Here is a 72,089-nt window from a genome sequence, read left to right as displayed (position 1 = left end):
TTGTAGTAGGACCTTTTCCTGGCAACCACTATCCCTGGATGCCGGGGCCTTCGTGGTTCCTAGTCCTGTCAAGGGTTTAGCTTCAGGTCGACCAGGGACTTGTAGTCCTCCTGGTATGCCGGTGATCCCTACAGGGTGTAAAGGACCCTGTAGGCGCGGACCAGGTGTCCGTTTTTTGTCTTGGGGTGAGCCTATGATGCTCCTCTGCCCCCTCAACTCCTCTCTCCTCTCCTCCTTGCCTCCGGCCACACTCGGGGCCCTCAACTCAGCAGCAGACGTGCTGCGTCTTCACTGCTCTCAGTGGCAGCACACTCTCTGACTAAACAACTGAACTGCCTGGCTCCACCCTCCATATATATATATTCCTATCAAGGCTCCCTCTGGTGGTATGAGGTGGAAGGGTGGAGGTGTTTGTCTGTAGTGAGGGCCTCTTGTGGAGAAGTCCATCCATGCACCCTTTTGGGTCCTGTGGTACCTGTAAACAGCAGGGTGCCACATTAGGGCTAGGAGTGCTGCCAATCAACAAGAAACTGGTTGGGAAAGTAATAGTTTCTTAATGGATCCCGTGCTCTGTTACCATGTGATGACCAAAAAGGTTTCAATTTAAATAAGCACAGTATGTATGCTTGTGTTAGTGGAGATGAGATCACAATATAGAGATAACAAGGTCAATAATGTCAATAGTTAAAGGTGCCTAATGTACATGAGATTAGTGTCACTCTCCAATACCACACTGTAGCGTGTGCAAAATAGTGTGTGGTGCTCACAGCACCTTAGGTATAAAAGATCTCAGTGGTGCTGCATGATGCCACACAAGTATAGAAACAGTTCCATAGAAACATGACCAGTGTCAAGCATCTACCACAAAAAAGGGCGTTTGGGGAGTCTGGGCTGGAGCGCCGCTGACACAATAAACAATGGGTAATTATTACTTTATGTAATTGACACTGGTACAATAGTAAATACAAGAATGAATCCAATCCAGTACTTTGCTCTACTCACAACAGGGCAGACAGAAGTGTGCCAGTACAGGAGCGTGATAGAGGAAACTGTGAATGACGTAGGATGCCTCATCCACATGAAGCAGTGCAGCTCTTCAGAGTACACAAAATGTAAAAAAAACATCTGGGGACTAAAGCAAGGACCTGACTAGTCCAATGCAGTCCCCACTGTGCTCCTGTTGATTGACAGATATCTACATATGCACATTTTATTTTTATTTTACTCACTTATAAAATGTCACACTTATGTACATAAATGGGAGACACCTGTCAATCAACTAAAGCAGGGCGGAACAAGTTGTAGATCAAATCGGACTAGTCATGTCTCTTTCTATTATCCACGCCCAGCTTTTTATAGTTTTTCTATGAAATGCCACAGCTTTTCAGGAATAAAATATACCTCGCTGCAATCATGCAGACAGGCTCTGGTTCATGCTGCCCATGGTTCAGGCAGCATAAACCTAATGACAGGTCCCCTTTAAAACAAACTTTCAGTTGTGAACAAAGCTAGGACTGAGTAAGCTTATTAAAAAATTATCATACCATAAATAAAATTTAAAACCCCATCAACTAATAACAGCCATGTTTATAGTAGTATGCAGAGTGAAGTGACAAGATCTATGACAGGTTAAAGAATAATTTTGTGATTAAGGTTTGATACAGGGGCGGACATACCATTGGTGCAACTTGTGCAGTCGCATAAGGGCCCAAGAGGTCAGGGAGCCACATCCACCTCCAAAATATGTGGAATTATGCATTATGATGAGCTACTGGACTGTAAAAGGCCCATATATTGCTCCTGCACAGGGGCCTCTTCTGTCTGTGTCCGCCAGTGGTTAGATGACTGTATTTTTGCACACTTATTAGAGTCGTAAGTGCCAGCCCAACCTATGGTTCAATAACCCAAACTAACAGTATCACAAATACTTTAATCTGAACGCCCCTCCAGGCCAGAAAATGTAGGTGTGACATAGCCACATAAATGTACCCATACTTTGCTCTTCTTTATCAGGCCTATATTTGCATGATATGATCGAAGGTGTGAAATTACTTCAGCTGAGTATTTTCATATTTCTGGAATTCAGTAGTATTTGTGCTAAATCTGAATTAGTTTATTTCCTAAATAAATAACTATGTATGTAACATAAGGCAGTGTCAAGGAACATTGAGCTTTTTGTCTCATTTGGAGTCATTCACTCCCTTCAAGATGATGAATAATTCCTTGAGATATTCTATTAATTTTCAAACTTCAGATGTAATGTCTGCTTTTAACTCAGTAAGCTGAAATAAAAAGCAACAAATTGTGTTTTTCATTGATAATAATTAGTATATTATGGTTTATATGCAGAAAATAAAAAGTTTTATAAAATGGACTAATGAAAGATATTTTTAAGGTCTCATTCAGACCTACGATGTTGCTGTAGTTTTCTATCACTGATTTTCATGGATTGAACATGTACCCATTGTAATCTATGGGGCTGTTCACATATTCACATTTTTTGAGGACCGTGTGTCTGTGCAAAAATCCCAGAGATATGTCAGTTTTATCCTATATCCTTTATGTTATCCTATAACATAGGAAAATACAATTCCATTTAGAGATATCTCCCCTTTAGTACTGGCAGCCCTGAGGATAGCATCTTTGTCCCTATAGTGAAGTAGCTTGTGTGAGGTAGCGCTATTGATCATGTTGAGGGACACTCACTTCACCGGGTCAATTAAAGCACACAAGCAACGTTTTCCAGTAAACTAAAGTCCAGCAGTTTATTACACGTCATAAACTGCTTATAACATAGTCCATCTCAGTGGCTTGCAGGAATGTTACACACGTAATATCCTAGAGTCTTTCAGTGACAGCTATGCCCGCTTGGCTTCAGATACAGTCCTAAGCAAGGTAACAACATCAATGTCCATATCAAGCACCATCTTTTACCTTTGCCGGGTCTAGCTGCTTCCATCAGCTCTGTTCTGCCAAAGCTGCGTTTTAAGGCTCACCCGACGTGGTCTCCAGGCCTCGTGCCTTCCAGGGCTAATGGTGTCCCAGGCACAGAGATCAGGTCTCTTGACTCCCTATGTTTCAAAAACCACCCGGATATATATCTCCTCTGTGCGCACAGGACCTGTGATGAAGTCACAGTCATGTGATCACTCACCTAAAGGGAAGGGGTGATCCTATATGAGATGTAACACATACATGGGGAGGTATGTGGTCAGTCAGAACACACCCCCTCAGACATTTTGGCAATGCAGCAAGCCACTGCATTATACTTGATTAGGACCAAGCGAGGGGAGACACCTAGTAGGCACCTTGTGTGCTCTCTCCATGGCAAAGAATGGAGATAGGGAGTCCACAAATGATGAACGTAGCCATTTTTCAAAATGTTCAGAAGTGTTGATGCTCTATGTTCTTTCTGGAATACCGACCACCCTCACATTATTCCTCCTAAGCCTGTTTTCCAGGTCATCTGCCTTGGATAGTAAGGCTGAGATTTGTTGGTCATGTCTGTAGGAATCACAGGTCAGCTGAGGTAATTTACATTATCCTCAATGTCACTGATACTGCCTTCTGCTGCTGCCATGCAATCGATTACTTTTTGTAGGCCCACGCCGCATGAAGGAGATGTCATCCTTCAGCAGACGCATTCGTACAGTGAGGGAGGAAATTGCTGAGCTGCAGGATGTTACAGCGATGAATACGTCTTTCAATGTGGGCTCAGCAACTTACTGATCTGAATCAATAGGAGGGAAGTTTGCCTTTAAATGAAGCTGCAGGGTAAGATGACTATATATAACACACATCACCCACTATAGGCAATACTAGGGGGTATACTGGAGTCCAGACACAATAAGATAAAAAATTATAGTTTTTATTAGATCATCTTAAAAATGGTTTTACACAAAATTAAGACGTTACGCCGGAAATTTTCAGCTAAACAGGATTGTACATATGGGACTCAATCCGAAGGCTCATTTCGGTGGGGAATAAGGTCAGCATCAGGAGCAGTGGGTTACCTTCTCTCTCCTCTGGCTGTAAGTAGTCATTACTATGACATCTGCTGGGGATATAGCGATTAGGTGTTTGGTATATATATTTTTCTCATGCCGCTCACTATGGAGATCAGACAGGAACATTTAGACCTCTAGTAATTACTGTGGATACTGACATTGTTTAAGGCATGTGCACTTTATGTTCCTTGTTCACTATACAGTAGCAGCACATTATTGTCACTTGACATTTTTCTGAGATAGTTATTATTCGGGTATTAAACCCATGCTGCCGGCACTGACACTTTATAGGGCATTTGCACTTTAGGTTTCCTGGTTACTGATTATTAAGCTGGATTGTTTTCATCTATATCCGTATATGCCTCTACCTTATTCCCCACCGAAATGAGCTTTCGGATTGAGTCCCATATGTACACTCCTGTTTAGCTGAAATTTTCCTGCTTAATTTTTTAATTTTGTGTAAAACCGTTTTTAAGATGATCTAATAAAAACTATAATTTTTATCTTATTGTGTCTGGACTCCAGTATACCCGCTAGTATTGCCTATAGTGGGTGATGTGTGTTATATACAGGGTGGTTCAAAAGTAGGTGGACAAAAAGTGTAATAAGGTTATGAAGGGGGAGATTTATCAAACACTAAATTGCAGCCGCCTGTCTGGAACATCCTCCAATAAACCATGAATTAGACGTGGACGATAAGCTTTCCACCCAATAGATTTCAGGATTCCCATTATAGAAGCTTGTGAAATTCCCAGTTCCAAAGAGGCTCTTCTGGTGGACTTTTTTGGACTCTGAACAAATGTTTCAGCAACAAGTTGTTTATTATCTTCTGTACAGACTGTTTTGGGTCGACCAGTTTTTGGAGCATTAAGGATTGAGCCAGTGGCATTGAATTTGTCACTAATGAGGGTAAATGGTTTGTCTGTTTGGGGCTTGAGTACCAAATGTTTCAACCCAATTTGCTCTAACGGTTTCAGCATTTTGAGATTTCCAATACTCTGTTAAAATCCATTTTCTTTGATCTGTATTTAAATTATTTGCCATTATGTGTTATCTGAATTATCTGAAAAGAAAACAGATTTGGGGGAGATCTATCTGTGAAAACTAGATCTGTGAAACTGGCTCAGTTGCCCTTAGCAACCAATCAGATTCCACCTTTCATTTTCCAAAGAGTCTGTGAGGAATGAAAAGTGGAATCTGATTGGTTGCTAATGGCAACTGAGCCAGTTTCACTTTAAACCATGTTTGATAAATCTCCCCCTTCATCAAGTTATTACACTTTCTGTCCACCTACTTTTGGACCAGCATGAATATTGATTTTGGAGCGACTATACTTTTTTTGTGACATGTGTTGGTTATAGGGTAGGATGACTGTTTGAGGTGGATGCAGCCTTGTTCTCCTTTTCCCTTATGGGTTCAGGGGATATGGTGGTATCTCCCTCCTGAGGCTTCTGTGACTCATCTCGAGCAGTGGCCTACTTGCTGGAGGTTCTGACAAAGCCAACTAGTCTCGCCATTATGCTGGCCACCGCAGCTCTTCCCGCCCTGGTACCTGCCGAGGGTGCGTGGGGGCAATCTTTAACTTATTTGCCACCGCTCACCGTTGCCTATCGATGCAATTATGGCTGGGGGGACAGCCAAAAGTATCACCGGATGATGCAGGAGGCTCTCAGACACCGAGAGAGCCAAACACCGACAGCATGGAGGCCCAGTGGAAGCGCAAGAAGGGAGGTACCCCGGAGCTCTGCTCTCTTGCGTCCACTTACATGCCATGCTTCTTCGAAAATACAATTCTAATACAAGTCTCTAGGTGCGTGAAAATCACGAGAGCAAATGGATGGCATCCATGTGCTATCTGTGATCAACATTGCAATGAATAGGAGAAGTTAAGTAATTTGTTTATTTATCCATACGTGAAGACACTGGTGTTAAAAAATAAAATACTGATTAAACACTGATGACACTCGGATCCCAAGTACTGATAACACTTTTTTGGTGTATGTGAAACAAACACCTATATAGTTGCTAGACGAATTCCTTAAGTTACCTACCTCATCTTCCCTCTATATACAGTGATCAGCAAAAAGTAATTCCTCTCCATTTGAAAAGTAAGATTTTAATCAATATCTCAATGAACATAAGAAGAATTTCCAAAATTTTGACAATACTGAGTTTCACAGGACTTTTTTTTCAACCCATAACATGAAAGTAAGTTGAACTTTCATTATAAAATCTACAGTTTTACTAAAATTAATTGATTCAAAAATGAATACACCCCACATCAAAAACAACTGCATCTAGTATATTTTATGATCTCCATGATTTTCAAGAACAACACTGAGTTTTCTATGCATAGAATGAACAAGTTGGTGACAAATGCCAACATCTATCTTTTTCAGTTGAAGAACGACCTCTTTTAGAGCCTGGATGCTTGATGGAGAGTGATGTTCAACTTTTCTCTTTAGAATTTCCCATAGGTGTTTTGGTTGGGATTAGTGATGCACGAACGTGTTCGGATAACGGGTTATCTGAGCACGCTCAAGTCCTAACCAAGTATCTTCAGCGTGCTGGGTAAACATGATTGCGTCGCCACAGCTGCAAGTCTCGCAGCTGTTAGACAGACGCAATACATGCAGGGATTGCCTGTTTGTCATAATACATGACATGCAAATGTGTAAAGAGACACCCAACCAGTGATTCTGCAGCTTAATTCAGTAACCATGGTTTGGTGCCGTGCCCGACCAGGTATTGAAAATCAAGATTATTAGGCTCTCCTTGAACCAATCCTGCTAGAAGGACAACCATTAGTGAAAGCTGCTCGCAGCATTGTAACTGCCTGTAACAGAAGAGTGCCAGTTTGACTGATTAACTTGAGTGACACACCTGTTAACCTTCACAAATTTCATACAGTAGCGTAGTTGTCTCAACTCTCAACAGAAGACATCATCCCAAGTGAAGTAACAGCTAATCAACATTCTACCCAAGCTGCCAAAGACAGTAAAAAGGTTACTTCAGACCCCTGGTGGACTGAGCTGAATGTGGGAGATGCCACTACTCCTGTAGAGAGAATCAATGGAGTTCTGAACATTGCCAAACATTATCAAGCATTCAGTAGGCACCCACTGGATTTCGGTAAGACTACTCTGATTCAGCATCGAATCCTCACAGGTGATCATCCTCCCATCAAAGAGCGACATTGTCCCATACCACCTGTGAAGTGCCCGCCTGTCAAGAAAATGCTTAAAGACATGAAAGACGCTGATGTCATACGTGAAAGTCAAAGCCCTTGGCCACACCGCTGGTCCTTGTGAAAAAAAAAAGATGACTCCATCCGTTTCTGCATGGATTACCGCAAATTGGACAACATCACACACAAGGATGCTTATCCCTTGCCACGAATTGAAGAGTCCCTGACTGCTCTCGGATCTGCCTCCTACTTCTCTCCCCTTGACTTAACCTCTGGATACTGGCAAGTTCTCATGGCGCCAGAAGACAGAGAGAAGACTGCCTTTACCACAACAAAGGAGCTTTATGAATTTAACTTTATGCCTTTTCGGGCTTTGCAATGCCTCTGCTACATTCCAACGGCTAATGGAGAGTTGTCTTGGCCATGAAAATTTCCAGAGTGTCCTCTTTTACCTTGATGATGTCATTGTCTATTCCCGGACATATGAAGACCACATTCACCATCTGTCTGAAGTCTTCAAGGTACTAAAACAGCATGGCCTCAAAATCAAGCCTTCCAAATGCCACTTGCTAAAACCACGAGTAAACTACCTTGGACATGTGGTACAACCTGACCCTGACAAATTTGATGCAGTTCAAAACTGGAGAACGCCCACTACCATCAAAGTAGTCCGAAGCTTTTTGGAATTTGCAGGCTACTATCTCCACTTTATTCCTCACTTTGCTCAAGTGTCTGAACCACTTACTGAGTTGCTACAGGGATGTTCCAAGGAAAACTACAACCGAAGGTTTCCAGTAGACTGGACAAATTGTCAAGAACAAGCATTCCAAACACTGAAAGACCTTCTTACCCAGCCACCTATCCTGGCCTATCCCGATTACACTCAGCCATTCCTTTTGTATACAGATGCTAGCCTCCAAGGGCTATACGCTGTTTTGTCCCAGGTCCAGGACAATAAGGAGCATGTGATTGCTTACGCCAGCCGCAGCCTCAGAGGAACCGAGAAGAATGACAGCAACTACAGTTCATTCAAGCTTGAACTGCTTGCACTTGTCTGGGCTGTTACAGAAAAATTCAAGGATTAACTAGCTGCCACGCCCTTTACTGTCTACACAGACAATAATCCGCTAGCGCACCTGGATACCGCCCGTTTGGGAGCCATGAAACAACGGTGGGCTTCATGCCTGTGAACTACAAATTCACAGTCAAATACTGCAGTTGCAAATCAAATGTCAATGCTGATGCGTTGTTCCGGCTGTCTGTTGAAGAAGAACCACCCCGAGATGACATCTGGGAAGAGGTAGAAATGCCTCCTTTCTACTCAAGGCTTGCCCAACAGAGTGCCATCACTTCCTCTGCTGAAAAGGGAGAATCTCATTCCAAGCCAACTGCTGAACCTCTTCAAGACCCTTCTCTGTGGAAGAAATTACAAGAAGAGAACAGAGTCCTGGGAGAACTCCATGACTTCCTTACTGCTGGAAGAGTTCCAACCCGGCTAAGACAAGCTCATCCTGATGTGGAACTTACCTGCCTCTGGAGACAGAAAAAACGCCTATTTGTCCAGAAAGGGTTCATACTGAGAAACACTTTGGACCCTGTCTCAGGCTACAGACTTCACCAAATACACATTTCCGGGGAGTCCTAAACCATCCACAAGTGCCACCTCCCACTTTTGAAATTGTTGTGGACACGAGCGAAGCTACCGTGACATCATTATCTGCTGCCAGTGAAACTACACACCCCAGCTGGTCCTTCTGCAACATCTGGCGCCTCCCCACTGTAGATTTTTTTCAACCCTTGTCATCAGAAGACGCTCCTGTTTAGGTATTAACTTTGGTGGTTTGTTTGGATGTTTGTGTGGGATGGTTTCAGTTCCATCTTTGTTAAATTTTTGCATCACTTTGCTACAGTATTCTGACTAATAAGTAAAGCTTTGCTGATATTCTTATAGCTTTAACCTTTCTTGTGTAAATACATTATTTTCTTTCTCAGGTCTTGTGACATTTCTATTCCACGTGGTGCCAGTGCTGACAGCGTGAAATAAAAAGGGGTTTTCTTTAAGTAACACCCTTTTACTGTATAGACAACTGTCAACGGGACACCTGTTTAATGAATAATTAGACTTACCTGTGGTTGAATCCTTGTTAATTAGAATTTTGTTGTTTAAGCTTTAGCTTTGCTCCTAAGACTTTAATTGGATTGTATTCATTTTTACAACCTTGTCTTGAATGAATTTGCTAGGGAAATTACTTTGGCCCACATTTGTGGGAGTATTTTGTAATATGGTATCCGATAAAAAATATTGATTGTGAAAGAAAAGTAAAGGTTTCCTGACAAAATCTGTTGGGGTTGTGGTAAGACGACTTGCTCGGCCGCTTTCGGAAGTAGACTCAGGAACCAGGTTTTCTCTACAGGCTTTATTATATGGCATAAAGCCAATTTTATATTATATGGCATAAAGCCAACTCCAGCAAAAATAAACATGGCCTTACTGGCAAAACGACAAAACAAGAGATAAACAATAGCACAGTCCATATGTATGTGGAATTCACCCACACAGGATGTAGTCACAGCCTTTGCCAGTCTGGAGACCTTGCCTCTCCAGAACACAACACAGAAAAAAAAACAGGACTGAACATTTAAACCATGCTCAGCCACATCCTGAGGGGAGGTATGGTGAATGACAACCCTCCCATCTCTATGTCATTCACATAAAACCACACCCTTTAAAAGAGTTAACCCCCAGCATATACCATGCTGGCAGAAATTCAGTAGGTCTCAGTTCACACAGGAGAGAAACCTGAGTGACACATACCTCCCTTCATATCTCACACCAGTGACTCTGTCACAGAGTGTACTCATTTATACTGAGCACTGTATATCCAAAACATCTCATCCTGCTTCATCCAATAGCAAGCACTGTGGACTAGTCGGCTGCTCCTGTATACATTGCTCAACACTAGTGATGGGGGAGCACTAAAATGCTCGGGTGCTCGTTGCTCGGTTCGAGCAAATTGGAATGCTCTGGTGAGCAATGAGCCCAATGTAAGTCTATGGGAAACTTGAGCATTTTTCTGGTGGCCCCCCCGGCGGTCTGCAGAGGGCCTAGAAATTGCGGAAATCGATGGGACCAGTGCTCAAATGACATGGGAACAGCATGGGGAAGACCCCTGGAAGCATTTCTGACTTCCAGGTCACAGCTGTGAACAATGTTGTCAGAGTTATTATGCCACTTTTACGGACTCACAATAAAACATGCAAAAAAAAAACTGAAATGTATTTTCCTGGGAAATATGTTAAAGAACATCCTGACCAGGGTAATGACTTGTATATAAGACAAAATAAATAACCAAAAACAAAAATGCTCCTCCACACCTTAGACTATGTTCACATGTAGCATTTTTGATGCGTTTTTGCAGTTTTGCATTGCTTTCAACCAAGACAAATGCATTCACTGGGAAATGTCATTTTAACATTTTACAACCTTATCTGGCCATGTGGTGTGTGACACATCATCAGACACAGGCATACACTACACTGCCACATTTTTGGAGAGCTGCTTCCACAAGAATGGGTCCCACAACATTACCCGTGCCCTCCTCAGTGGACTTACTGGGAAGGACCACCTAGCTACAAACACGTGGTCAAGTGAATGTGGTCAGGGTCAGTATGGAGCCAGTCCACAGCTTTTTTGTTGAGAGTTGTATTTCACCACAGCCATAACCTTTAGCTTGGTGAAAGGACTTGGGAAACCGTATCTACTCCAGCTGCCATTTCTCCCAGGAAGTCCTCTAAAGCTGCTTGCACTTGAAATATGGCCTTTTAGGCTCGTGGAGGCGGAAGCTTTTCACAATCTCATGCCGGCGGCGGCCGGGTGTCCATACTCAGTCCCCAGCAGCCACTATTTCTCCCGGTGTCGTCTCCGCCTTCGACAAGCACAGGTCCCACAACATTATCCGTGCCCTCCCTAGTGGACTTACTGGGAAGGAATGCCTAACCACAAACACGTGGTCAAGTGAATTTTGACAGAGACGGTATGGAGCCAGTCCACAGCTTTTTTTTTCTGAGAGTTGTATTTCACCACAGCCATATTCTTTAGCTTGGTGAAAGGATTTGGGAAACCGTATCTACTCCAGCTTTCATTTCTCCCAGGAAGTCCTCTAAAGTTGCTTGCACTTGAACTGTGGCCTTTTAGGCTCATGAAGGCGGAAGCTTTTCACAACCTCATGCCGGCGGGGGCCGGGTGTCCATACTCAGTCCCCAGCCGCCACTATTTATCCCGGTATCGTCTCCGCCTTCCACAAGCACGGGTCCCTGAACATTACTGCTGGTACATTTCTGTGGGAATCTGATTGCCTTCTACCTGCCTGGAATATTTCCAGTAAACTATGGTACGACGCCATGGTATTAGCACTGCCCCCAGTGCCAGTAGTAAAGCCATCCCCAATTTCCTTCTCAGGAATTTTATTTGGTAGACTGAGTGGCTGCCCAAATACATTAGTTTCTCACAAAGGAGCTGAAGATAGAGTGGCAGTAGGTGCAAGTTTCTCCAGCCTGTTAGATGTCAGAGGGTGAACGGCAGCACATTGGCTCAGTGGTTAGCACTGAAGCCTTGCAGCGCTGAGGTCCTGGGTTCAAATCCCAGCAAGGACAACATTTACAAGGATTTTGTATGTTCTCCTCGTGTTTGTGTGGGTTTCCACCCCAGTAAAAAAGCAGCCATAGAGTATCCGGGAACCTTCCCACACACTTTTCTTAGCCAGGACTTCTTCTCGGCAGGATTGAACGGTCCCACCAGAGAATCCTCGGGTGGGCCCTGGCTTCTCCATCAGGAGAGTTCATGATGATAGCGAAAACTTTGCAGTTGCTATGGGGCTCTTGAGAGAGGGAGAAAGGTGGGCCCTCAGAATCAAATCCTCTGGTGGGCCCAATTTGTTTTCAGTCTGAAACTGCTTCTCAGTGGGAGTTGTATTTCAGCACAGCCATATTCTTTAGCTTGGTGAAAGGACTGGCATAGAGGGAAACCGTATCTACTCCGGCTGTCATTTCTCCGTCACCAGGTTCCGCCCATTGTCACACACGACCATGCCTGGCTAAATGTTCAGCGGTGAGAGCTGCATTACAGCTTTCAACGACTCTGCAGCGGTGGGCGGTTTGTCACTTAAGCAGCATTAAGCATGTTATCTTCAGCAAAGCCTGTTGTCGCTTGGTCAAGGCAGTGCTGTAGTGCTTTCTGCTTGTGACTGATATGGACATTTCGGCGATGGAGGCCGAACTGGAGGAAAAGGAGGTTACATTGGTGACTCTGGTTTTTCTACTAAAGAAAGATCCTACTGTTTTGGGGGGTTTTTTACGTTATTTTTTAAGACAAATGCATTCACCGGGAAATGTCATTTTAACATTTTACAACCTTATCTGGCCATGTGGTGTGTGACACATCATCAGACACATCCTGTTTAATTTATGATGGAGGGACTCTGAAAGTCACAAAGCCTATTTTTATAGGGCCATCAGGTGGCCCTTACTGTTTTTAAAGGGCTAGCAGTCGACCCTCGCTATTGTTAGAGAGCCATCAGTCGGCTATGCTTTGTTGTTCCCATTATTAACGAGTGGGTCTCCTACACTGTTATTGCGTATGCAGTAGCTGCAAGGGCTGTCAAGTATTTGAGGCACTCCAATGCCCCTTGCAAGAGAAGTAGAGGTCAGAGAGCCTCCTAAAAACAATGCTCCGATTATTAGAAAGTGGGTCTCCCATAGTGTTTGCTTATTCAGTGAATGCAAAAGCTGCCAAAAATTTGGAGGCACTTCAATTCCCTTTAGAAGAGACGTAGAGGTCGGAGAGCATCCTAAAAACAATGTTCCCATTATTAGGAAGTGGGTCTCCCATAGTGTTTGCCTATGCAGTGAAGCAACGGCTGCTAAAAATTCGGAGGCACACCAATGCCTGTTATGATCTGCTACAGGGACTAAGGAAAGACAGGAGAACTTTCCCTACAATAGAACTAAACTAGATCCCTACGATGTAACGGGGAACCTGATCCTGCGATCAGACCCGCTAAAGTCCTCGGCTAGTCTGAACGAAGACCTATAGATGTGAGGGAGGGATCCCTACAAGAACTAGGGACTGGGATAAGTTGGACACCTCCTAGCAGAAATAGTAGCAGTCAAAGACAAACACACAACAAAAAGCATAAAGGTCAGAAGACCTAGCAAAACTAACAGAGAACGGCAACAGAGCACCAAGCTAGCTCAAGAGTAGTAAATACAATGAAGTCCAGCAAGACCAGAAGGGCGGAGCCGGATTAAATAGGCAAAAATGGTCATGTGACCAGCAAACTAAAAAAAAACTAACAGGAGAGTTCTAACAGTACCCCCTCTTCTAAGAGGATCCTCCGGATCCCCTAGGCCCAGGCTTACCAGGAAACCTCCTGTGAAACGCTCTGACAAGTCTGGAAGCAGAAACATCATCCGCCCTCACCCATGAGTTATCCTCAGGTCCGAAACCCTTCCAAGCGACGAGATACTGCAAACTCCCTCTATACCGTCTAGAATTTAGGATGCGGGAAATTTCATATTCCCCGTCCTCCACCACCGGAGGAACAGTGGCAGAGGCGTCACCATCAGACACATCAGCTTTTTTCAACAGAGAAACATGAAACACCGGGTTAATCTTCCAGGACGTAGGAACCTCCAACCTAACAGCAGATTGGTTAACTATCTGAAGCACCTTAAAGGGCCCTACGAACTTTGAACCCAATTTTTTAGAAGGAATCCTCAATCGCAGATTCTTAGAGGACAACCAAACCATGTCACCAACAGCAAACAAAACCTCTTGCCATTTCCTATCAAAGTACCTCTTAGATTTTTTGTTAGCCTCCTGAAGATTACCACGCACATCCGTCCAAACTCTCTCCAAATCACCGGAAAAACTCTCCTCCTCAGGCACAGCCGAAACCAATTTGGAGAATGACCCAAAAGACGGATGTCTCCCAGAACAACAAAAAAAAGGCGAACACCCAGCAGAAGAGGATGTATGGTTGTTAAGAGCAAATTCAGCAAGTGGCAGAAACTCAGACCACCCCTCTTGATTGTCTGCCACAAAACAACGCAAGAACTGCTCAACATCCTGGTTCTTCCTTTCTGTCTGGCCATTAGACTCAGGATGATATCCAGATGAAAACGACAAATGAACTCCCAACCTGTCACAAAAGGCACGCCAAAAACGAGCCACGAACTGAGGTCCCCTATCAGAAACAATGTCAGAAGGAACACCATGTAGTCTGACAATTTCCTTGACAAAGGCCTTAGCGAGTGTCTTAGCGCAAGGCAGTTTGATGAAGGGAACCAAGTGACACATCTTGCTAAAACGGTCCACGACCACCCAGATGACCGTGAAACCTTCAGAGGGGGGAAGGTCAGTAATAAAGTCCATAGCCAGATGTGTCCAAGGTGCACTAGGAACCTCCAGAGGGCAAAGCAACCCCGCAGCAGGAGCATGCGAAGACTTGGATCTAGCACACACAGTACATTGGTGCACCCACTTAATGACTTCCTTCTGCCATCCAGGCCACCAAAAACTGCGACCCACAAGTCTCTTGGTCTCAGAAATTTCTGGATGACCTGCCAACCGAGACTCATGACACTCAACAAACAAATCTCTCCTAAAGGTCCTAGGCACAAACAACCTCCCATGGGGAATGTTAGATGGGGCATTCTCCTGAGCTTTAAGAATCTCATCCTCCAAAACAGAGTCCAAAGCAGCAATCACAGCACCTTCTTGTAAAATGCTCTCCTCTTCCTCCTCAACACCGACCATGGGAGAAAAGCTGCGAGACAAAGCATCCGCTTTAACATTCTTGGTACCCGGGATGTAAGTAACAGAAAAATTAAACCGCGAGAAAAAAAGTGCCCACCTAGCCTGACGGGCATTCAAGCGCTTGGCAGCATCAAGATAGATCAGATTTTTATGATCAGTGAAAACCTGAATGGGAAATTCAGCACCTTCCAAGAGGTGACGCCAGTGTTCAAATGCGAGTTTAATCGCCAGCAATTCCCGATTACCAATATCGTAATTAAGTTCAGTCTCAGAAAAATTTTTTGAAAAAAAGGCACAGGGATGTACTCCATCCTTGTTTTCCTGAGACAACACCGCACCGACCCCCACCGAAGAAGCATCAACCTCAATCAAAAACGGCTTAGTCACATCAGGCTGCATAAGGATCGGAGCAGAGGTGAACCTCTCCTTTAGAAACACAAAAGCTTCAATGGCCTCAGAAGTCCACTGAACCGCATTAGCACCTTTCCTGGTGAGCTCGGTCAGCGGTTTGACAATAATAGAAAAAATTTTTATGAATTTTTTGTAATAATTGGCGAAACCCAAAAACCTCTGTATTGATTTCAAACCAATAGGCCTAGGCCATTCCTGCACAGCTTGAACTTTAACCGGGTCATCTCAAAACCTTCACTGGAGATAATGTAGCCCAAAAAACTAATTCTCTGTACAGCGAACTCACATTTCTCCAGCTTAGCAAAAAGCGAATTGTCCATTAATAACTGTAATACCTCACGTACGCTCCGCCAATGAGACTCCAGATCAGGCGAATAAATCAGAATGTCATCCAAATACACAACCACATTTTTGCCGATTAAAGGTCTAAGGATGTCATTAATAAGATTCTGAAAAAATGCTGGAGCATTGGTAAGACCAAAAGGCATCACCAGATTCTCAAAATGACCCACAGGAGTGTTAAAAGCAGTCTTCCATTCATCACCCTCCTTCATGCGCAACAAATTGTATGCCCCCCGGAGATCAATTTTAGAGAACCACTTGGCCCCCACTAACTGGTTAAATAAATCAGGAATCAATGGCAGTGGGTAAGGATTGCGTACAGTAATTTTATTAATCTCACGAAAGTCCAGACAAGGACGTAAACCGCCATCTTTTTTTTTTACAAAAAAAAATCCAACAGCCACAGGAGACTTGGAAGGCCTAATGTGACCGGCGGCCAAGCTTGTCAGTATGTATTCCTCCAACGCCTTTCTCTCAGGAATAGTAAGATTAAATAAACGACTTTTAGGAAGAGTCGCTCCAGGGACAAATTCAATGGTACAATCATAGTCTCTATGGGGAGGCAAAATTTGTGACTCCTCCTCAGAAAAAACTCTCCAAAAATCCTGAATAGGTGCAGGCAATTCCCCTTTATCCACAGCAGCAATATGTCCGTTACAACACTTGTCATAACACTTAGGGCTCCAGGACTTAATTTCATTGGTAGACCAATCCAGTACAGGATTGTGCAATTTTAACCAGGGTAACCCCAATATTACTGGAGAAGGCAAATTATCCAATACCACCAAATCCAAATTTTCTTGGTGAATACCATTAATAGTGAGGGGAAATTCACAGACCTTATGAGTAACACTCTTCAAGGGAGAGCCATCAACAGAAACCACAGCAATAGGGGATGACAAAGTTTTAGGTTCTAATCTAAGTTTTTCCAAGAATCCCCCATCAATCACATTCAGAGTAGAACCACAATCCACAAATACCCGAAATTCAATTAATTCATCCTGAGCAGCAGTAGTGGCAGATAGGAATACTCCCTTAGAATTTAAACAGGCAATACGGGCATAACTGACCTTTTTTTTTTTCTTTCTTCAAACGAAGCACACAGTTCTTAATAAGATGACCAGAATTTCCGCAATAGAAGCACAAGCCTTCAGAAAGCCTGCGATCTTTTTCCTGAGAGCGGGGTGTCATCGCTCCAATCTCCATCGGCTCTCCATTGTCAGCACAGACCCTCTCAAGACTCGGAGCTGACATAGCAGAGGATTTGCTCTCATTAACCCTTGCACGCAGTCTCCTGTCCACCCGTATAGCTAATTGCATAGCCTCCTGCAAGTTTCCAGGTGTGGGATAAGCAATCAGTAAATCGTTAACCCTTTCACCTAGCCCTGCAAGAAACAAGCTTTTCAAAGCTGAATCGTTCCACCCCACCTGGGCAGACCACCAACGGAAGTGAGAACAATATTTTTCCACATTACCTGATCCCTGCCTCAAACGTCTCAATTCAGACTCAGCAGATGAGACACGATCAGGATCATCATACAACAAACCCAAAGCAGAAAAAAAACTATCCACTGATCTAAAGCACGGATCACTAGGTTGGAGAGAGAAGGCCCATCCCTGAGGATCTTTGCGCAAAAGTGACATTATGAACCCTATGCGCTGTGATTCATCACCAGAGGATCCGGGTCTCAAACGAAAATACAATAAACAAGCATTTTTAAAAGAAAAAAAATCTTGTTGTTCGCCAAAAAATAAATCAGGCAGACGTACCTTTGGTTCCACAAAATGTGCTCCAGAACAGCTACTCACGTGTTGTTGGAGCTTGGCCACCTCCAGAGAGAGTCCCTGCAAGCGTTGAGCCAAATCTTGAACCGAAACCATGATGGAAAACTGGAGGTCTTTCCTTAGAGAAAATTTTTTTTTTTCTTTTAGGGCTGGACTTACTATTATGATCTGCTACAGGGACTAAGGAAAGACAGGAGAACTGTCCCTAAAATAGAACTAAACTAGATCCCTATGATGTAACAGGAAACCTGATCCTGCGATCAGACCCGCTAAAGTCCTCGGCTAGTCTGAACGAAGACCTATAGATGTGAGGGAGGGATCCCTACAAGAACTAGGGACTGGGATAAGTTGGACACCTCCTAGCAGAAATAGTAGCAGTCAAAGACAAACACACAACAAAAAGCATAGAGGTCAGAAGACCTAGCAAAACTAACAGAGAACGGCAACAGAGCACCAAGCTAGCTCAAGAGTAGTAAATACAATGAAGTCCAGCAAGACCAGGAGGGCGGAGCCGGATTAAATAGGCAAAAATGGTCATGTGACCAGCAAACTAAAAAAAACCTAACAGGAGAGTTCTAACAATGCCCCTTGGAAGAGACGTAGAGGGCCTCCAGAAAAAAATGTTCCCATTATTAGGAAGTGGGTCTCCATTGTGTTTGCCTATGCAGTGAATGCAAAAGCTGCCAAAAATTTGGAGGAACTCCAATGCCCCTTGCAAGAGACGTAGTGGTCGGAGAGCCTCCTAAAAACAATGTTCCTGTTAATAGGAAGTGGGTCTTCCATAGTGTTTGCCTATGCATTGAAGCAACGGCTGCTAAAAATTTGGAGGCACTCCAATGCCCCTAGCAAGAGACGTAGAGGGCCTCATGAAAAAATGCTCACATTATTAGGAAGTGGGCCTACCATAGTGTTTGCCTATGCAGTGAATGCAAAAGCTGTCAAAAATTTGGAGGCACTCCAATGCCCCTCGTAAGAGATGTAGAGGCCAGAGAGCCTCCTAAAAACAATATTCCCAATATTAGGAAGTGGGTCTCCTATAGTGTTTGCCTATGCAGTGAATGCAAAAGCTGTCATAAATTTGGAGGAACTCCAATGCCCCTTGCAAGAGACCTAGAAGTCGGAGAGTCTCCTAAATACAATGTTCCCATTAAAAGGAAGTGGGTCTCCCATAGTGTTTGCCTATGAAGTGAAGTAACGGCTGCCAAAAATTTGGAGGCACTCCAATGCCGCTTGCATGACACGTAGAGGAGGTGACATGGTAGATATGGTGATGGAGGATGGGGAGAAGGAGGAGGACAAGAGCAAATAGACAAAATCAGGAAGCGTATACCCATGTGTAGGTGTGAAGAGGTGCATGGGAATAGACCTCCCAAAAAAAGACACTGGATTTGAGTTTATGTTACGCTGCTATCATTCGGTGGTGTTGAGAGGTCTGGCCCAATCCAGCCATTGTTCATTTTTATAAGAGTCAGCCTGTCAGCATTTTCAGTTGATAGGTGGATGTGCTTATCAGTTATTATTCAACCAGTGGCACTAAAAACCCGCTCTGACAAAATACTAGCGGCAGGGCAGGCCAGGACCTCCAAGGCGTAGAGAGCCAGTTCATGCCAGGTGTCCAGCTTGGATACCCAATAATTATAAGGTACAGAGGAATCACAGAGGACATTGGTTTGGTCAGCAAGATACTCCCTCACCATCTTCCCAAACTTTGCACTACTTGTGAGAGTACCCCGCGCTTCAGGGCCTGTAAGATGGGAGGGTCTGAGAAAACTGTCCCAGAACTTTGACAGTGTTCCCCTGCCTCTACTGGATTGTGCTCAGCAGCACCTCTTCCTACACTGCCTGATTCCAGAGTAGACTGTGACGAGCAGGGGGTGCCAGGTCTGATATAGACCTGATGACGCTGTGCGGCCAACCAATCACTGTAATGCCACAATTAATATGGCTGCGCCATTACAGTGTGTGGCAGACAATCCCTGCATGTTCATTGGTGCTCTAAAGAGTGCCAAACATGCAGGGAGGAGACCCGAGCTCCCGCTGAGCATCCCAGAAATACTCGGCGAGCGCCGAGCATCTCGAGCAGTGAGATGCTCGGGCGAGCACTGAGCAGTAGCAAGCATGCTCGCTCATAACTAATGCTGACTACTGGGTTGCCACTCTGTTAGATCCACGTTATAAGAGTAGATTTTGCCAGATGCTTCCTGCCCTGGAAAGGGACATGCTAATGTTGGAGTATCAAAACAAGCTTTTAAGCAGCCTTAATAGAGCTTTTCCCCAAGATAGGAGTGAGGCACACAGTGTGCATCGCAGCTGTAGTCTCTCAACCTCCGGCATGTCAGTTCATCATGCCAAAACATTAGCGGCAGCAGAGTAAGTGGCCGAAGCAATTTCTGCGAGTCCTTTCAAACATTTTTTAGACCAGCTCGTGCACCAGCACAACAGAGTACAAGTCTGACACGTGGAGAACGACAGGAGAGGATGGTGGAGGACTATGTAGAGCTCAATACGAATACCATCAGTGAGGATTTTGACCTTTTAACATTTTGGTCATCCAAAATGGATGAATGGCCTGAGCTCGCCTGTCACGCCTTGGAGGTTTTATCATGCCTGGCAGCCAGCGTTCTCTCAGAACGTGTGTTCAGCGCTGCTGGTGGTGTCCTGATGGATAAGCGCACCCAACTGTCCCATGAAAGTGTAGACCTCCTAACTTTCATTAAGATGAACACGTCATGGATCTCCAAGGATTTTTGCACCCCAATTGCAGACTGTACAGAGTAGGCGATGTTGTCGTTTTTAGGGTGCGGCATTGATCTTGCGGAATTGCAGTCTGTGATATGGCTTATGTTCCTGCTCTTGCTGCGGCTGCAGGTTGTAGGTCCTAATTTTTTGAAACGTGGAGAATACAGATTTGGTCTCTTAATCCATTGGGTTGGCAGTAGTGAAGGTGTCAGTCACCATTATGCTACTTATACTCTAGTGAAATTGATGCCACTTTGGTGGTTTTAGGCCCACATGTTTTCAAATGGGAACAGTCCTGATTGGGTCCCCATTATACTACTTATACTCTAGTGAAATTGATGCCACTTTGGTGGTTTTAGGTCCAAATGTTTTCAAATGTGAACACTCCTGATTGGGTCTCCATCTACTTGGTTGGCTGTAGAGGAAGAGGTGTCGTTTCTAATTGTACAATTTCTACTGTACTGAAATTGATGCCACTTTGGTGGTATTAGGCCCTAATTTAGGGAAATGTGAACACTCCTGATTGGGTCTCCATGTGCTGGGCTGGCTGCAGTGGAAGAGGTTTTGGTCTACTTTACAATAGTTATACTCTAGTGAAAATATTTTTTTAGTGCAGATATTGTTCTTCACACAGGGGTACACAGACCTGATAAACTCAAAATGAGTATATAAAGCAGACTGCATCTCAGCTTAAAATTGTTTGGGGCAGATATTCTTCTCCACACAGGGGGGAAAAAAAGGGTTGGGTCCGAGCAGCTTCCTGACCCTCCACTGTACTGTGCTATCACGGCAAGAAGAAGAGGAGGGTGACTCTGAGGGTGAGGTATGGATAACACATTGGATGATGATGAGGGAGTACCTCATCTGAGGAGGTGGAGGAGGAAGGCGAGGAGGTTACGTTGCATCCTATGGCGCAGACACGGAGTGATGCAAGCACGAGGAGCACTGCATCCTTAGCCACAATCGTGGCAGTGACCAGCAGCGGTCGCAGGTCTGCAACTCGCAGGGGCGGCAAGGGTTGCCTAGCCTGGGCCTTTTTTGAGAACACAAAGTATGAGCCAGCTCACGTTATCTGCACACTTTGCGATAAAAAACTCAGTAGAGGGAAAAAGTGCAATAATTTGACAACTACATGCATGAACCTTCACATGCGCAATCAACATGCGTTACTCTGGCAATCTCACTGCTACCTCAACAACCATCAGCTGCCCCATCAACCGCATTCGCTGCTTCTTCCTCCTCCTTCGTTACCATGTCAAGTATTGGCACGCAGGTCTCCCACTGCAGAACCTCTGCTTCTCTACCTGCTCCAGTCAGGCTGAGTGAGAGCCCGTCAGCTGCAATGGAAGCGGACATGCATGCTGTGTTTGTTTCACCGAGCACACCACATGTTTCTCAATCCACAGTAACATGTCCCCCTGCACCTCACTCACGGTCCAGCAGTTTGTCCGTTTCACTGTACTCCGCCCTCTCTCAGCACTGAAACCAGCTCTCGGTCCCGCATTTGTGGTCACGTAAAAGGTTGTTTCCCCCCACACATGACAAAGCTAAGAGGTGAAAATCCACCATCTCCAATCTGTTGGCCACGGAAATGGTGGTGTCAGGCCCTAATTTTTTGAACTGTGAACACTCTTGTATGGCTAGGTTTTTACTGAGGAGGTAACCGGAGAACCTGGAGGAAACCCCTGCAAACACGGGGAGAACATACAAACTACTTGCAGATGTTGTCCTCTACCATCATAAAGGAGTTAGCTTGCTGTCTAGGAGACCGACCACTGCTGATGTCTACCTTGTGAACATTGTGTTGAAGCTTACAAGGTGTCACGGGTTTACCATGACAGAGAGGAGCCAGAAGACCGTAGCATCTGATTCCTCCCACTCCTGCAGTCATTAGAAAGAAGCCTTTTGCCTTCATATTAATCGGTGCAGGAGTTAATCTGCTCAGTTGTGAGCTCCTAGGAAGCTTAACATGATTTAGGCTCTTGACAAATTTGTCCCATGCATCTCCCCTACTGTGATAACGCTGTACCCCAACACATCAGACTGTTGTCTACCGTGGAAACCTGAAAAGGAAACCTGAAAAGGACCCACTTCTTGTGACAAGCGTACAATCTGCGGTAAGCCTCCCTCCAGCATACCGCTGCACGACTAGCTGTACCCTGACCTACTGTATTCTCACCCATCCCTTTTAGATTGTTTGTGCGCCCTCGCAGGTAGGGTCATCTCTCCTCTTGTACCAGTCGATGAGTCACCGACGGTGACTCCTTTTCACCACGGAATAAATGTCGCTGTAATAGTAATAATAATTATAGTACTTGTACTCTGGGTCAATTGATGGCACCTTTAAGGTGTTGTATATGCGTTTTTTTTTGTCCCCCGAATGAATCCTATGGCGTTCAGTAGCGTTCCATGAACATTCGACAAATAAATCGGCGAATATTGCAAATTCAAAGATCGTAATCCGAAACATTCGCTCATCTCTTCTCAACACATATCACTCACCTCCTCCTGTAATGAACAAAGGCAACTTGGAGTATGAGGTACAGAAAATTCTTGATTCTCACACTGAGATGGGGTCTTTACAATATCTTGTGCATTGGAGAGGTTATAGTCCGCTTATACAGTCAAGATTAAGAGATGGAAATGTATTTTTAAGATGTACTTAACTTATGCAGATTACTTAGTTAAATAGTTGTACAAATGGATAGCATTATCCATAAATTTTCATTCATGCAAATATTTGACTTGTATATACTGTAGAAGTTACTTTATACCTGGAGCAAATAGCAATGTAAATTTCCACCCCTAGTCTTGCAAAACCCAATCAGACAGCTTGCTGTAATTTGACTCCTTGTGTTCTTCTGGAGTGGGCTATTAGAACATTTTATTCTATCCTAAGGAGGAATGAGTGACAGATCTGATACCAGAGTTCGAGGGTAAGTACTTTAATCTACATGAAGTAGATCATTTCTTTTATTTTCAATAATTTACCTGTCTGAATGAATAGTTATTTGTATACAAGAGTACAAGCATGCAACTGAAACTTTATTTGCACACAGTTCTATGATATGAAATATTTAATAATGACTTATTGCAGATCATATGTTAGATTTATCTGATTCTAGCATTCTTCAAAATGAATCAATGAGGCAGCAACTAATTATGAATAATCTCACTTTTGTCTTAACTATGTTGTATTTATCATTTATTTATCCTAAAACATAAGCAGCAATGTCTTGTAAATAATATGTATGGTGTGAACCAAATATCATTATCACCTATTCATTTCAGTGTAAATTTTCATAAGCTGGTAAAAATTTGCTATTTATGTGTGTTAATGACCTTTATATCAAGTAACAAGCTGACAGTTTTGTTTTATTTCCTATGCTCGTCTGTTTGTGGGCAGCTTCAGATTCAGAGACATGTCATTTTATATTATTTCATTCAGTAATTTTATTAAAAAAGCTATGTAATTAGGTTCTCAATTAGAAAACATGTGGGTCCAATGTGCCTATGCGAGTGACACCTGTTCTTTTGTAAATTTGTATATGGAGCAGTTGTCAATCAGCTTGTGCAGGCTGGGTAATGCAGGACTCACAAGCTCGAATTAGGAATCCTAGCAGTATCTAAGCAACTTTTTACATGAAGATACTGAAAACTACATATACCCAAGATCACTGTCTCCCTTTTTGGCATAGAGAGACATGGAAGATCTAAAAAATCTGCTTTAATTTGCTTTATTTATTCTTGGTTATTTTTAAAAGTAATTTCATGTAATAGAATTTATTCATGATTATTAAATAAAATGTAATAGTTTGTTTAAAGTATACACGCTAATGTAGCTTGCGCCACAAACACATATAATGGACATGACTCAAAACTCGGAACTAATTCAGTTTTTTACTAATCTTTGATACAAAACTACCGTAATTGAAATCTAACATTAGCAACACACATAATTTTTAACATATCTAGTTTTAATAAGGTACAACTCACAATCAAACCAATATAAAAGTCATCTCAGGGTATATGCACTTAGAGTTTTTAAAGTGTTTCTTGAAGTGACTTGGTTCAAAAAAACAAATGAAAACATGTGGAAAAAAATTATTGTGACTACTAATTTCTATTCTAAAACCCTCTTTGTTGTTCATATGTTTAGTCTTTTGATTTTGAGACCACTTCAGGTTTTGAAACACGCCTGGTGGACATAGAGTGTATGTAACTTCTTAGAAGCAACTCCTGAAGGAATCTACTCAAAACTAAGCATTGTCCAATCAAAAGGCTGCAAAAATCGCTTCAGGAGAAAAAGCTCCTCCGATCAGTCTGGCGCTGCACTCCCGGGTGAGCAGTGCCCTTCCTCCTCTACCCCTGGGCTTCCTACACCTATCTTTGGGCACACACTCTGGTTGTCTTTCCCGTCCATGAAGGCAGCCGAGCCGTGTGGAGTTTGACCAGACCTGAGCGACGACAGCATTCTGACAACCCGCACGGGCGCCCACCCACACGTTGTCCGAATCACTAATTGCTCCCTGTGCGGGGAAGCACAATGATCTTCTCCAAGGGTGGCCCTTTTCTTCCAGAAATAAAAAACACTACAAAACACTTAAAAAATCCTTCAAAGCCTCTTCAGGAAAATCTTCAAGAAATTAAAAACTCCTGCAAATCTCTCCAAAGAATGAGAGTATCATGAAGTGATTCCCAACTAAAGGGTAATGCACAAAATGTCTTTAAGATGCCAGAGCATGCCAGAGGCTTTCCTAGGCAAAGCCATTTCAGGAGAAAGCTGGCAGTCTTTTCTCTGATGTCACTTCACTGGAGATTTTGCCCTTTTTTTATAATTTATACCGTAACTAGTGAGTAGCTTCTGCTAGGAAGAATGAACACGCAAAACACTTCACGGTTTCTGAAACCTGAAGTCTTTTAGACTGAACATGTGCACTGTATTGTTATATTAATATTTGGTGGGAGAACACATACCCAAAGCTCATCTTCTTTTTGAATCAGTTTCAAATGAGTTACATCAGTGTTTAGTTAGTGTGTCAGTTTTCATCATCAGTTTCATTGGTGATTTTTATATACAGTCATGGTCAAAAGTCTTGGCACCCTTGAAATTGTTCCAAAAAATGAAGTATATCTCCCAGAAAGTAATTGCAATCACATGTTTTGTTACACACGTTTATTTCCTTTGTGTGTATTGGAACAACACAAAAAAGAGAAAAAAGGCAAATTGGACATAATTCCACACAAAACCCCAAAAATAGTCTGGCAAAATTGTTGGAAATTTTTCAAAATTGTGGGTAAACAACTTTGTTTCAAGCATGTGATGCTCGTTCAAACTCACCTGTGACAAGTAACAGGTGAGGGCAATATGAAAATCACACCAAAAACCAAAAAAAAGGGGAGAAGTTGACTCAATCTTTGCATTGTGTATCTGTGTGTGCCACACTAAGCATGGAGAACAGAAAGAGGATCAGAGACCTGTCTGGTGACTTAAGAATCAAAATTGTTGAACAATATCAACAATCTCAAGGTTACAAGTCCATGTTCAGAGACCTTGATGTTCCTTTGTCCACAGTGTGCAACATAGTCAAGAAGTGTACAAGCCATTGCACTGTAGCTAGTCTCCTTGGACGTGGACGTGGATGACAGAGAAAAATTGATGAAAGGTTGCAACGCAAGATAGTCTAGATGGCGGATAAGCAGCCCTAATCAAGTTCCAAATAAATTCAAGCTGTCCTGCAGGCTCAGAGTGTATCAGTGTCAATAATCCATTGATATTTGAATGAAGTGAAATGCTATGGCAGAAGACCAAAGAGGACCCCACTGCTGACACAAAGACATAAAAAGGCTGGACTACAGTTTGCCAAAGTGTACATGAGTAAGCCAAAATCCTTCTGGGAAAGTGTCTTGTGGACAGATGAGACCAAGATAAAGCTTTTTGGTAAAGCACATCATTCTACAAAGAAAAGAGCAAAGTACCTACAGTCAAATATGGTAAAGGTTTAAAGATGTGTAGGAGTTGTTTTGCTGCCTCTGGCACTGGGTGCCTTGACTGTGTGCAAGGCATCATAAAATCTAAAGATTACCAAAGGATTTTGGGGTAGCAATATAGTGCTCAGTGTCAGAAAGCTGGGTTTGTGTCATGGGTCTTCCAACATGACAAAACCCCAAACAAACATGAAGAAGCACCCAGTGGATGAAAACAAAGTGCTGGAGAGTTCTGAAGTGTCAAGCAATGAGTCCGGATCTAAATCTTATTGAACACATGTGGAAAGATCTTAAAATTGTTGAAGAGACCTGGAGCAGTATGCAAAAGAAGAGTGGTCCAAAAGGCCAGTTGAGAGGTGTAAGAAGCTTCTTAATGGTTAAAGGAAATGATTGATTGCAGTTATTTATTCCAAAGGGTGTGCAACCAAATATTAAGCTGAGGGTGCCAATAATTTTGTCCGGCCCATTTTTGGGGTTTTGTGTAAAATTATGTCCAATTTAAATTTTTTTCTCTGTTTTTTTTGTGTTGTGCCAATACACACAAAGGAAATAAACGTGTATAACAAAACATGTAAAATTGAAATCATTTTCTGGGTGAAATGCTTCATTTTCTGGAACAATTTTAAGGATGCAAACACTTTTGCCCATGACTGTGTGAAAAAGTATTTAAATTAAATAAATAAATAAAGAAAGAAAGAAAGAAAGAAAGAAAGAAATGTGAAAGCTTTTCCTATCCATTGCTATGTTAATCAAGGAAAGCACACGGATTGCACACGGATGCATTCATGTGCTATCCATGATTTTGACAGACTCATAGACTTGAATGGGTAATTTTGATTTGTGACTCCAGTCAAAAAATAGACATGTCTACATTATTTTTTATTTCTGGACACACAAGCATATGCAAAATTGTCCAGCTTGCATCCTGAAAAAAAATGACATTTTTGCATCCATATTGTGCTCCGTATGTTCATTTTTTAAACCAGTATTTACATCTGTGTGCATCAATATGTCTATTTTGTACATATGTATGGCATACACTTTTTACATGAACAATTAAATAAATAAATAATAAAAGTCAAATAATATTTTCATATCTTAATTGTTCTGTATCTATAAAAAATGCATGACATATGGTATGTAGCTGGTCAGCCATCGCTGGTCAGCCATCGCTGACCTGCTACATACCATCCACGTGTGAGTAAGCTCATTTTGCCATCATGATAGCTCCAGCTCATGAATATGTTCGTTTTTCCACGCAACACTAGCGTCTTTCTATCTAATGTATTTGGAGCCGTGCACGCTCTCAGGTTAATTGGGTGCTGTTCATGACGGTGTTCACATTTGTTCATATACTCTATTTACATATTCTACCTATATGGTAATAATTATAATAAACATCAATATTGTGAACGGTGTCATGAGCTAGCACTATGGTGTTTAATCTGCATGGTATACTATATTTTTTTAAGATACATGAGTATTAACTGATATGCAGTATAAGCTTTTGAGAAAGGTATACATCAGTGCGCAGGAATTTTTTAAGCGAACAATGTAACTTTGGCTTTACTATTGATACGACAAATATATAATTGAGCATTTCCCGCGTATGGGTCTGCTGTGGCGCCCTCTTGCTTGTGTGTTGTTTTTATTCCAATTCTCGTTCACGTACTACATTGTGTCAATCGTGTTATTTTGAACATAATAAGTGAGTACACTATATACTAAGGGACTATGCTATACATAATAAGGCTACATTCCTGTATTCGTGTGCAGTGTCGGTGTGCTGTCTCCTTATACAGATGCATTGAGCATGTCCTATTCGGATCCTCAAAATCGAATCAGAACAGGACACTCTCTGACTCCCACAGATCTCCTTCTCAGATGCGTGATTTTCTCGAATGTGTGAATGGACCTAGAAAAATCTATGAGTCCGTGTGCCGTCCAATAAAAAAGTCTGGTAGCACACGGACATATGACACGAATTTGAGAATGTGGCATAAGGGATTTTACAGATAACATTATCATCCCAAGTCACACAGTGCAGATACAGAATAATATTTACATCCAGGAACTTACCACTGACGCCTCGTCTGATTAGAATCATTTTCTGCTGTTTTTTCTCCATCGACCTTCATGTCGACATCTCCCAGTCACGACTCATCTTGTCACGATGATCACCACAGCCCTAAAAATAAAAAGGTCACATATATTTTTATACATACAAGTGTCTCCCCCGCACAGTGCCCCTGAATACAGATATGTACTCCACCATTAATATACTATTAGCTCCCTACCAATCAAAATATATCCATCATTGTCCCCTCCCCTACCTCCATCATTGTTCTCCCCCACCTCCATCATTGTCCTCTCCCCCACATCCATCATTGTTCTCCCCATCCCCATCATTGTTATCCCCCACATCCATCATTGTTCTCCCCCACCCCATCATTGTTCTCTCCCATCCCCATCCTCATCATTTTTCTCCCCATCCCCATAATTTTTCTCCCCATCCCCATCATTTTTCTCCCCCACCTTCATCATTGTCATCTCCCCCACCTCCATCATTGTCATCTCCACCACCTTCATCATTGTTCTCTCCCATCTCTATCATTGTCATCTCCCCACCTCTATCATTGTCTTCTCCCCCACCTCCATCATTGTCATGTCCTCCACCTCCATCATTGTCCTCTCCCCCACATCCATCATTGTTCTCCCCATCCCTGTTATTGTTCTCCCCCATCCCCATCATTGTTCTCCTCATCCCATCATTATTCTCCCCCACCTCCATCATTATTCTCCCCCACCTCCATCATTGTTCTCTCCCACCTCCATCATTGTCATCTCCCCACCTCCATCATTGTCCCCCCACATCCATCATTGTCCTCTCCCCCACATTCATCATTGTTCTCACCCATCATTGTTCTCCCCCACCTCCATCATTTTAATCTCCCCCACCTCCATCACTGTTCTCCCCCACCCCCATCATTGTCATCTCACCACCTCCATAATTGTTCTCCCCCACCATCCCCATCATGGTTCTCCACCACCCCTCATTGTCCTGGACCTCTCCCCAGTGTATTGGTAAAAAAAAAAAAAAAACACACTCACCTCTCTGCCCGTTCCACCACAGCTGGCAACTTTCTCTCTGACACAGGCTCACGCTGCATGCTGACATCATCAAGCTGCGTGCACCTGTGTCAGGTAGAAAACTCCAGGCAGGAAGAAGAGGTTGGGTTCTTGCAGCTTCGCTGCCAACTTTTCCTTTAGGAAGCAGAGCTGCAGGGATTGCTCCCTACCCACCGTACAAGATGAGGGCAATCTGGCTACAGGCCCCTGGAGCCTCGGGCTCCAAGAAACAGGCTACATTGCCCTCAATATCAGCCACCCTGCAAGGGCCCCCCTCCACCTCCGGGCCCCAGTGCAGCCGCACCAGCTGCACCGGCAGTATGTCCGCCACTGACCTGTTTTGTAACTGGACAGTAGATAGACATTTAATACATTTATCTGAACAAGCTCTTATTCTGTTTCATTTGAAATGAAACACTGTCCACGTATTGCCAGGACATGCCAGGTACTTCAATAAGAAGACATTCATCGTATCTATCTACTGTTCTTCAAGGCTAAATCACGTTCATATAAGTTAATGTTCTGATTATTAATGTGTAAAGACATGGACAAATTTTCAAATTCAAAAACCACATGGTCCTGTATTAATTGTTTTTTCTATAACTCTAAAGTGACCTACATTGCATAGTTTTGTCGCGAAGCATATTTAGGCAGCCTTGTTTTCTTGTCCAAGGTGCAGACATTTTAAGGGGTATGCTCAAGTTATTTAATTGATCATTTGACTCAGTTATTTAATCAATTAGACAAATATCTGCTGTCATTCTCCTGCAATGAGCCCTTTTATCTTTCATAGTGTACTGAAGGTTTCATGGAGCTCAGATACCAGTCCCAGACCATACCAAGGCCCAGTGTGGGCAGTGGTTACATTATAGGGGAGGAGTTAACTCCTAAGATACCAGCCAACGATCTCTAGCCCATTGATTTCTATACAGTAGTCTGCTCCTCATTGCCTTCACTCTCAGCTCCTGACAAGCATCTGTTATAAATCTTATTAAATCACAAGCCCAAAGCATTAGCTTCCCCCACAGCAGTGGTGCACTTGTTTTTATTATACTCTTCCTCTGATTGTTCCTCTCCTGATTTTCGCTTACAAATACTGATGTAAAATACTGACCAAATACTGAACGTGTGAATGTAGCCTTATACTGCAGCTGCTACTCACCAGAACTGTCAAAAGGAAGAGAGTCCACCCTGCCAGAAATCAGAAAGTTAAAGAGATAGGAAAGCAGATTCCTTCACAAGAGATTTGAGAATTATCATTTAAAAGATGTCAAAAGCATATGAATTTTTATAAAGGTAAGATTATTATTATTATTTTTTGAAGCATTCAGCTTACATTTATTGTTCATATCAGCGGCTAAAAAGTTTGTCAACCTTGGCAATCACCCCTAGAAGGGTCCCTTGAAAACAAGCTGATTACAATGTATCGCTCTTCTGGAACCAGATGGAGGGAAAACTTAGCAGTAAATGTTACATTTTCCTGCAGCAGCACCACCATCACAGGTTAAATGAATTTGAAATGTCTTCTTTTATTTTTAAACCACCCCCATTCACCCTTCCCCCCCTAAACAAATTACCAACCACACAATCCCTTTAGTTTGGGTTTTTATTGTTCCATTGTATCACTAAAAAAATTGTATTTTTCTTATAAATAGCATAAAAAGTTAAAGTCCAATACTTGGATATTTATGATTTAACCTTAGAGAACAACCACTACACAGTGTACAAGGCCCAGCTTTTTTGGCACAGTAGACTGTTTACATTTGCCAAATTTGGTAGCTGCAAGCAGCTGATCAGTGTAGAGGCCAGGTGTCGGACCTCGGGGGAAAGGTCATCAATATCTTAGGTGTTGGACCCCAGTCATAAATATCTAAGTCCTGGAAACCCCTTCAAGCATGTGACTACCTGCAGTTTTAACACATATTGAAAAAGAAACTATGTATTTGAGAGCCAACTATGCATATTGCACCAGGCAATGTCTATATATATGAATGTTTATATGAATGACAACTAAATAGTTCACATGGATACACAAAAGTGAGAAATTAAAAGTTAGCTGAGCCTGCACATTTTTTAACCTCTTTTATACTGACCTCTGGCTCGTAGTGATTAGTGTGGTCATCAGCATGCTCGTCTGTCATTGCTCGAGCATTTTGCTTGCTCATCAGATGATTGACAGGCTGTGTTCACTGAAAGATTATAGTGAAATGAGCCTTCTGAACAACTGAAGAATGATCCTTCACGATTATCTTTTAGTGCAAATGCAGCTTTATTTTAAAGTTCTATGTCTGAGGAAATCGGTTGTAGGAGGTTTCACCCCCAGCAGTTCACCCCCAGAAATTTGCCCCCAGCAGTTCGCCCCCATCTGTTCGCCCCCCCCCCCGCATTTTGCCCCTATCATTTCGCCCCCAGGAAGATTCGCCCCCGCACGTTTCGCCCCCGCACGTTTCGCCCCCGGACGTTTCTAACTGGGGGCGATATGTGCAGGGGTGAGATGTGCGGGGGCAAAACATCCTGGGGGCCAAACGCTGGGGACGAAATGTGCGGGGGCGAAATGTACCCAGGGGCAAATTGCTGGGGGCGAACTGCTGGGGGCGAAACAACCAATTCCCGAGGAAATCTAGTGGCTAAACACGTTTATGGCTATTCGGAGAACAAAGTAATACTGTATAACAGAAGAATAGGCATGTTAAAATGCAGTATGCTTTATGAAAATCTTTTTATGTTGCTTTTATAAAATCTTTTATGTTGTAGTTTACATATAGACACATGTTTCTAAGTTTGTAAGCTGGATAGATCATGACACACTTCATGCAATTAGGAAAATACACTACATTTGAATTGGTAAGCAGCGAATCTATATCAATAAGGCTACTGTAAGACAACCATAGATTCTCTCATCCCAGAAACTCGGGCCGATTATGCAAATCAAACTCTGGTCAAACTGTGATCAGAGTTTGATCATATTGTGATCATAGTGTGATTTGATTCTCTCAGATGAGAAAATTTCCATCTTATCCATTCTATCAGGCCGTGGAAATCAGACTGCACTCACATGTCATCCGAGCGCAGTCCGAAGGTTTCCACGCATTCATTGACTTGCATGACCAAGTTCAATCCAATTGGATCAAACTCAGGCATGCTTCAATTTTTTTTCCTCTGTCTCAGGAAAAAAATCAGCTATGTGCATTGTCCCATAGAATAACATTGGTCCAGGTGCAATTCGATGTTTTGTCGGATCGAACTCGGAGCAATAATGCGATCATCTGCACCTACACTGCACACTTGATAAGAGAAAAAACAACAGAAAAAAAGGAATTGCATACAAAAAATAGACGGCAACAGTCTGTCACATCTAAATAACAGACTGATAAATACAGACACGTTACTGAAATATTAGAAGCCAAATATGACTTCAGGTATATAAATTATTATAGAAATAAAATACTTGCCTTTTTAATATATTGTATAAACAGGAATTGAAAAAGCACTGAATTTAATGAAAAATTGGTCAGTGTTACTAGGGCAGTGAGTTTTTAATGCAAAAGCGCCCTCTATTGGTGATTATGCAGAATTAACATTATATGAAGCTTGATCGGCAATATCTCAATAAGTTTTTCATTTCTTCCTTAATAAATTCTAACAAAATTAGCAGAAATACAACTTGTAAATACCTTTATCTGTATAATTTTACCTTACTGCACTGACATTGTCATCCAGCTATTTGTGCTTTTGTATTATTATGTTTTTATGTTTAGTGTTGTCACCACATAAAGCCACCTAATGATGCCTAATACATGCTAAAATACCAATAATACTATTTGTTTGTAGAGCATATTTTTCCAAACCAGTTTTGTTGCAGAAATCTTTTTAATTACCCCAGTCATACAGAGCAGACAAACTCCTTTTAACACTTTCATCACAGGGTAAATTTTTTGCTTTTTCGTTTTTCACCCATTTTTTTTTCCAAAGCCATATTTTTTTACTGCCATTTGAGGGTTTATTTTCTGTGGGCTGAGTGGCCGTTTTGAATGACATAATTGACTTTACCAAATATTGTACTGAAAATGAGAAAAACAACTAGTAAAAGAAACCCCATACAATTCCACCATTGTTTTTTGGGGGTTTTATTTTTACAATATTCATTATGCAGTAAAAAATAGCACCAGTATTCTCCAGATCTGTATGATTCTGGTGATTTCAAATTGATATGATTGTTTTTATTGCTTTTAAAATATTTAGAAGTTTAACAAAAAATTTAGTTTGTGTTGTTATTTTCTAAGACCCACAACTTTTTTACTTTTCTGCAGATGACTTTTAATCGCTTTTTATGTCATTTTTTTGGGGGGGACCAAGATGAATAAAGAACCCCAACACTGGACGTTTTATTTTATTTTTTTTATATAGTGTTTACTGCATGGGTTAAATAATTTTACATTTTCAAAGATTTGACTGTTACTGATATGACAATTACAAATGTGCTTTTGTATTTTTTTTTTATTATTTTTACTTTTTTAATTTCTTTATTTTCAGATTGGGAAAAGTGAGGTGATTTGAACTTTTAAACTTTTTAAGCTTTTATATATTTTTTAACTATTTTTTTCACATATTTATAGCTCTGTGAGGCTCTTGATCCTGAAATCATTTGATCGATGGTACAATACACTTTCTAGTAATGTAGTGTATTGTCAGTTTACCAAATTCCTATGAATGGTGAAACCTGCATTTCTCCATACATTCTCTATATCTAGCAGTGTCCCTTCATGTCCTATGAGATACAGATGTGCAGGACATGCTGTTCTGTATATGATAGGCATGAACCATGGTGCCTTATCACACGCATTGCAGGCTCTCTTCACCCTGACTCCAGCATACTGTCACAGTGATAGAAACTAGAAGCTGCTTTGTGTGTGTAGGTATGGGATGGAGGGGAGGGCCCCGGTGTTATTTGAATTGGTCAGAGAACCATGTGCTGTCAGCAACCCCCTAGAGAATAGGCAGATTCTGGATCATCCCACATGGAATTGCAGACATCCTATCCTATACTGACCCAACCTTTCACTTCTGGTCGTAGACTATTGGGCTTGTTGTCCATCAGTCTGTGTTGGTGATTTGCAGTACCCGAATAACTCCTTGTTCTACTCTTTTAACTTTTGATTTGTTTTATGGTCCTCTGTTAGATGTGGGGGTAAACCACTCACTCGGTAAGTAGATATTTAGTTTGGTTCATGGGTTCATACTTATGGCTGTGTAGATTCCTTTTGCAGTAAGTTAATTGACTTATGATACTGAATCTGTCACTTGTTATAAAAGAACTTTTGCACATATTTATACATATATTAATGATATTACTGGACTTACTGCTCATAAAATGACATTTTCTTATATGAATTATATTTTATTCACCTCTATTTGCATTTTTGTCATTGCAGAAACGAATGAAAAATTTAATTCAGACGTTAATCTATACCTTTATTTGATGCAGTAACTGCACATTTAACAAACTTTGCATAAGTCAATAGTACAAGTGAATATAAGAAACATTGGAATATATCTTCTTTCTCCATTTACAAGCCACTTCTTCCCCTCCTGAATTTACCATCCACTCTGAAAATCAGTCCAAATCTGCCTGTGTCAAAGCAAGTGGGACTGAGAGCACAGGGAGGGGTCAGTTACAAATCCTATTATACTCTTTATAGAGGGGAAAGGTGAGGAGGAGTGAGGAGCATACTGAGAAAGCAAGCAGATGGATACACAGGCAGATTATCTTGCTGAGTTTTCTAACAAGTCTTCTATCTCAATCCAGAGCTGGATTCATATCTACACTGCTCAGTGATACTGTATAATATCCTCCAGGCTGCAGCTTCTGTCTGTGTGCTAACTAAGGAATGAAGCATCCCTGTTTGTGTGCTGTGATGTATATTAGGGGTGCATAGGAGCAGACTCATATCTAAAATACACTGCTCACTTCTGCTTTATAATTTTCTACATGCTTCTGCTGCTTCTGTCTATGTGCTAAGGAATGGAATCAAGAGCAGGAATCCCTTTCTGTGTGCTGTTCTGTGTATGGGAGGCATCACATCCTCTAGTCACCTCCCACCAGATCAGAGTGGATTTCAAATTAAGAGAGAGATCCTACAGAGGGGAAAAACTGGTGGAAATGCAGAATAGAAGTTATATAAATGAGCAGAAATAGTGTTATTCTTCATATTTACACAAGACAGTTTACTCTATACTTTACTCTATACTTTACTTAATAGTTACCCTCGGGGCATGGTTGGTCTAGCAGGCACGTGAGACCTAGTCCAGGCAGTGATAATCACCTGCTGATAAAATCACTCGTTGTATAGAAGCAACAGCCTAATAAATGACACATCCCTGTAATCCGCGTATCAGCAAAAAAAATCTGCTGACAGATTACATCTAAATACAAAGATAACATTTTATATATGAATACAAACAATTTATGATTTTACCTTCAGACACTCATAAAGGACAAACCATGTGAGTGCTTACATCACCCAATATATAACTCCCTATATACAGTATCTGTTGTCTAGATAAATGTAGGGAATAGCTTGTCAGCATAGTGATACATTAAAATTTAAAGTGCATACGAGAAAATTCATAAAATTATTAACATTTATGGTTTAATTCATCTAAGTGTAAAAACCAGGTTGGAGCGATTCCATGTTGATGCACACTCTGGTCTAATATTGAGTTTTGCCAGGCACTTCCTCTACGTATGTAATGTTGATATTTGTTCATTTATATTTAATAACAAGTTCATTTATATTTAACAACAACTTGAAAAAGCAGCATAAGATTTATATAAAACTCATGTGTTATAATGTGATAAATCTTGGTTGTTGCCCCCAAACTACACTGGTCTGGCAGGACTGCCAAGAACATTTTGCAGGGAATACATATGTCTAGTAACTACACAGCTTCCCAAAGGTAAAAAGATGTGTATTTTAAACAATAAACTTTTAGCCAAGGTCTACACCATGTGCTCTTTTACTTGCTTTACTAATGTAGACAGTCTTTCATTACAGAAAATTCCTAAATGACACTATGGTATTAGGTACAAGCTTATGGAATTCATTGTCTGTATTTCAGCAAGTGTGGTCCTCTGTGCAAGTGTAAGTCAATCATGGTGGCGTGCAAAGGAGTCTGGACACAACCATTTTGGAAAGGAGTGGTTGGTGAATTTCTGGCTATGCTCATATTTGTCCTTTTGAGTCTTGGATCAACTATTAACTGGAGTCCAAAAGAAAATCGCCAACCAGCAGACCTGGTCCTTATCTCACTCTGCTTTGGACTTAGCATTGCAACTCTAGTACAATGTTTTGGACATATTAGTGGAGGCCATATCAATCCAGCAGTCACTATTGCAATGGTGTGCATGAGGAAAATCAGCATTGCAAAGGCAGCCTTTTATATTGTTGCACAGTGCTTGGGTGCTATTGCAGGAGCAGGAATTCTCTACATTGTTACTCCATTAGAAGTTGCTGGTGAACTGGGCGTTACTAAGGTAATTATCACAACCATTTCTTCTGGTTCCTAGTATTAGTGTTAAATTCATGGGCCCCGATTCATCATTTGTGGCTTTTTTTAAGTAATTTTTTTTTTTTATATCTTGGGCTATTAGTTGCGTGTTTGACGCCAACTTCTTCAAAATGGCTTACACGATTCATGAATTTGGTGCAAAGTCAAAAATGGCAATTTTTTCAGTCTTGAACTGATTTTGCAATAGTTTGGTGCCAAAAGTCACACATTTCACAAAATGGCGCAAAAAATGGCTCTGACATACTGACATATTCAAAAATACACTGGAGACTGGAGTGGAGTTTTTTAAAAAGTCGCAATTGATGAATCCGGCAAAACATCTGGAATAACTAATCTCTGCTCACAAACCGGACAAAAAAAAAGAACAGCAGAGCACATATAAAATAGACTTCAAAAGGTGCTAATAGAATAATGAATTAGGTGAAAAAGAGGCACAAAACACACAAGGCTAGATATAAAAACAGGAGCAGAGGCAATGATGGATCACATAGTGATTTTTGTTTTTTGTCAGTATGCCTCCTTTGCATTAGTATATAAAATAGCAGCTGGCCAAACTGCCTAAACCTTTGTATTACACACATTAGCTCAAGAGCTAGAATACATAGCCAATAATATAGAGCTCCCACAGAAGGAATCATTTCTGAAGCACATGGAAAACCTACGTCATCCAATGCTATTTATAAGAAACATGAATACAGTCATTTACTGTATAGATAATTTTAGTTTTCACAACTCATGACAATAAATAATTCTAGAAGCCAAATACAAATATAGAATAGAAAATACTTGGCTTATTCTTGCATTACATTTTTCCAGAATCTGTCCAGTCATAATATGGATTCCTAATGCAATACTTTACCTTCTTTATAGTTTATTTGCAGTAAATTGACCATACTTGATATCCATAGGTAAATAAGATGCTTTCTCCTGGCCATGGGATACTTGTGGAATTGGTAATAACCTTCCAACTGCTATTTACGATCTGTGCAAGCTGTGATTCGAAGCGCAATGACATTACCGGGGCTGTCGCATTGGCCATTGGATTTTCTGTTGCCATAGGACATTTATTTGCGGTAAGTATAATATTTCATGAATTTCTGTTTTTATGAATGTTGTAACACATTGCTGCTTTAATGATGAACAATCTGTGTTAGCCATATGGGTGTGAAATAGAAAAGTCTCCATTCGCAGGAAAGGATAGCTGTGCTATTCGTATACTATCCATTTTGCATAAAGAACACACCCAGACTGATTATATACTCATATGAACAAGTCTTATTACATAGAAATGGCAGTCAATGTAATGCGTGGACAGCTTAAGTCCATCAGAGCGATAGCTTTTGGTTTATATTTGCTGTCCTCTCTATTTCAGGAAGGGGTCCCAATTGATGTAACATTCATCTACAACACCAGTATTCTCTATTAGGACATATAGTCTTGTCTGAGTGAGATATCACATTCAAAAAATAGCTTCAGGAAATCCACTTGTAATGTTGGAAAGGCTGAATTAGAATGGAAAATAGTAGGAGAGTAGCTTGGCAGCAATAAAGCTATGTCATTCTTTATCTCAGTCTAGGCTAAAAGTGTTATTCCCAAAAAATAGAGATGAGCAAATCAATTCAATGAGAATATAATTGGTGTCAAATTTTGGGAAATTTGCTAAACCTGGCCAATTCAAACAACGTGGTTTACTTCACTCGAATCACAAAAAATGGCCACTACAATTTTTTGCAATTGAAAAGATTGTATTAGCCAGAGAGGGCTCACGTAACTTTGGGGATGGAGGCCGGTCTTCTCCACAATGACTTGCAGCTACCACATCACATGGTATAACACAGTCAATCAAGAGGAATTATCAGAGCCTGTATAAAAGGAGAAGCAGGAACTGCAGCAGCCATTTTATAGTGAATCTGAATAGTTCACAGTTTATTCATAGGGATGGAGAGAAAGCCATAAAACATTAAATAAAATGTAAGGCTGCTTTTACACATTGTGACCGAGGCGCTTTTTGTGGTAAAGAAGATTAGTGTGGGAGGAAAAGAGAATAATGTTATACACATTTTACTGGGCAATTGGAGACTTTGGAGTAATAGTTTCTAAAGTGCTCACCTACAAAGTGAGCAACAAGAGTAGAGCAGTGTACAGTGTGGTCTAAACAGAAATTCTATGGGTCCATACACTACTCTGCTTGCATTTGAGAATAAGGTGAAAACTTCTGAAACTTCCTTTGAGTGATCGTTGGGATCCAATGGAATTAATATTATGAACAGTGGCTATAACATATCAAATACAATTTTACAAGTTTACTCTTTAATTTTTTTTAAAAAGTTTACCATTTAATAAGATGTTCCAGGAAAAATATTATATATTTATATCATGTTAGCCAGTAGATATAAAAATTATAAATTGAGTATCAAGCACTAATGGCTCTCAATTTGTATTTTTAATGAGATGTTCTGAATATGGTCCTAACATTTTTCTATATATGGCAATCATTTATTAGATCAATTATACCGGAGCCAGCATGAATCCAGCTAGATCTTTTGGACCAGCTGTCATTATGAACATATGGGAGTACCACTGGGTAATATCCACTATATTGCATATATGATTACTTTGTTGACTTACAAGTAGTGTTGAGCCACCCCCGTAGTGTTCGGGTTCGGTTCGTCGAACACCGGGATGTTCGAGGAACTGTTCGTCGAACTGTTCGTCGAACACCTTAGAACACCGTCGAACACCGTTAAAACCAATGGCAGGCAAACAAAAACACATAGAAACACATAGAAAACACCTGCAAAGGTGTCCAAAAGCTGACAAACTGCTCAGAAGACACTCTCTTTAAAAAAGCCGGCCGGCAAATTCAGCAGCGGCATACACCGGTACCCGACAATTTAGACAAGAAGGAATAGAGCATCACACATAGATTAGATAGATAGAAACATGTCAGTCACACATATAAAAAGCACAGTGACAGTGTTGGTTACTGCACTTGTCATTTAGTGTAAAGGATTTATTAAAAAAAATATTAGTGTTTTCATGCACCGTCTCTTTAAAAAAGCCGGCCGGCAATTCAGCATCTGTACCCGACAATTTAGAACAGAAAGAATAGAGCTTCACACATAGATTAGATAGATAGAAACATGTCAGTCACATATATAATAAGTACAGTGATAGTGTTGCTTACTGTACTTGTCATTTAGTGTAAAGGATTTATTTAAAAAAATAATACTGTTTTCATGCACTGTCTCTTTAAAAAAGCCGGCCGGCAATTCAGCAGCGGTACCCGACAATTTAGAACAGAAAGATAGAGCATCACACATAGATTAGATAGATAGAAACATGTCAGTCACATATATAAGAAGTACAGTGATAGTGTTGGTTACTGTACTTGTCATTTAGCATTAAAATAAAGGATTTATTATTAAAAAAATTGGCGTGGGGTTCCCCTTAATTTTAAGCTCTAGCGGAGGTTAAGCAGACGGCTGGGGCAGATGTTTGAAGCCTGGGAAGGGGGTAATACCCACGGAGCTTCCCAGGCTACTAATATCAGCCCCCAGCTGAATACATAGCCTTTACTAGCTATTAAAATGGGGGACCCCCCAAAAAAAATGACGTGGGGTCCCCCCTAATTTAATAGCTAGCAAAGGCTAGGCAGACAGCTGGGGGCTGATATTAATAGCCCAGGAAGGGAGCCATGAATATTGGCCCCCTCCCAGGCTAGAAACACCAGCCGTCAGCCGCCCCAGAAATGGCGCATTCATAGGATGCGCCAATTCTGGCACTTAGCCTCGCTCTTCCATGCTGCCCTGGTGCGGTGGCAGGGGGTAATAGGGTTGGGGTTGATGTCAGCTTATAATGCCAGCTGACATCAAGCCCAGGTTAGTAATGGAGAGGCGTCTATAAGACACCCCCATTACTAACCCCATAGTCAAAGTTAAAAAAAACACAAACACCCAGAATAAAGTCCTTTAATTGAAATAAAGACACAATCCTTTATTGTTCTAAATTAAACCATACTTACCATCACGCCCATTCCAGCTGAAGCCAACGATCTCCTGCAATAAAAGAAAAATAATAAAGCAACCTCATCCTTACCTTTCCATGGTTCCCACGACAGCTTCAGCTCTGCTACATCGAGATGACAGGCTGGACCGCAGCAGAACGCTGCCATCCAGCCTGTCATCCCGCAGACACTGAGAAGCGCAGGCTTGCTTGCGCTGCTCAGCGTCTCTCTGTGACGACATCCAGATGAGCCGAGTTCATGTCCAATGAACTCGGCTCACCTCATGCACATCACTGACAGCGTGGGAAAATTCTCGCGCTGAAGCGCTGATTGCAGGAGAATTTTCCCACGCTGTCAGTGACGTGCAGGAGGTGAGCTGAGTTCATTGGACATGAGCTCACCTCATGCACATCACTGACAGCGTGGGAGAATTCTCCTTCACTCAGCGCTTCAGCGTGAGAATTTTCCCACGCTGTCAGTGACGTGCATGAGGTGAGCCGAGTTCATTGGACATGACCTCGGCTCATCTGGATGCCGTCACAGCGAGACAGTGAGGAGCGCAAGCATGCCTGCGCTTCTCAGTGTCTGCGGGATGACAGACTGGATGGCAGCGTTCTGCTGCGGTCCAGCCTGTCATCTCGATGTAGCAGAGCTGAAGCTGTCGTGGGAACCATGGAAAGGTAAGGATGAGGTTGGTTTATTATTTTTCTTTTATTGCACGAGATCGTTGGCTTCAGCTGGAATGGGTGTGATGGTAAGTATGGTTTAATTTAGAACAATAAAGAATTGTGTCTTTATTTCAATTAAAGGACTTTATTCTGGGTGTTGTGTTTTTTTTAAATACTTTACTAGAAATTCATGGCGGTCATGTCTAATACTGGCGTGACCCCATGAATTTTGGGCTTGGGGCCAGCTGATAATACCAAGCTGGCCCTAACCCCTTTATTACCCAGTGAGCCACCGCACCAGGGCCCTGGATGAGTTGGGTACAGCGCCAGAAGATGGCGCTTCTATGAACGCGCCATTTTCCGGGGTGGCTGCGGACTGCAATTTGTAGCGGGGGGGGGCCCAGAAAGCTTGGGCCTCCCTGCGCTGCAGATTCCAGCCCCCAGCTGCCTAGTTGTACCTGGCTGGACACAAAAATAGGGCGAAGCCCCACGTACTTTTTTTTTAATTATTTCATGAAATTCATGAAATAATTAAGAAAAAAAGGCCTTCCCTATATTGTTGTGTCCGGCCAGGTACAAATAGGCAGCTGGTGGATGGGGGCAGCCCGTTCCTGCCTGCTGTACCTGGCTGGACAAAAATATAGTGCGAAGCCCCACTTCAATTTTTTTAAATTATTTCAGGAAATTCATGAAATAATTTAAAAAAAATTGACGTGGGGCTTCGCACTATATTTGTGTCCAGCCAGGTACAGCAGGCAGGAACGGGCTGCCCCCATCCACCAGCTGCCTATTTGTACCTGGCCGGACACAACAATATAGGGAAGGCCTTTTTTTCTTAATTATTTCATGAAATAATTTAAAGAAAATTGACGTGGGGCTTCGCCCTGTTTTTGTGTCCAGCCAGGTACAACTAGGCAGCTGGGGGCTGGAATCCGCAGCGCAGGGAGGCCCAAGCTTTCTGGGCCACCCCCGCTGCAAATTGCAGTCCGCAGCCACCCCGGAAAATGGCGCGTTCATAGAAGCGCCATCTTCTGGCGCTGTACCCAACTCATCCAGGGCCCTGATGCGGTGGCTCACTGGGTAATAAAGGGGTTAGGGCCAGCTTGGCATTATCAGCTGGCCCTAAGCCCGAAATTCATGGGGTCACGCCAATATTAGACATGACCACCATGAATTTCTAGTAAAGTATTTTAAAAAAACACAACACCCAGAAAAAAGTCCTTTAATTGAAATAAACACACAATTCTTTATTGTTCTAAATTAAACCATACTTACCATCACGCCCATTCCAGCTGAAGCCAACGATCTCCTGAAATAAAAGAAAAATAATAAAGCAACATCATCCTTACCTTTCCATGGTTCCCATGACAGCTTCAGCTCTGCTACATCGAGATGACAGGCTGGACCGCAGCAGAACGCTGCCATCCAGCCTGTCATCCCGCAGACACTGAGAAGCGCAGGCTTGCTTGCGCTCCACAGTGTCTCTCTGTGAGGGCATCCAGATGAGCCGAGTTAATGTCCAATGAACTCGGCTCACCTCATGCACGTCACTGACAGCGTGGGAAAATTCTCCTGCACTCAGCGCTTCAGCGTGGGAGAATTCTCACACTGAAGCGCTGAGTGCAGGAGAATTCTCCCACGCTGTCAGTGACGTGCAGGAGGTGAGCTGAGTTCATTGGACATGAGCTCACCTTATGCACGTCACTGACAGCGTGGGAAAATTCTCCTGCACTCAGCGCTTCAGCGTGGGAGAATTCTCACGCTGAAGCGCTGAGTGCAGGAGAATTCTCCCACGCTGTCAGTGACGTGCAGGAGGTGAGCTGAGTTCATTGGACATGAGCTCACCTTATGCACGTCACTGACAGCGTGGGAGAATTCTCCTGCACTCACCGCTTCAGCGTGAGAATTTTCCCACGATGTCAGTGACGTGCATGAGGTGAGCCGAGTTCATTGGACATGAACTCGGCTCATCTGGATGTCGTCACAGAGAGACGCTGAGCAGCGCAAGCAAGCCTGCGCTTCTCAGTGTCTGCGGGATGAGAGGCTGGATGGCAGCGTTCTGCTGCGGTCCAGCCTGTCATCTCGATGTAGCAGAGCTGAAGCTGTCGTGGGAACCATGGAAAGGTAAGGATGAGGTTGCTTTATTATTTTTCTTTTATTGCAGGAGATCGTTGGCTTCAGCTGGAATGGGCGTGACGGTAAGTATGGTTTAATTTAGAACAATAAAGGATTGTGTCTTTATTTCAATTAAAGGACTTTATTCTGGGTGTTTGTGTTTTTTTTAACTTTGACTATGGGGTTAGTAATGGGGGTGTCTTATAGACGCCTCTCCATTACTAACCTGGGCTTGATGTCAGCTGGCATTATAAGCTGACATCAACCCCAACCCTATTACCCCCTGCCACCGCACCAGGGCAGCGTGGAAGAGCGAGGCTAAGTGCCAGAATTGGCGCATCCTATGAATGCGCCATTTCTGGGGCGGCTGACGGCTGGTGTTTCTAGCCTGGGAGGGGGCCAATATTCATGGCTCCCTTCCTGGGCTATTAATATCAGCCCCCAGCTGTCTGCCTAGCCTTTGCTAGCTATTAAATTAGGGGGGACCCAACGTCATTTTTTTTGGGGGGGTCCCCCATTTTAATAGCTAGTAAAGGCTATGTATTCAGCTGGGGGCTGATATTAGTAGCCTGGGAAGCTCCGTGGGTATTACCCCCTTCCCAGGCTTCAAACATCTGCCCCAGCCGTCTGCTTAACCTCCGCTAGAGCCTAAAATTAGGGGGAACCCCACGCCAATTTTTTTAATAATAAATCCTTTATTTTAATACTAAATGACAAGTACAGTAACCAACACTATCACTGTACTTCATATATATGTGACTGACATGTTTCTATCTATCTAATCTATGTGTGAAGCTCTATTCTGTCTGTTATAAATTGTCGGGTACAGATGCTGAATTGCCGGCCGGCTTTTTTAAAGAGATGGTGCATGAAAACACTATTATTTTTTTTGATAAATCCTTTACGCTAAATGACAAGTACAGTAAGCAACACTGTCACAGTACTTCATATATATGTGACTGACATGTTTCTATCTATCTAATCTATGTGTGAAGCTCTATTCTGTCTGTTATAAATTGTCGGGTACAGATGCTGAATTGCCGGCCGGCTTTTTTAAAGAGACGGTGCATGAAAACACTATTATTTTTTTTGATAAATCCTTTACACTAAATGACAAGTACAGTAAGCAGCACTTTCACTGTACTTCGTATATATGTGGCTGACATGTTTATATCTATCTAATCTATGTGTGAAGCTCTATTCTTTCGGTTCTAAATTGTCGGGTACAGGTGTATGCCGCTGCTGAATTGCCGACTTTTCATGTTTCACTGTTGGCACTGTTCCCATCGATTTGGGCAATCACTGTAATGCCACAACCACCATGGCTGTGGCATTACAGTGAGTGGCAGACAATCCCTGCATGATTGGTGCTCTAAATAGCGCCAGACATGCAGGACACGCTTTTGGTGCACGAACAGTTATCGAACATAACCTCGAACAGCCGAATTTTTTGCAAATCGTTCGGGTTCGTCGAACAACTCGAACACCGCCCAAAACAGCTCGAATTTGAGATTGGCGAACAGTTCTAGTCGAACACCGCTCATCTCTACTTACAAGTAACAGTATTTTCTATTTCAGTTGGCATGACTTAAGAGTTATGTTTTCAACTACCTGGACACAGAAGTTTCTATGGTTTAATATTACTGAACCATGAGCATTTTGTGTGATGCTTTATAGTAGGGCTTCTCAATTTTTTCCACATTATGGTAATGCAAGGGTCTCACCAGTGAACAAATACTATAGTGCAGTGACGATATGTCTTCTCTGGCAACACCAAATACCACCATACATCACAAATCACCTTCCCAGAAGAATCACATACCACAGTGTGAAAAAAAAGTCATTCTTGATCCTGTTGATCATAAAGTGTGAGGTTAGAGTTTCCTTTGAATTTGCTCTTCAGAAAATGAGAAAGTGTGAGGTTAATAAGAATAATACCGTGCAATCTAAAAGTATCACACGTGCAATCAAGCTCATAGAAGTTTAATTCCCAAAGGACACTAATTTTACACATAAAGCAAAAGTTTAAATAATTGTTTAAAAATATAAGATAAGATTAAAAGCCACAACTTACCTTATAAAAATACTAAATCTTGTCAAAAAAATCAGCATCTATTATATCCCAAGCTACAAATTGATCCCATTATTTAAAGGGAATTTGTCACAAGAGTTTTGCTACCCCATCTGGTAGCAGCATAATGTAGAGATGGAGACCCTGATTACAGAGATGTGTTACTTTTGTGGGTGCTTCAATTTTTAAACTGAAAAACTGTTTTATCTGCTGCAGATCTACCAGTTCTCTGAATGCTGAGCTCTGTATAACCCCACACACACCAATTATTGGCAGATTTCTGTGCACACTGTGCATAATCAGAAAGCAGCCAAGCATTAGTGGGGGCGGGTTTGGATTACCTGGCAGCAGTAGTTATCTAATGATAATATCCTGTTGGTAAAATAGTGATTTTATAAAAACTACACTAAGGAGAAAAGTAAGTGAAACATTGCTGGAATCAAAGCGTCTGCTCTCGGATTAGGTAGCAAAAATCTGCTGACATATTCCCTTTAACCTATGGTGACACAAAAAATTATTTAAAAAGAAGTGTTGGCAAAACTTTATATAAATTTAGTGTCGCTATAATTGTGCTGATCCACTGAGGTTCATAAATCATTTGTTCACATGATGAAAGAAAAAAAATTGTAGAATTATTTTTTTTCCTAATTCCCACCCCCCTCAAAAAAAACAGATATTTTTAAATATGTTATACATGGCACACAATAGTGCCATTAAAAATGTATAACTAATTCCACAAAAAACAATTCCAGATAAGGCTATGTTGATAAAAAAGAAAAGTTCTCCTCGGAATGTTATAGGTTTAAAAATAACTTGGAATCATATGTGAAGAATGGCTTATAATTAAAGGGAAAAGTTAGGGAAAACAAATATTGCTGTATAGTTGTAAAATACATAATAAAATGTAATAATATTCATAAAAATAAAATATTAACATAAAATGTATATTTAACATGAATATCAACTATTTCTATGGGTGCAAAAAATAAGGCAGATACAGTACATGAATGTATACATGCTAGTCTTCTTAAATGAATACATTTTTAAAAAAAAGGGGCTGAGGACTAGTGCTGCGTGAATGATAACACCTGCGTGACAGCGTGGCAAATCAGGGATGTTTATGGGCTGAGCCAATTTGAAATGCCGAACAAATTCGCTCAACACTACTCAGGACAAATGCTATATTCATAATGTCTTTGTCTTGAAAAGTGAACAGAAAAACTAATGGCAAGTTGAACCTGGTATTATTGATGTATATATCAAATGCTACTCTTCGGAGTGAATGAGTGATCTGCTCGGCTGGAGCACCAGTAATATTACATCTTCACCAATGTTATAATAAAGTGTTATTCTTGTTATTTAAGTTATTACCTATGAGCGAGATATATTGATTAATTGTTAGGGAACTGACCGCTAGTACCTTTCAATGTTATGCATCCCTCATATAAATGGAGTGATGTTTACTGACAGTGCTTCCTCCTCCAGACCCAATGATCATGTGATCGCTAAGAGTAGGGAAGGAGCAGGAGCTGCTGTGTCCTAAGAGATCCAGTCAGCTTTACTGTGCAGCCTAGAAGCTGAATTTCTCCTGTAACTTGGGGCTAATATATCTGCTCTAGTTACAGGGTAAATGTGCAATACAAATATTGTATTATGTATAAAATGCCCCCATTGGGCATTATTGGGAGTACAGTATATGAATAAATAAATCAAGAAAAAAATAAACAAAATTAAACCCAAAACAGGAAACACCCCCACTAAGTTCACTGTTTATAGCCACGACCCCCTTGAAAAAGAAAATATGTCCAATACATAAACATAATTTCTACAGAAAAAAAGGAATACAATTTAAAAATGTTTTTTAGCAAGCCTTTAGTAAGAGAATAAAATATGAAAAATAGACACATATTTTCTATTTTTCCTTCCATTTTCCCCCAATATGAGCAAAAAAAAGGGAATATAAAAAATGTCATAAAATTAAATCCAACATATCGCAAATTAAACAGGCATAAAATGATTTGAATACCCAAATGAGAGAAAAAAAATGAGCCAATAAAAGCACATATACAATAAAACTAGAAAATGTGAAAGGCCAGGAAGTTTCTATGCACTACTAGCCAGTGTTAGTACTAATAATTATTATCTTTTCCTAGGTGTACTGGGTTGGCCCAGTGATAGGAGCAGTTATGGCAGGATTGCTCTACGAATATATCTTCTGTCCAGATGTTGAACTCAAGAATCGCTTAAAGGAGGTCTTAAATAAGGCCACACAATCCAAAGGGAAATACAGTGAAGTAGAAGAAAGTAAAAGTCAGATAGAATCAGATGACCAATTACTGAAACCTGGAATTGTCCATGTTTTAGATGAGAAAAAAGGAAAGGATACCTCTGGTGAGGTGTTGTCATCTGTATGACTAGAACCGGAAGCCAGAGAAAAGCCTAAACCATCACCAACATTTTTTCCAATCAAAGAAACCGATATCATATAAAGCAGCTGTATTATCTAAAAATACTTATATCATTCACTAAACATTACTATCAAAGCTTGAATCCACCACAATGTAAAAACAACGACTATATGAGACGTGCACGTATTCTTTGGACACTGTCCTTTTGGCAAATCTAAGGTAAATAACAGTGATCCTTAATTTAACAAGAAGTCAATATTGAGCCTCAAATCTGCCCGTTTAGCATCTAGATTGACAGTGCACATTAGTTTAAAGTGCCCAGTGGCAAATTCAAACAAATGGTTTTTCCTCTGGCAAATAATTGGTTGTTGTCAGCGCTGATTAAGATATCCCCCTATTTAATCACTATCAGGAGAGCAGCAAATGCACAACAGAACTATCATTTAAGATGAAATATAATTATTACAATCTTTTTTTGTATTTTGAAAAAAATATATATTTTTTTTTTCACTTTGTTTTGTTTAATAGCAAACTTTTGAGAAAGTACTTTACAAATGAAGAAGCAGCCAGAGAAAACATCAAATGGCTTGAGGAGAAGAAAAATCTTTAAGCACCATTTTTTTTCCTGTCTATGTATTTTTCCCTTTGTTTGATCTGTTGAATGGCTAGCTATTTATCAGGACCATGCAAAAAAAGGTGTGAATAACACTCTAAAAATAGACAAAGACCTTTCTCTTAGTTTTATGCACTTTCTTTGTATGACTCTAATTATTTGAGTGTTTGGTTGAAAATGTTTAGATGTAAGATATAATCGAAGATGTTGGCATTTTAACGTTTTTTTCTCATTATTACTGGTGTTATACCATCATATATCAAATCATTGGCATCCTCTATAATACTTTACTGTATAGTTCTTTAGACTCATAATTGAACTCTAGACCTTTTAATCAATCCAAGTAGATAGATATTTAAATATGGAAGATATTATTTTAGAGCCTTGCAAAAAAATATAGTCTCTCTCACTTCTGAATAAGTGAGAATAAATTCTGAATAAATTATTATTACTCTTCCATCAATACATCATAATAAAAGGGGTATTCCTGTTATTTTCAGGTTTACCTATCAAGAAGAAAAATTGCTAGATTGTGGGGGATCTGAACTCTGGGACCCTCCAATGTCCATTGACCCTAATGTAAATAGAGAGGTGGTCTGCCCCTCCATTCAAAGTCAATGAGGGGCATATTCTTGTTAGGTTTTATTTAATTTCTTCTGGAGTTTAAAGAGAACCCGACAGCTGATACTTGCTGCATGATCTACGGGCAGCATGCATCAGATACTGGTTGCATGATTTCAGCAATATATGTTTAACTCTGAAACGCTGGAGCGTTTCAGAGAAAACACAGTTTAATAGCCGCAGGGGACCGAGCCACATGGGAGACTAGTCAGACAGGCGGGTCCCTTGCAGCTTCTCTCGACAGCTGCCCTGCAGTGATGGGTCTCTCCCTGCATGTCTAGGGAGAGACATGTCACTAGAGGGCAGCGGGCGGGGAGAAGCCACAAGCCTTTTACACACAAATAAGAAGATCTTGTTCACAGCATCCATGACACTCCCTGGGTCATGGTCTTTATTCCATCTCTACCTAATCAGCATATAAACCTGTTGACATTTTTTATCAATGGAAACCCAGTCATTGCTGCTGCCATAAAGCATCCATACCAAGTCAAAAAGAAATAAGTAGCTATAATATTAAGCAGAATCATAATTACATTATTTTATTATACAGAATTACATTTAATTACTGAAGCCTAACTTAAATATATGAGACATTCCCTTAAAACCAACTATACAGGTGAACCAAGTATTAAGTAATACATTATGATTAAATGTAAGCAATACAATTCCATTACCTACGGCTCTTGCATGGACCCTGTTTCAGAGAAAACTTGAAAGTTGAGGTGCTAATTTTTAAAAATGATCAGATTGTTGTAAATCCAACCAGGTGGCACAATATACTTGCTAGTCGCAAATTAGGCTATGTTCACATCACATTGTACCCTCACATCAGTTGTTCCTTCGGGGCTTACATCTGAAGCCCTGGAAAACTGGATTCAGATGATTATACTGACGCGGCTATTAACTGTAATGATGCAGAAAGAGTCACTTTGTGCTCTATCAGACATCATTTTCAACCATATCTGCCCTTTTGAGGCAAGTTCCAAAACACAGTCAATCAAGTCTTGGAGCCCGCAAATAGGCGTATACGGCCAAAAGTGATGTCCAACAGACACATAGTGACTCCATATGCATCATGGCATCATCAGCACATACGCCTGAATCCCGTTTTCAAGAGCTTCAAACATAACTAACATGAGGGTAAAACACAAAGTGAATTCAGTTTCATGCTTAGCAGTACAAAATACTTGAAGCTTGCAAACTGTAACTTTAAGTCAAAAAATGAGTGGGTTCTTTACTGGACGTGGGAGACTGTGCAATGTTCCAGAGGCTGACCTACAGATAGGTTGCACTTAAAGGGGTTTCCAGATTTCTCCCAACCTATAGTGCTGCTGTGGATCTCTAAGGGGCTACCACCTGCCATAGACTGATCAGCCTAGCATATCTGACCACTCTACATAGATCTGGCCAGTGCTTCCATGGGTCCTCATGAATGCTAGGTCACTGAGCCTCAGACCGATGTATGCCTTAGGACACTAATACAGTTGACATCAGGACAGCTTCCCAAATTTGGGAATTTCCTACTGGATTTGGGACAGTTTGGTGGTGTGCAGTTGGGCAAAAAAAATATTTTTCTTTATTTTTTGTTATGTATTCATATATAACATTTCGTTGTATTCAAGTCTATTTCAGTTTATTTTTCCAAGGTCTCAAAAAGTCTAACTAATGGTTTAGCAAAGACTTGAAAGCAGATGCAAGCAGTTTTCTATTTAAGGTAGTGTCTTGTGAATAGGATCCAAACTACTATTAATCGGCTTTTAGTTTCCTTTTTATAAGTGTTAATCTGAAGTGTGAAAAATTACCAAAAGAGGAGAACATTAGAAATGTCACTTCGTAGTTGAAACAATTTTGCTTTTCTGTGTTTTGGCTATTGTACAATAATCATACATTACTATATATGTACAGAATAAAATCCAATAAACTTGCTATTTATTTATTCACTAAATTACTATTATTATGTAGATCATTAAGTTTAATAAAACTTAATGGAAAACAGTGATAGAAAATTATGGTGTCTTTATTGTAATTTACCTTATAACATCCCTGTATAAACAACATATTGCATATCAGAACAAATAACTGCAATGACATACAGTATATCATATTAACTCAACCTATTCACATCAAAGGGTTTGTCTTAGCTTGTTTCTTCATTACCACACTGCTCCTTTGCCTCCTGACTTAATTTTTGCCTAGGGCGGTGTGCTCTTCTAGATTGACAATTCGCATAAGCATCATGGTCATTCATTAGTCTGAACTGAGCTATCTTCCACACTGCTAGCAGAGACAGTCCAGTAAAATACCAGTCCACCAATTCCCACCATCGTCACTTTCCAGAGGAGTTCTCCTAATTATGGCTTTCATTTACACGGGCCATGTGGTTGTTCAGAGTGAAAATGATGATGATGATGATAATGATTATGGCCATTACAACCAACATCTGCGTGACAGCGTGGCAAATCAAGGATGTTCATGGGCGGAGCCGATTTTTTGGTGCAAATAAGCCGGAACCCCGAACACGAACCCGAATTTGAAATGCTGAACAAATTCGCTCAACACTAATCACAATGAAACAACGGTTCTTGGTCATGCTGGCGAGCCTGGTAAGCTGTATGTTGCAATGCTTGTGGAAGGACAAACATATTCTCAACATAAAGTAAAGGGATGACTATTGGTTAGCCACGCTTTTAGATCCTTACCATAAATGTGAAATGGGGACAATTTTTCCAGATTCCACATGGGAGTACAAATTGGATTATTACCAAGATAAGTTCTGTTACCTGTTCTGCAAGCTTTCGCTTCCCACAAAACTTACTAGCAGACCCCTCTGCAATCCACGCTGCACAACTTTCTCCCATCTGTGCCAGCGTTACGCCTACAACAGAAAAATCTACAGTATATTTGACATGATGGACCAAATGTTTTATTTCTCATTGCAATAACTCGGCACACTTCAACAAACACATACGCACCATCTAAACAGTCGAGATCAGTTGTACATAGATTGTGTTTTTTCAACGGGAAGATTCTCTGAGCCCAAATCCCAAAGACTTCTAGGTCAACAAATTGGACACGTGGCAAGAACAGGCCCAGTTTGCTATGGGCATATTGTCATGTCCAGACTCCAGTGTAATGCCGAGGGGGTACTCAGCGTGGCCGGTGGATTTATCACACAGATGTGGATTAGGTTATCTGCCAAAAGTGTGGAAAACCTAACATTTGTCAAAATGAATCAGGCATAGATCAGAGCAGTTTTCATGCACCAATGGCTGATGTCAATGATTAAATCAGCCATACCATCTGTCTGGCTGATTGTCTATTGACTGTCTTCTACATCTGTTGGCAACAATAAAGATAGCCCACATTCAGCCGGCATCTCCTCCCTATCTATCATGTTATCTATAATGTAGTATTCCTGCTGCAGGGGCTGCTGTTGCTGGCCCTAAATTGTCAAGCATCTCCTTGCCTACCCTGTCCTGACTCTCTACTGTGTTGCTCCTACCGCAGAAACTGCTCAGCCATGCCAGCCACAAATCTCCTAGGTGTACTAGATTATACTGCTCCCAGTGCTGCTGATGCTAGCCCTTTACTGCCACACATCTACTTGCCTGCCCTGTCCTAACTCTCTAACATGCTGTTCCTGCCACAGCCACTGAACAACCTTGCCAGCCACAAATCTATTGACTTCCCAATGTGTTTCATAGTGCTAGACAGAACAGCTGCTGCCTTGCTGGCCCTATTCTGCCACATATCTCCTAGCCTGCCCGGTCCTAACTTTCTATTGTACTGTTCCTGCCACATTCACTGCAAAGCTAAGTCAGCCACATATTTCCTGGCTGCTCACTGTGTTTTACTGTAATGCTCCAAAAAGAACCCTTTTGGGGGTACACAAACATGAAACTGCTCTCAAAGAGGGCGAATTTTTGAAAAGGCTTGGTAACAACAAGCCATATCTTCTTCACTTTGGAAACAGTACTGCTATTTTGTCTCCCTTAATATGAGGATAATTTTTGGATGGCTTGATAAAAAGCCTTGGTAATTGATTCTTCAGTTTGTGATTAGCAAACCTTTTGAGGACCCAGCTGAGTGAAAATGCCACTGCTTCTTCCATTTGCACTGCCTGTGTAGAAGCAACAGCAAGACATGCATTTGTCCCTAAGAAGGGATGATTTTTGAACAATTATACAATATAAGTAACCTAGAAAGTCTGATAGTGCACTGTGTAGTTAAACATGCTGCTTCAATAGACTCTAAGGGGAACTCTGAGTGTTATACAATGAATTTTCCATACAAGAAAGGCTTTTTAGCTTTGTGATTTGTGGCAAATTTATTACATTTTTGAGGAAAATTTTACAAAGCCAGCAAATTGGAATTTCAAATTATCTGCTTAAGACTACATAAAATGTAAAACAAAATGTAATAACTTATGTACATTGGTTATTATCTTCAGTGTTTACATAGCATACATAGGTGAATACAGAAATCACAGAGCCCAAAATGTAGGATATGTCCCAATGAGAGCTTTACTAACTATAATAATTTTATTGAAATTACTGTTCAACACTCTGACTTAAGATCCAAAATTCTGGAGCGTGGCCTGGATCCCAGAGATGTAGGAGGTAGAAGACCGGAGCTCCATGGTTTACATCAAGAAAAGCGACTAAAGAAGCAATTTAAAGAAGAATTTCAAACCCTAAACCACCCTGGGAAGAAATTTTATAATATATCTGCATAGTGTAATTCTTTCTAATATAATGAATAATATAATTGCGGCAGCATGCAGCCATCACTTGACAGCGCTTACTATACATGGATTTTTCACAGCTACAAATCTTGATTTCTTAGAGCTATAACCAGTATTAAATTCAATGGAAACTTTACATAGCTATACTAATTTAACGCCCCATAGCAGTAGCTGCTTTCAGCTACTCCCACCATACTTGACACCCAGCGTCCCATGCCCTGCTTCTATGACAGCATCAAAAGCACATTATTAAAGGGGTCATCCATTACTGCCAGTCCTTTTCTAATTGTTTAAGTGCTCCACATATTATACAAATAATATACATTTACCTCCTGCAATGTCAGTGCTATCATTCCTGGTGGTCACATGACATTGTATGTCATGGGATGGCTGCAGCCTTCACTATTCCATCCGGGTAGACTACCGGGAATCAAAGCGCCAACATTGCAGGAGTGGCACCAGTCTGGGTGGTAAGTATGTGGGGTTTTTTTATTTCATGTGGGTCACTAAAGGAATTAAGGGGGGTTTGTTAATTAGTGGACAACCTCTTTAAAGAATCATTACTGTTAACACCATTTATGGCCATTACAGTACCGTGAGAAAGTATTCATATCCTGTGAACTTTTCCACATTTTTTCCTATTAACCCTCAAACTTAAATGTATTTTATTTGGATTTTATGTGATATAAACGTGAACTATACATTGTTTTCTAAATTTAAAAAAAATGTGAAAATTGCGACGTGCATTTATATACAAACCCTTGAGTCAATACTTTGTAGGACCTCCTTTCACTGCAATTACTGCTTCAAGTCTTTTTGGGTCTGTCTCTACCAGCTTTGCACATCTAGAGGCAGAAATTAATTTTTCCTAATTTTTCTTTGCAAACTAGCTCTAGCGCAGTGAGATTGGATGGACAGCGTCTGTGAACAACAATTTTCAAGTCTTGCCACAGATTTTCAATGGGACTAAGTTATGGACTTGATCAAAACCATTACATTGTAGCTCTGCTGTTTGAGCCCTAATGTTCTCAGACTAACCTCACAGGTTGTTAACAGAACAGCTGTAGTTATACTGTGAATACTTTACACACAGGTAGACTCAGTTGGTCATTCAGGATTTTATCTAGGGGTATCAGACTACAGAGGGCCGAGTACAAATGCACATCACACTTTTCAGATTTATATTTTTAAAATAATTAGAAAACCGTGTATTATTTCAGTTACACTGCACAAATACTTGCTTCTTTGTGTTGATATATCACATAAAATCCCAATAAAGTACATTTAAGTTTGAGGGTGTAGCGTGAAAAAATGTTGAAAAGTCCATGGGGTATGAATATTTCATCAAAACACTGTATATGACTTGTATCTTGCATTTTTCATCAGTTTTTCTGTCTCTCTCCCATACACGCTACACAGAGACATGAGGGATTACTGCTCTCATATATTCATGTAGCACTTGTTCAATACAGCAGAAGCATAGAAAAAATTATACAACAATACTGAGGAGTGTAGCTGTGAATCCCTCTCCATAGATTTCAATAGTAATCTATAATCTTATCCTTCAGCAAGTTGGCAGTCAGGCATGGTAAAAACAAGATGGATTTGAGTGAATGATGAGTTCAGGAGGCAGAGGAGAAAAGAAGGAGGAGAAGAAGCATATTTCTCTGATAAGATATATTACAAAATGTATAATTTCTGCTTGTACCATTAGTTATGCAAAGTTTGTAGAAAAAAGGTAACCACTTTAATATGACTTTATAACTTAAAACAGGAATTGATGTGGATCGAATCATGAATCTGAGGCAGTCATTCTTTAATCATTAATCCGAAATATTCATTTGTTTTTACTGAAGGAATTTTTCTCTTGTCAAAAATAAAGTTTTCATTACAAGGGAGAGACCCCCTGGTATCCAATATAAAGTGCTATGAAAACATCATCCTGTGGACTGTTCTAGCCTGCGGTAATGCTGGATAGCTTTAATATTTGAGAAATAAGAAATATAATATCTTTTAAAACAGGAAATGCAGCCTTAGCTTGTAAGGGAGACATTTACAACACGAGGGGCTACACAAGAACTTCATATGATAATCTTTGTTCAAACATTTGCAATGGTAGAAGCTGTGGTATTCCTTTTCTGCATTGCATTATATTATACCAGACATATTTTTGAAGAGTCTTTTATCTGTAGAGAATTGTCTTATGCAGTATAAAAATGATTCACCTGAATAACTTTCTATTCAAGTAGTAAGGGACAGCAGACCATATACAATATGATTCCCCGTAGCTTTTGTAGCTTTTGTGTCTATGGGTCGTAGTCTGTGAGCAGATTTATCCATACTAAACCAATAACTGTTAGTAGACTAATTCACTTTATTCTATATGCAAATTAGCTTTAAAGAAGCCCAATGGCTGTGGTGGTCTTAAAGGGAATCTATCACCAGGTTTTTGCTACCCCATCTGATAGCAGCATAATGTAGGGGCGAAGACTCTGATTCCAGCGATGTGTCACTTGCAGGGTTTCTTGCTGGAGTTTTGATAACATTACTGTTTTTTCTGCTGCAGACCTACCAGTTCTCTGAATGAAAAGCTCTGTATAACCCCACCCACACCACTAATTAGTGTACATGGGCAGAAAGCTGCTAATCAGTGGTGGGGGCGTAGTTGGACTACCTGGTAGCAGGTCTACTAGTCTTCTAGTGATAACATTGATTTTATCAAAACTACAGCAAGCAGCTTAGTTAGTGATACACCACTGTAATCAGGGTGTCTGCCCCTATAGCATGTTTCTCTCAGATTACATAGCAAAAACCTGGTGACAGACTCCCCTTAAGTGAGACAAGTGTTATGGCTCTTGTTACTAAACCCTCTCAAGTCCCTCTCCTTTAGAGCTGACTTTGTGAATTACTAAACTGGTACTCCACTTTGATTGCAAAACACGGCTGCAGAATTTCACTATTGCAAAAGAATATTGGACGTATCTCATATTGCATTATAAATCTGGACACTTATCACACCCATGCCATGCCATATCTCCTTTAGCCCCAAAACTTACATAAAAATGCTTCAGATTTGGGACAACCTCTGTGATTAAACATCTGAGCACATTGCAGATATTATAACTGATTTTATATAATCCTGATTTAATTAACCCCTTAACGACCATCGATATGCCCTTTCACAGTGGTCATTAAGGGTACTTATTCCTCAGCGCCGCTGTTTAACGGAGCTGAGGAATAAAAGTGTAGCACCTCCCTTCGTCGGAAAATCTCCGGGATCTCAGCTAAACATGATCAAGGCCGGTTTTTACAGTCCCCTGTCACGTGATCACTGTTATTCACGGAATAACGACGACCACAAAAAAAAGTCTGATTTAAGCCCCCACGGTACCTTAGGTACTGGATCCACGATCCCCTGGTCCTCCTCCTCCTTCTGACGAAAGAAAATGGCAGGTGCATGCGCAGTGCCCCAGCCAAGATCTGCCTCCCTGCACCCACCAACAGCAGGGATTTTTCTCATTGTCTGATGGCTTTTGATTACTGTGATAGACCCTATCACATTGATGAAAAGCCCCTAATAATAGTTTCAGTAAATCTCCTAAACCTCAATGATCGCACCCCTATGTCAAATTACATTTTTTTTTATAACTGTTATATTTTTTTTCTTTGCAATTTGGGTTAGGGTTAATAGGGATAGAATTTGGGTTAGGGATATTAAGGTTAGGGTTACTTAGGGTTAGCATTACTTGGGTTAGGGTTAAGCTTATTAGGGTTAGGCTTATTAGGGCAATACTTATTAGAATTAGGCTTATTAGGGTTAGGCTTACAGTTTTTTCAAAAGAAAAAAAACATATACAGTATAAAAAAATTCTAGTGTTAGATTAGGTTTAGGTCTAGTAGTGTTAGATCTAGTAGTGTTAGATTGGGTTTAGGAATTTTTGTTAGGCAGGCATATAAAAAATACTAATGCCCTGCATAACATTCAGCGCAGAGCAGGCATACATCCTGCTTTGCTCCTTCTGCTCCAAGCCCTGCCGTCTGTCCAAACAGAACTTTTTGACTACATGCAGGGTTTCGCTGCGCTCGTAAGAAAGTGGGTAACAAATTGTGGGGTCCACTTTTCAGTGTTACCTTTGGCAAAAGTTAGAAATTTGGGGCTAGAGCAAGATTTGTGAAAAAAAATTTACTTTTTCAATATGACAACCTATTGTTATCAAATTCTGTGTTGTACCTGTGGGTTCAAAATGCTCACTATAACCCTGGATAAAATCTTTGAGCGGTGTAGTTTACAAAATGGAGTCTCTTGTGGGGGGGTTTCCACTGTTTAGGCTTATCAGGGGCTCTCAATTCCAGACAATTTTGCGTTCAAAAAGTGCTCTTTCCCTTCCAATCCCTGCTGTGCGCCCAAACAGTGGTTTTCCCCCACATATCCACATATGGGGTAACTGCATGCTCAGGAGAAATTGCACAACAAATTTTACGGTCAATTTTGTCCTGAAACCCTTGTGGAAAAAAAAAATTGGGTCTGAAGTAAAATTTTTGTGAAAAAAAAAGTTGAATGTTCATTTTTTCCTTCCACATTGCTTCAGTTCCTGTGAAGCACCTGAAGGGTTAATAGACTTCCTGAATGTGATTTTGAGCACCTTGAGGGGTGCATTTTTAAGAATCGTGTCACTTTTTTGGCATTTTCTGTCATATAGACCCCTTAAAGTCACTTCAAATGTGATGTGGTCCCTAAAAAAAATTGTTTTGTAAATTTTGTTGGAAAAATGAGAAATTGCTGGTCAGCTTTAACCCTTACAACTTTTTAACAAAAAAAAAAATTGTTTCAAAAATTGTGCTGATGTAAATTAGACATGTGGGGAATGTTATTTATTAACTATTTTGTGTGACTTATCTCACTGATTTAAGGGCATAAGAATTAAAAGTTTGGAAATTGCTAAATTTTCAAAATTTTCGCCAAATTTCCGTTTTTTTCACAAATAAATGCAAATGATATCGAAGAAATTTTACCACTATCATGAAGTACAATATGTCACCATAAAACAATCTCAATCTGGGATCCATTGAGGCGTTCCAGACTACTTACCTCATAAAGTAACACTGGTCAGAATTGTAAAATTTGGCTTGGTCATTAATGACATAATTGGCTCGGTCACTGAGGGGTTAAATTGACACTCAATAGGTAATTGTTATGTTAGGCTGCGTGCCCACTATGCATTTTTCAAGCATTTTTGCCGCGGAATTTCTGCAGCGAAAACGCTTAAAAAACGCTTGGTAATACGTCCATTTTGCTTGCAGATGAAATACTAACATAACATTTATAACACAAATATAAAACGGACTGGCTAATGTGTGAGTACAGATTGAGTTGGAATCAGATGTTCCTTTGTTGCTGTTAGCAATGAATTGACAAAGCAAGATACAAAAGTAACAAGGTAGTCATTTAACAGGATTTACTGAAGCTCGCCGTTAAGCCAATTATCACAATTATGAATGCAGGTAGGTAATTATAATTGTATTTCTACTATCATTACACATTTGCCTATTGGCTATTAGCAGTCAAAATTATAGTTAGGAAGTAATTCCTCACAATATACACCATGCGTTTGTATTATAATATACATTATTAGTTATTGTAAATTATTGTAAATTGTCCCTTAAATGCTTTTCATGTTTCACATTTATCACTTATTCACAGGATAGATTTTTAAATATATGATTCCTGGGGTCTTGCTGGTAACACCTCACCAATCCTGAGACTAGGGGTAGTAAAGTTCCCCGTTTGAATGGAGTAATAGTGAGTATGTGCGACCATGACTCTTATAGACAGAAAATATACAGTAATTGTGGCACCGTATGTTCACTACTGCTCTCACAGGGAATGTTGGCACCCCTGGTTTCGTGAACATTGAGGTCCCAGTAGTTGAATCCCCAGTGGCCATACATTTATCAGTTATCCTGTAGAAATGATGAGTTTGGTGTATTTAGTCTGAAAATCCATGGCAGAATGGCTGTATTATCCCTTATGAGAGTTTAGCTCAATCTCCACCCACCCAGTCTGTCAGCTGCAGATTGTACTAAGCAGTGTGAGATTTCAGCAGCAGGAAAAGGATGTAATGTTTTAGTATGGAGAGGAAGGACAAACAAATGTGTGAATGACCCTATTTATGAAAAGAGCTATTCATTGTTGTATTTTTGTGAACAAGTTTTGATCAACTTGCTATATCATCGATCTGTGTTTGTTATGGGCATTTACCTTTCTAAATTTAAGGAGTGTTATTCTTGCTTTATATAAAAGTGGATCTTTCACCAAAAATCACAATACAAACTGCATAAATGAAAGCTGAAGTCAATCTCCATGCACCTAACCTGATTCCTCAGTGCCTTGCTCCAATGACCTCTGCCTCTGTCACTAGGAAGCACTGTACTTGCTCTACAAACAGCACTAGCAATGGAGGTATTGTTAGCATCGCTGGGTGATACTAGTGCCAGGAGTATGTGTGTTTCTGCAGAACAGTTAGTTTGAAGGTATAGTGTAACCTACAGTGGCATGTAAAAGTTTGGGCACCCCTGGTCAAAATTACTGTTATTGTGAACAGATAAGCAAGTTAAAGATGAAAGGCCTAATGTTAAAGATGACACATTTCCTTTGTATTTTAGGCAAAAAATATATATAGTAATTTTTTACATTTCAAAAATTACAAAAAGGAAAATGGGCTGTTACAAAAGCTTGGGCACCGTTGGAGATTTGTGTGCTCAGATAACTTTGACCAAGGTTTCAGACCTTTATTACATCAGGAGTAGAAGGAATGCATGGAGGATATGCATTCCGTCACCCCTGCTACCCGATGGTTTAATTTCCTGAATAAAGTGAAGATGTTTTAAAGGGATGGTGAGTGCGATTTTCCTTCTGCTCCTGATGTTATGCCTACTGTGCTACAATTAACACACCCAAAGTCCTGTGGAGTCTGAGTTCCATCCAATCCAGTGTTTGCAAGGGAGTCGCAGCAGATGGTGCCGGCACATACCTTTTCCATATTCTTCAGACCTTTTTTAGCCTGCTAGGGTTAAGGATTTTTCACTATCATCATTAGGAAAGGCCATGTGATGCAAATTTCCCAGCTTTATAAAAACCCAGTATCCTCTAACCTTGTGCCAAAAAACAGCAGCCATGGGTTCTTCTAAGCAGCTGCCTAGCATTTTGAAAATGAAAATGGTACAGGCCCACAAATCAGGAGAAGGCAATAAGAAGATAGCAAAGCGTTTTCAAGTTGCCCTTTCTTCAGTTGGAAATTTAATTAAGAAATAGCAGCTAACTGGAAAAGTGGAGGTCAAGATAAGGTCTGGAAGACCAAGCAAAATTTCAGTTAGAGTTGCTCTTAGGATTGCTAGAAAGGCAAATCAGAACTACGGCTTGACTGCAAAATACCTTTAGAAGGATTTAACAGACTCTGGAGTTGTGGTACATTGTTCTACTGCTCAGAGACACTGGCATGTGGCGCCCCTGAGGGTTCGACCGCCACAGGGATGCTGCACTTCTTTAATGGAGTGTGGTGTTCCTCCTCTGAGGTAAGGCCAGTGTGATAGTCATGACCTAACCTTTTGCATCCAACACCACACTTCTCCACCAGAGGGAGCTAGTATGCACTAGGTGCTGCTCCCCTGGTTACAGGGAGACTGGGGAACACAATGTGGTAGGAACCAGTTAGTGGGTGAGGGTGGAGGACTTACAAGTTAGTTACACTTTAGGATTTGATATTTAATAAAAAGCCATCTTTGATCTTGGTCCTTCTGCTAGTTCTCACTAGTTAATTAGTTGGTCCAGAGTGCTTCCTCTCTTTGGCGCAACCTGGCTAGTCGGCCTTGGTCGTACTGTGCTGTCAAAATACTGTGTGTAATGTGACTTCCCTCCGGGAGCGCAGATCCTGTTTGGGCCTGCACCGGCAAGGGACACAGCCCTCGCACCCTGGTCTTGGGACGAGAGGTAGGTTGTAGACACGGAATGTCTCAACCCCACCAAGAACCAAGATCAAGAAGGCCCGGAGCCTAAGATCGGGGCTCCACAGCAAATGGATCCCAGGCAGGATGCAGACGGAGCGGTTTACGCCACCTGTCCTCGCCATGCTGATATAGTCAGAGGGACTCCGGCTGCAAAAGGGGGTACCGGCCCCCGACACCCGACCTTGCTACTCTACGTCCTGGATGGGAAAGCCCGGCTAGGCCCAGAGGATCCCACCGGGTATCGGATGGAGAGGAATTGCCACCTGTACCCTTGTTCTGAGGGGAGCTCAAAGGGAGATCCGGCCTATCTACGCACACAAGGACAGGAAAGGATTCGGTTTGTAGTTCAGGAACACTCTGGTGTAAGGTCGCGACTGAATGCTGGATTTACTCGGAGGTTGTTGGACCCCCGTCCCTGGTGACCGCAGGACTCCACGAGGAGCAGGGAGTCGCCTTCCTTCTGCCATCTCTAAAGTGAGTAAAGCCTTGGAAGTTCACCCCTATGGCCTCTGGACTGTTTATTCTGCGCTACACCGCACGACGCGGCGCCCGTCTTCCTCTACAGCCACCCCCATCCTCCTGTCCCTCTGCCCTGAGGCCTTGCTCCGCCTGTGGGGAGCAGCGAGAACTTTGGTCGCCATAACACCAGGCCTCGGCGGACTGCAGTGGCGCTGGTGGCCCTTCACCAGGCACCACAGGTGGCGTAATCGTTAAAATCAGCCACTCAACCCGGACAAGCCCATACCATCTCTTACTAGTGTGACAGCCCTGAGCACGGGTCAGGCCCGGGCCACGGCAGCATCCCACCTCTCCATCACGGGGCCCGACACCGAGTCCCCCAACACCCAGGGTAAAACACGGGCTTTACGAGTAGACACGTCACAACCACAAATATGGCCTTCATGAAAGAGTCATCAGAAGAAATCTCTCCTGCGTCCTCACCATAAAATTCAGCATCAGAACTATGCAAAAGAACATCTAAATGAGCGTGATGCATTTGTGAAACAAGTCTTGTGGACTGATGAAGTTTAAATAGAACTCTTTGGCCAGAATAATTAAAAGATATGTGTTGAGAAAAAAGGGCACAGAATTTCAGGAATAGAACATCTTGCCATCTCGGTGGATCAATCGTGCTTTGGGATTGTGTCGCACAGCCAATGGCATGGGGAAAATTTGTCAGGTAGAGGGAAGAATGGATTCAATGAAATTTCAACATATTCTTGATGCAAACATAACACCAACTGTAAAAAAGCTGAAGTTGAAAAGAGGATGACTTCAACAAATGGATAATGATCCTAAACACAAGTCAAAATCCACAATAGACTTCCTCAAAAGGCACAAGCTGAAGGTTTTAGAATGGCCCTCACAATCCCCTAATCTGAACATCATTGAAAATCTGTGGCTAGACTTCAAAATGGCAGTGCATGCAAGATGACCCAGGAATCTCACGGAGCTGGAAGAATTTTCCAAGGAAGAAAGGATGAAAATCTCTCAAACAAAAATTGAAAGACCGTTGTCTGGCTACAAAAAAGTGTTTACAAGCTGTGATACTTTCAAAAGGGGGTGCTACTAGGTATTAACCATGCAGGATGCCCAAACATTTGCATCGGCCCATTTTCCTTTTTGTAATTTTTAAAATGTAAAAGATGAAAATATTTTTTTTGCCTAAAACACAAGGGAAATGTGTCATCTTTAGCTTTAGGCCTTTTAGAAATAATTTCATCTTCAACTTACTTAACTGTTCACAATAACAGCAATTTTGACCAGGAGTGCCCAAACTTTTACATGCCACTGTATGAGGCAAAACCCGAGGTTTCATCTTAAGGGGCTTATAACTTGATCGGAACTAGAGAAGGAGATGAGTGGCAGATTTAATACTCCTGAATGGCACCATGAGTATCTTTTCATGCCTTTTGAGCTTTAATTGTTATAGATATTATTTTATGGTGAAATTCACACCTGGTATTAAAAAAATATAAAATCAGATTCACTCTCCCTAAGATTCAGACCATACGACAGAAAAACTCTGAATATCTGAATAGGCTCTTATCCTTGTAGAAGAATTAGTTGTGTCCATGGTCTCTAGATCTGGATAAAGAGATCCATATTTCTCAAAATTTAGCTCCTTACAATATGCCCACTCAAAAATAGTTTGTTCCTCCTCAGTTCTGTCTGCGAGTCCTACAAGAATCCCATGGTTTAATACTCAACAGTCACACAGGGATTAACCATATACAATAGTATTCAAAATAATAGCAGTTTAATATGACTAACCAGATTAATCACTGTTTTTGGTATAAATTATATTACCACATGTCAAACAATTTGCCAGTTGGTGCAGTGGATTCTAAGAAAACCAACAGACTCAGCATTCAAGATCTGCATGTCTTTGAATCTGTGCACTTGAATAATTAATTGAAAGGGGATGTGCTCAAAATAATAGCAGTGTGAAGTTTAATTAGTGAGGTCAATCATTCTGTGAAGAAACAGGTGTGAATCAGGTGGCCCTTATTTAAGGGTAAAGCCAGCACATGTTGTACATGCATTTATCCTTGCAAGCCTGAGAAATATGGGTAGTTCGAGACATTATTCAGAAGAACAGCGTACTTTGATTAAAAAGTTGATTGGAGACATGGAAGAAAACAGAACGCTACTATTCAAATTGATCGAAGAATAGCCAGAATGGCAAAGGCTCAGTTAATGATCAGCTCCAAGATGATCAAACACAGTCTCAAGTTACCTGTGAGTACTGTGACAGTTAGAAGATGCCTGTGTGAAGCTAATCTCTTAGCAAGAAGTCCCCGCAAAGTCCCACTGTTAAAAAAAAGATATGTACTGAAGCGGATACAATTTGCCAAAGAACACAACAACTTGCCTAAAGAGAAATGGAGAAACATTTTGTGGACTGATGAAAGTAAAATTGTTCTTTTTGGGTCCAAGGGCCGCAGACAGTTCGTCAGATGACTCCCAAACTCTGCATTCAAGCAACTCTGAAGACAATGAAGCATGGTGGTGCAAGCATCATGATATAGGCATGTTTCTCTTACTATGGTGCCGGAACAATTAACCGCATACCAGGGATCATGGACCAGTTTGCATATATTAAAATACTTGAAGAGGTCATGTTGCCTTATGCTGAAGAGGATATGCCAAGACAACATACCAGTAAACAAGCAAAATCTTGTTTCCAGTCCAACAAAATTGAGGTTATGGAGTTGCCAGCACAATCCCAGGACCTTAATCCAATAGAACACTTGTGTGGTGACTAGTGATGAGCGAGCACTAAAATGCTCGGGTACTCGTTGCTCGGGTCGAGCAAATAGGAATACTCGGGTGCTCAACCCGAGCAACGAGCCCAATTTAAGTCTATGGGAAACTCGAGCATTTTTCAGGCGGATCCCCCGGCGGTGTGCAGAGGGCCTAAAAATTGCCCAAATCGATGGGAACAGTGCTCAAATAACATGAGAACAGTATGGGGAAGACCCGTGGAAGCATCTCTGACTCCCAGATCACTGCTGTCAGCAATGTGGTCAGAGTATTACACCACTTTTACGTTGTGCAGAAATCTGGTCGATACACAGCTGATAGTCCTACTGAATAGACTGTTAGAATTTGTATTATGGCAAGAAAAAATCAGCTAAGTAAAGAAAAACGAGTGGCCATTATTACTTTAAGAAATGAAGGTCAGTCAGTGCGAAAAATTGGGAAAACTTTGAAAGTGTCCCCAAATGCAGTTGCAAAAACCATCAAGCGCTACAAAGAAACTGGCTCACATGAGGATCGCCCCAGGAAAGGAAGACCAAGAGTCACCTCTGCTTCTGAGGATAAGTTTATCCAAGTCACCAGCCTCAGAAATCGCAGGTTAACAGCAGCTCAGATTAGAGACCAGGTCAATGCCACACAGAGTTCTAGCAGCAGACACATCTCTTCAACGACTGTTAAGAGGAGACTGTTCAGCAGGCCTTCATGGTAAAATAGCTGCTAGGAAACCGCTGCTAAGGACAGGCAACAAGCAGAAGAGACTTGTTTGGGCTAAAGAACACAAGGAATGGACATTAGACCAGTGAAAATCTGATGAGTCCAAATTTGAGATCTTAGGTTCCAACCTCCGTGGACTCTACATGCCTGGTTCCCACCGTGAAGCATGGAGGAGGAGGTGTGATGGTGTGGGGGTGCTTTGTTGGTGACACTGTTGGGGATTTATTCAAAATTGAAGGCATACTGAACCAGCATGGCTACCACAGCATCTTGCAGCGGCATGCTATTCCAACCATTTTGCGTTTAGTTGAACCATCATTTATTTTTCAACAGGACAATGACCCCAAACACACCTCCAGGCTGTGTAAGAGCTATTTGACCAAGAAGGAGAGTGATAGGGTGCTACGCCAGATGACCTGGCCTCCACAGTCACCAGACCTGAACCTAATCGAGATGGTTTGGGGTGAGCTGGACCGCAGAGTGAAGGCAAAAGGGCCAACAAGTGCTAAGCATCTCTGGGAACTCCTTCAAGATTGTTGGAAGACCATTTCCGGTGACTACCTCTTGAAGCTCATCAAGAGAATGCCAAGAGTGTGCAAAGCAGTCATCAAAGCAAAAGGTGGCTACTTTGAAGAACCTAGAATATAAGACATATTTTCAGTTGTTTCACACTTTTTTGTTAAGTATATAATTCCACATGTGTTAATTCATAGTTTTGATGCCTTCAGTGTGAATGTACAATTTTCATAGTCATGAAAATACAGAAAAATCTTTAAATGAGAAGGTGTGTCCAAACTTTTGGTATGTACTGTATGTTAAGGATCATCCTTTCCAGGGTAATGACTTGTATATAAATCAAAATAAATAACCAAAAACAAAAATACTCCTCCACAACCTGAGCTATGTTCACGCGTAGCGTTTTTGATGCGTTTTTGCACTTTTGAATTGCTTTCAACCAAGACAAATGCATTCACCAGGAAATGTCATTTTAACATTTTACAACCTTATCTGGCCATGTGGTGTGTGACACATCATCAGACACATGCATACAGTGCTGAAAAGACATGGGAACAGCATGGGGAAGACCTCTGGAAGCATCTCTGACTCCCAGGTCACTGCCTAAAAGTGTGCCCATCATAAGTGATCCTTGGCGCATGCGAAGATGCCTCCCGCCGTGCACCTGTCATTGCAGACTTGCAACAATCACCGTCCACATCCTTGTTCCACTGCAGCATTCACTTGTCCCTACCCCATTCCTTGGAATGCAAGCGCAAGTATGCAGGCAGCCACCCACCCACAGGCTGCAATACTATACTGCCAAATTTTTGACAGCTGCTTGCACTTGAAATGTGGCCTTTTAAGCTTATGGAGGCGGAAGCTTTTGACAACCTCATGCCGGCGGCGGCCAAGTGTACATACTCAGTCCCCAGCCGCCACTATATGTCCCAGTATCGCCTCCGCCTTCCACAAGCACGGGTCCCACAACATTACCCATGTTCTCCCCAGTGCACCTACTGGGAAGGACCGCCTAACCACAAACACGTGGTCAGGTGAATGTGGCCAGGGACGGTACGGAGGCAGTGCACAACTTTTTTTGCTAAGAGTTGTATTTAGCTCGATGAAAGGACTGGTATAGAGGGAAACCGTATGTAACCTGCGTGTCATTTCTCCCAGGAAGTCCTGTAATTGAGCTTGTTGCAGAAACAATGGCAGGCCGTCCAACATCAACTCACACTTGTCGGTGGTGCTTTGACACACACACACATCTTTTTTTGCGCATTTAATATCTTGAATACAGAGTTGGACAATGGCCTGATCTGTAATGCGTTTTGAGAAATAACATGCATAAGCATGGGCGATCCACATTAAGAAAGCAGCCATAGAGTGTCCCGGAACCTTTCCCCACACTTTTCTTAGCCGGGGCTGCTTTCCGGCAGGTTTGGAAGGGCTCACCAGAGAACCGGAGACTCCTCCGACGGGCCCTGGCTTCTCCTTCAGGAGAGTTCATAGTCCCAAGGTGAGGCCATGATCGTGATAGAGGCCACCATCTGCTTAGTTTTCTGTTACTTGGAATGCAAGTGCAAGTATGCAGACAGCCACCCACCCACCCACAGGCCGCAACACTCAACTGCCAGATTTCTGGGCAGCTCATTGCACTTGAAATATGGCCTTTTAAGCTCTTGAAGGCGGAAGCTTTTCACAACCTCATGTCGGCGGCGGCCGGGTGTCCATACTCGGTCCCCAGCCGCCACTATATTTCCCGGTATCGCCTCCGCCTTCCACAAGCACGGGTCCCATAACATTACCCGTGCCCTCCCCAGTGCACTTACTGGGAAGGACCGTCTAACCATAAACACGTTGACAGGTGAATGTGGCCAGGGATGGTACGGAGCCAGTCCACAACTTTTTTTGCTAAGAGTTGTATTTAGCTCGGTGAAAGGACTGGCATAGAGGGAAACCGTATGTAACCTGCGTGTCATTTCTCCCAGGAAGTCCTGTAATTGAGCTTGTTGCAGAAGCAATGGCAGCCCGTCCAACTTCAACTCGCGCTTGTCGGTGGTGCTTTGACACACACACACATCTTTCTTTGAGCATTTAATTTCTTGAATACAGAGTTGGACAATGGCCTGATCTGTAATGCGTTTTGAGAAATAACATGCATAAGCATGGGCAATCCACTTTAAAAAAGCTGCCATAGAGTGTCCGGGAACCTTCCCCCACACTTTTCTTAGCCAGGGCTGCTTTCCGACAGGGTTGGAAGGGCTCACCAGAGAACCGGAGACTCCTCCGGCGGGCCCTGGCTTCTCCTTCAGGAGAGTTCATAGTGCCGAGGTGAGGCCATGATGATGATAGAGGCCACCATCTGCTTAGTTTTCTGTTACTTGGAATGCCAGTGCATGTATACAGCCAGCCTCTGCCTTCCACAAGCACGGGTCCCCCAACATTACCCTTGCCCTCCCCAGTGCACTTACTGGGAAGGACCACCTAACCACAAACACGTGGAGAGGTGAATGTGGCCAGGGACGGTACGGAGCCAGTTCACAACTTTTTTGGCTGAGAGTTGTATTTAGCTCGGTGAAAGGACTGGCATAGAGGGACATCGTATCTACCCTGCATGTCATTTCTCCCAGGAAGTCCTCTAAAGCTGCTTCCACTTGAAATGTGGCCTGAACATTACTGCTGGTACTTTTCTCTGGGAATTTGCTTGCCTCCTAACAGCCTGTAATATTTCCAGAAAACTATGGTACGACGCCATGGTATTAGCACTGCCCCTAGTACTAGTAGCGAAGCCATCCCCAATTTCCTTCTCAGGAATTTTATTTGGTTGACTGAGTGGCTGCCCAAATACATTTTCTCACAAAGGAGCTGAAGATAGAGTGGCAGTAGGTGCAAGTTTCTCCAACCTGTTAGATAATACAGGGTGAACGGCAGCACATTGGATCAGTGGTTAGCACTGAAGCCTTGGAGTGCTCAGATCCTGGGATCAAATCCCAGCAAGGACAACATCTGCAAGGACTTTGTATGTTTGTGTGTTTCCTCCTCAGTAAAAAAGCAGCCATAGAGTGTCTGGGAACCTTCCCACACACTTTTCTTAGCCAGTACTGCTTCTCAGCAGGGTTGGACCGTCCCACCAGAGAATCCTCTGGTGTGCATTGGCTTCTACCTCAGGGGAGTTCATGATAGCGCTAACTTTGCAGCTGCTATGGGGCTCTTGAGTGGGTGAGAAAGGTTAGCCCTCAGAATGAAATCCTATAGTGGGCACAATGTTTTTTAATCTGAAACAGCTTCTCAGTGGGAGTCGTATTTCACCACAGCCATATTATTTAGCTCGGTGAAAGGGCTGGAATAGAGGGAAACCGTATCTAACCCAGCTGTCATTTCTCTGTCACCAGGTTCCGCCCATTGTCACACACGACCATGCCTGGCTGTAAGTTCAGCGGTGAGTGCCACAGATCAGGCTGCTGTGTTACAGCTTTCAACAACTCTGCAGCGCTGGGCGTTTTGTCAATTAAGCATTAAGCATGTTATCTTCAGCACAGCCTGTTGCCGCTTGGCCAAGGCAGTGCTGCAGTGCTGTCAGCTTGTGACTGATGTGATCATTTCGGAGATGGAGGAGGAGGTGCATGAACTGAACAATGTGATTACATTGAGGTTAAATTGGTGACGCTGTTTTTTATACTAAAGAAAGATCTTATTGTTTTGTTTTTTATACGTTATTTTTTAAGACAAATGCATTCACCAGGAAATGTCATTTTAACATTTTACAACCTTATTGGGCAATGTGGTGTGTGACACATCATCAGACACATCCTTTTTATTTATGATGGAGGGACTCTGAAAGTCATAAAGCCTATTTTTACAGGGACATTAGACGGACCTTACTATTCTTAAAAGGCCAGCAGTCGCCCGTAGCTATTGTTAGAGAGCCATCAGCCGGCTATGCTTTGCTGTTCCCATTATTAACAAGTGTTTGTCCTATACTGTTATTGCGTATCCAGTGACCACAAGGGCTGCCAAAAATTTGGACGCAACCCAATACCCCTTTGAAGAGACATAGTGGAGGGTCTCAGTAAAAAAAATGTTCCCATTATAAAGCAGCGGGTCACCTATAGTGGTAATGCCCATGCTTTGACTGCAAGGGCTGCCAAAATTTGGGAAAAACCCCACTAAGAATTTAAAGACACATAGAGCAGGGCCACAGTAACAAGGTACGACATGTTCCCATTAGAAAGTAGAGGGTCTGCTATACAGTTATAGGGTATGCAGTGAGTCCAACGGCTGACCAATTTTAGGAAAAACCTCACTAAGAATTTACAGACACACGGAGCAGGGCCGCAGTAACAAGGTACGACATGTTCCCATTATAAGGGAGAGGGTCTGCTATATAGTTATAGGGTATGCAGTGAGTCCAACGGCTGACCAATTTTAGGAAAAACCCCACTAAGAATTTAAAGACACACAGAGCAGGGCCACAGTAACGACAAATTTCCATTAGAAAGGAGAGAGTCTCCCATAGTGTTGGCCTATGCAGTGAATGCAAGGGCTACCAAAAATTTCAAGGCACTTCAATGCCCCTTGGAAGAGACATGGAAGAGGGCCTCATAAAATATGTTCCCATTAGAAAGGAGCGGGCCTCCTATACTTGTAATGCCCATGCACTAAGTGTATGGGGTGACAAACATTTACCCCTGGGTGGTATACATGAACATACTGTATGAAAAAAAATTTTCATGGGCATCATAAACACCCTTTAAAAAAATGATGTGGGTGTTGCATCATGGACCACGTTCACCCTGGTGATATGGTGGTGGAGGATGAGGAGAAGGAGGAGGACAAGAGCAAATAGACAAAATCAGGAAGCGTATACCCATGTGCGGGTGTGAAAAGGTGCATGGGAATACACCTCCCAAGAAAAGACTCTGGATTGGAGTTTATGTTACGCTGCTATCATTCGGTGATATTGAGAAGTCTGGCCCAATCCAGCCCTTGTTCATTTTTAGTTGACAGGCGGATGCGCTTATCAGTTATAATTCCACCAGCGGCACTAAAAACCCGCTCTGATAAAACGCTGGCGGCAGGGCATGCCAGAACCTCCAAGGCATAGAGAGCCAGTTCATTCCAAGTATCCAGATTGGATACCCAATAATTATAAGGCACAGAGGAATAACGGAGGATGTTGGTACGGTCAGCAAGGTACTCCCTCAGCATCTTCCCAAACTTTGCACTCCTTGTGAGTGTACCCCACGCCTCAGGGCCTGTGCAATGGGAGGGCCTGAGAAAACTCTCCCAGAACTTTGACAGTGTTCCCAGCCTCTGCTGGATTGAAGTTGTGTCTCTCTCGCCTGTACTCATTGGTTGTCCAACGAAGTGTGCACTCTGCCACCAGC

General features: G+C 41.7%; 1 protein-coding gene across 1 annotated transcript; it reads left to right on the top strand.

Annotated features, from left to right (window-relative positions):
- The first annotated feature begins 23,155 nt into the window (after nt 1-23,155).
- Nucleotides 23,156-51,428, top strand: AQP4 (aquaporin 4). The gene is made up of 5 exons (XM_073679196.1): nt 23,156-23,223; nt 36,524-36,938; nt 37,882-38,046; nt 39,477-39,557; nt 47,987-51,428. The coding sequence occupies exons 1-5, from the start codon at nt 23,192-23,194 to the stop codon at nt 48,245-48,247; spliced, it is 954 nt and encodes a 317-aa protein (XP_073535297.1). The 5' UTR covers nt 23,156-23,191; the 3' UTR covers nt 48,248-51,428.
- The last annotated feature ends 20,661 nt before the right edge of the window (nt 51,429-72,089 follow it).

Source organism: Phyllobates terribilis, unplaced genomic scaffold, assembly GCF_046119375.1.
Source record: "Phyllobates terribilis strain yellow unplaced genomic scaffold, ASM4611937v1 Scaffold_4__5_contigs__length_816908805, whole genome shotgun sequence".
Taxonomy (NCBI): domain Eukaryota; kingdom Metazoa; phylum Chordata; class Amphibia; order Anura; family Dendrobatidae; genus Phyllobates; species Phyllobates terribilis.
Note: the sequence above shows the minus strand (reverse complement) of the source record. Positions and strands in the feature narration are given on the sequence as shown.

What these genes read in the sequence shown, in the direction of transcription:
- AQP4 (XM_073679196.1), top strand. Translation starts at nt 23,192, where the DNA reads ATGAGTGACAGATCTGATACCAGAGTTCGAGG. An exon ending in CCATAGGACATTTATTTGCG is followed by an intron (nt 38,047 to 39,476) that starts GTAAGTATAATA and finishes ATCATTTATTAG; the next exon opens with ATCAATTATACCGGAGCCAG. An exon ending in ACATATGGGAGTACCACTGG is followed by an intron (nt 39,558 to 47,986) that starts GTAATATCCACT and finishes ATCTTTTCCTAG; the next exon opens with GTGTACTGGGTTGGCCCAGT.